The sequence below is a fragment of the Cornus florida genome, unplaced genomic scaffold (assembly GCF_030987335.1).
Source record: "Cornus florida cultivar Cherokee Brave unplaced genomic scaffold, ASM3098733v1 CherokeeBrave_3.0.0_Hap2_Chr10, whole genome shotgun sequence".
In the NCBI taxonomy this organism is placed as follows: Eukaryota; Viridiplantae; Streptophyta; class Magnoliopsida; order Cornales; family Cornaceae; genus Cornus; species Cornus florida.
The window spans coordinates 82,858,924-82,929,443 of NW_026775580.1; the positions used below are offsets into that span (position 1 = coordinate 82,858,924).

A 70,520-nucleotide genomic window follows, 5' to 3' on the forward strand; every position below is an offset into this window, starting at 1 on the left:
AATGAAACAAAATGAGTGGACAAAATTATGCACAGTTCATCAATTGCTGTACCATTAATGGGACAAATGTACTAATGTACGGCTAGAAGCTTTTTTTTTAAACTACCTTTTAATTGTAGTACGAATTTAGGTCACATCAATATTGATAACATATATAACTCTGACCACCAACCCAACCACAATTAAGAAATGTGTACAAATAATAGCAACAAATGCAAATTAATGCTATAGTACTCAATCATAGATAAATAAAATAACATGTCAAAGGGGGAAAAAAAATGAACCTAGCTAGTCACCCAAAAAAAAAAAATTTATTGATGACGGATTCACAATGCTTTTTCATCCTCTCTGTACATATATATGCGAGTACATAATATCACATATCTATATATATTATCTGTAAAGCATTAATTCAACCAAGATCAAATCTGACGACATTATCGTTTGATTGATGACAATGCACAGTAGCAGGTAACGAACCTGTATGAACATTTGGAATTGTTGCATCAAAAACTGACTGTAACTTGAGGCAGAGTAGCTTTTTCGTCGAAACGGTGTAGCAAAATAATTGATAATGAAGTCGTTTGTTCCAGCACTGACAATGTATATAGCTCTGCCGATCAGATTCTTCGTTCTTTCTTTTCCTATACTGAGCTCAAGTCTTGCTTTATATTCTTTGAAGTATTGGACTTGTTTTTCAATTGGGATGACTTGCTGTACACGGACACATTCAATTCAATTCCCAAGTTAGCAAATAAACGGCCAAAATTAAAAAATCTGTTAATCAATAGATGAAATAAAATTCAAATTTAATATGACAAATATATTTAGGCAAATGCTGTGTTTTTAATCTTATTTAATCCTCGTGACTTTGATTGCTTCGTTTAATTTGCTTGCTTTTTACCTTCAATTAATTATAAATTATAAGCGCAATTTATCATTGTACATCTATAAAACACTTACAAATTTGAATATAAACACAACTCAACAACACGAGCTATCAGCGGAACTATATCTATATACTTATGTAAAATCAATACGTTTAAAGAATTCTTCATTCAATTCCATAATTTTTTTTAGCCTAGATAACTAGTATAAAAATCTTGGCATGCATGCACTTAATTTATTATGAGTGCTAGAATATCCTATGTTCAAATTAATTTGTTTACGTTGAAAAAGTTACAAGTGAACTACTTCATTCGTTTCAATTTAAGTGTCGCTTATATAGAATAGTAATTTTTAAGGAGACATGTGAGACATACATTGTCTGAAAAATTATTAACTTGTTCTTCTAAGTTTGGGATATTCAAATTTAAAATTTTAAACTCAAAGGACATATATAGAAAAATATGAAATATATTGTTTGAAAAAAGAAACTGAACTATTCTTTTGAGACAAACAGAAAAGGAAAGCATAACACTTAATTTGAGACGGAGGAGTACTTACCAAAAAAAAAAAAAAAACAGTTGCAAGTAAACTACCTGCACGCCCCTATTATCTAATTAATTGTTAGGTTGTTTAATCCACTGACAGTATATATCACATTTTTATAGATAAATTATATGATAGTTATATATATATCTATGTATGTATGTATGTATGTAAATTTTGAGAGAGAGACACTTAGTTGTGCTGTAAGAGGGTCGAATCCGGAGCCAGCAGAGGCAAAACTAACTCCGGTCATCAGCTCCTGGAGGCTAAGCGTTGGGTCCAAATATGGTGGCACGTTATCTTTGATACCAACATATGAAACTGTTCCAAACATATATATATACCAAATGAATCATAATTTACAATTATGAAGTTACACCGAATAATTTAAACTACAACAAAAGCAATTCAAACATACCAATAAAATCTGCAACGAGCCTTCCATTAGTAAACCTTCCAGTTGGAATGTGGTTCGGAAAATCTCTGCCATATGGTGGAAAATTGCTCGTAAAGGGAGTCCCAATGTAGTTATTGTTTCCGGGATCAACTGTAGAGTCTCCGAATGTGAAAGCTGCCGGAATTGATTTGTTAATGGGCTTCTGCAGGTTGGTAAGGGTTTGAGCTTTTGAGATTAAAATGATAAGCATAGAAAATAGTACAAAAATTAGAAAGTGCGTGTGGCAAATCATATTGAATAGTTGAAACCAACTCCCAAGCTCGTCGAAAAAAAAAAAAAAAAAAAAAAAAAAAAAAAAAAAAAAAAAAAAAATCTGCTTCTATTTCTATATCACATGAAATGAGAAGAATAAGCTCTTTCAATTTATAGCGGCCTCTTAATTATTATGAATCAGTTTGTTAGCTAGGTATTGTCATGGGTCACATACTTCTAGCAAATGACAATACGAATAAGCTGGTAAAGCAACATGAGCTGGAATTTTCGTCCTCGGAGAAGGATAAGTAGGAAAATGACATGTGACACGTTATATATATATATATATATATATATATTCAGTGTGTTTTAGTTATCGAGCTAAGGTTGAAAAGGAACACAATATATCCTCTTCAATGCTGGTGTGAGTGTGATACACGTTGTATTCCCGGTGCATTACAGTTTTTTTATTTAGGGTAAAGATCACCTCAGTTTAAAGTTTTAAACAATTTGTGAGGTCCACATCTGTCCGAAGATATATCCTTCAAATAATATATATATATATATATATATTCAGTGTGTTTTAGTTATCGAGCTAAGGTTGAAAAGGAACACAATATATCCTCTTCAATGCTGGTGTGAGTGTGATACACGTTGTATTCCCGGTGCATTACAGTTTTTTTATTTAGGGTAAAGATCACCTCAGTTTAAAGTTTTAAACAATTTGTGAGGTCCACATCTGTCCGAAGATATATCCTTCAAATAATATTTGATATATAACTAACCTTATAATAATATAACATGAGATATTTAATAATATGTTAAAAATAATTAATTAAAATATTAATTCGATATTTAATTAAAATGCAAATTAAAGTAATAAAATAATAATAATAAATAAAGAACCTAAACCGAGGTTAGTATTGAATATTATATCCTTAAGACAATTTACGCCCCGCATGGTGCTGAAGGACTCTGTGACGCTTATTTCCCAAGATACAATAGTTTACATCCACCAATAGCAACATTATAAACTCGTGAATACGGCGAACCTCCTTCGTGTAATACTCTCTCTGACTTAAAAATGCGTCTATACTATAAAAATGCTGAATTGGGTGTAATATGTACAAAATGGTTCGAATCAATCTTAATATAGCTCGATGAAATTGGATTAGAGTCTAAGTAACTCAGACCACTTGGGTTGGGTTCAAGTTTAGAGAGGGAAAAAGAAAAAAATGAATTGAACCAATTGCAAATGGTAGTCCAAGGGGGTATTTATAGAAATAGAAGTGCCTTTTTCGGATTGAGTGTGTCTCTTTATTATTGAATACAACCATTTATATGTGTCTTTTCATTACTGGATACAACTATTTATATGTATCTCTTCATCACTGGACACAATTATTTCAATTGATTGCAATGGTTCACATGGTGTCTGTTCACCACTAGACTCATCTACTCCAATAGGTTGCAATGGTTCACATGATGTTTGTTTACCACTAGACACATCCACTCAAATAGGTTATGTTTGTTCGATTGTACCTTTTCAACCAACACACCCATTCACGCATGTATTGTAATCCAATGCATCCTTACAATTTATTAACCGTTTCTAACCAATCCTTAACCACATTAAACATTAAGAATACAGTAGAGAATCGGTAGAGGTTATGTTAAATAAATTAAATTTTGGACTTTGCATGCAATCTTTACACTAATATATTCACGTTGTAGTTTAACGTGATACACATAGGCACTCAACTATAAATTAGTTGACTGACAAGTTTCATTCACACTTAAAATACTAGTTTTCATAACTAATTCCAACAACATCTTCTATGGGTTGATCTACACTCTTGATCACTGAATTATAATGCATAGGAGAGACTCTAAATTTAGATTAAAATGACTTGTGGTAATTAACAATTTCTTAAAAGAACGGACATTTAAGATTTGGAATAATAATTGCTCAATGAGGATTTTTTATAAAAAGAATATTTGATAATAGATGTTAATGGCTCAGTGGTATCAGACACTTCTTTCCAAAAGGTGATAAAGGATTCCAAAAAAAAAACTATTTGAGGATAGATGATGGTTTTCTTAATTCAATTTAGTTTTATGCCAAGCAATAGTTTAGCTCTTTGTTTTATTTTAATTTAAACTCTATTCCAATATTCAAGTAAATGGAATTTTTTCTTTATGCAAGTATTTTATTGATCTTTAACCAATTTCTTCGAATTTTTTTAAAGTCCTTCATTCGAGGCATGAAAATCTAGAGAGAAGGGTGCACAATTCCTACTTTTCAAGATCTTCCTGGTCATTCATATGAAGAATAGAAATGTTGTTTGATGTTAGATCCACGAACTTTGGCAATATCAATATTGATAGAAGTTTTTGTAACCAAACGAGTCGTACAAATGCTAATGGAACAATTACATCACAACAATTAATCTTTTGACTAATGTGTTAGAAATTTGGTGTGAATGGAAATTGTTAATTAACGAGTCTGTAACTGGAATGGTGTCACATAACTTTTGTAACATTAATAACCCATGAATCTGGTTATTTAAGTAGAGTGTTTCTGTAATACGAAGTTTCAAAATTATTACGAATTCTTGACATGTGATTCAACGTGGTTGAGGATGGGTTGGAAAGGTAAGGGATGCATTGCACCTAAAAGGGTTGTGAGAGGAATAGATGCAACCCAAACTTATGTCTGAACCATTGCAACCCAAAATGAATAAGTGTGGGATGCTAATAAAGGGACACGTCTAATTATGAAGAGGCATCATTTTCGAACTAATAGTTGCAACCCATTGGAGTGATGTGTCTGTTCATGAAGAGGCATCGTTGTGGCTATAAATACCACATGCTGCTATCATTCAATAATTATTCCAAATAGAGAATTCACGTGAATTCTCTGATTTCTTCTCTCCCTCTCTTATGAACCCAAGTGGGTTCAACGCAATAGTCAAGTGGTCTGAACCACTAGACCCAATATCTATAACAATGAGCCATTTTAAAATTGGTCCAAACCATTTGGTTTGAGTTGCACCAATTTCATCATTTTTATAGTATAAATGCATTTTTTGAGTTAAAGAGAGTATAACACAGAGGAGGTTTGCCGTATTCACGAGTTTGTAGTGCTACTACTTATGAAAGTAGACCGTTGTATTTTGAGAGACAAGCGTCACAGAGTCCATCAGCACCATGCGGGGCGTAAATTGTCTTAAAGACATAGTATCAAATACTAGCATCGATCCAAGTTCTTTATTTAATAATTATTATTTTATTGATTTGATTTTAATGTTTAATTAAATATTGAGTCGCATATTTAATTAATTATTTTAGCGTATTATAAATTATTTCATAGCATATTAGTATAAGGGTAGTTATATCTTAAAAGTCACATGAAATATATATATTTACCAACATAATGTTACTCTGAGGTCTTTCTCATGAGAAAAGAAGTTTTCTCTATTTAACAATTGGACGAAACAATATATTTTTGGCAAAAGTGCAAAAAAAACCCCTGAACTATTCACATTGTTGCAAATACCCACTTGAACTACAAAAAGTTACAAATACCCCCCTGAGACTCACCGGATCAATTTTTCCGGCGTGTGTAAAGCCATACGCCTGTTGAAATTATAATAATGCCCAAATTGCCCTTTTTAATATATATATATATATATATATATATATATATATATATAAATTTATTTTTTGTGATAATTATATGTCTGATGGCCCCACTCCGTACACAGTGTATATATTTATATATATATAGTATATAGATTCAATAGTGCATAGACACTGAATCTTTGATGATACAAAATAGTGTCGGTCTTCTAATTATTTCTCACAATAACTTTACTGCCCATTTTCATCAAACCCGCTAGAATACTTGTTTGTGTTAGAAATTCAATGTTCTTAGTTATGTTTGGTAAAGGCAATTATTATATAGGAGCGCGTAGGTGGCAAGTTGAATCACCCAAACCAGATATACAACCGGAACTGAAGAAAGATCTAATGATCAAAATGGGCTTCTAATGCCATTTAACTAAATACCCAAAGAAGCAGCGATCGAAGTTAGTGGGAACGGATCTGTGGGAACTGTCAAGCTGTGATTAAGCGTCACCCTTCACTAAAGCCTTACACATGGCTTTTTTAAGATTCTCCTTCCCTGGGACCTAAAATAAAGGATATGTTGATAGAAAATATTGCTTGTTCTAATACAGAGAGACGATCAATTTGTGGAATTGTTACAGAAACTCCAGAGATGAAATTTCCCTAATTTTAAATGGAAACCCTAACCATAAACCCAATTAAACCCATTGGATCTTCTGAATGTGGCAGTTAAGGATGGCAATGGGGTGGTTTGGGGCGGGTTTTCCATTCCCCATCCCCGCCCCCATTTAATTTTGATACCCCCAAAATCGCCCCATAACCAGTTCATTTTTTCCCTCTAATCCCCATAACCGCCCTAGCCCCATCCTCACTTGCCCCGCCCCCACCCCATAACCGATTAGGGCAATACATTCAGATCTGAACTTGCCCTCTCTCTCGCTCTGTCTCTGCTACTGCAACTGCAACTGCAACTGCTACTACAAAATCTACAAGAATCAGAAGGTCAAAACCTATATATTTCAGCCTCCCCAATCGCTTCCATCTCTATTCTCGTTCTCAACTCTGAACTTGCCCCCTCTCTCTACAACTGCAAACTACAAAATCTACAAGAATCAGAAGGTCAAAACCCATATATTTCAGCCTCCCCAATCGCCTCCATCTCTATTCTTGTTCTCAACTTTGAACTTGCCCTCTCTCTCTCTCTGCAACTACAAACTACAAAATCTATAAGAATCAGAAGGTCAAAACCCATATATCTCAGCCTCCCCAATCGCCTCCATCTCTATTCTCGTTCTCAACTCTGAACTTGCCCTTTTTATCTCTCTCCTGCAAACTACAAAATCTACAAGAATCAGAAGGTCAAAACCCATATATTTCAGCCTCCCCAATCGCCTCCATCTCTATTCTCGTTCTCAACTCTGAACTTACCCTCTTTGAACTTGCCCTCTTTATCTCTCTCCTGCAAACTAGAAAATCTACAAGAATCAGAAGGTCAAAACCCATATATTCAATGATGGGTTTGAGAGAAAGCTTAGAGTTACACGACCGCCTCAATAGCAAAATGAAAGTGAAGTCTAGGGTTTCCATTATATATATATATATATATATATATATATATATATATTAATTTGGTAAATATATTAACATGGGTGGGTAAATTAGTAATTTAACATATTAAATGGGGCGGTTGCTGGGGCAGGTTGGGGCTGGGATCTTAGTCCCCAGCCCCCGCCCCGTAACTGACCGGTTTTTTTTTGTTAACCCCCATCCCCATCCCATTTAACTAAACGGTTCTCCAAACCTACTTTAAATGAGGCGGGGGCGGGGCGGTTGCCCACCAGGTTGGGGATTTTTGCCATCCCTAGTGGCAGTTTTCAGATCATCTGGACATATAGGCACAGATCAGTGAGGAGAGAGAAGTGACGAACGATTAGAGAACGTGTAACAGCCAGGAGCTGCCATGGAGGCAACACCGAATTGGTTAGAACCCGGAGATTGAAAACCCCAAATTGATGCTGCATCGGAGAGAAAACCCTAGCTCATAGAATGCATCGTATGAGAGAGACGAAACAGAACCCTAAAATTGTGTGATTCAACGAACGCGGAAGAGTCAGCTCTAACGAAGTTACCAGTAGTTAGAGAGAGAAAGAGAGAGGCAATCCATGTTCATGCCGTGCATTGAAGAAGCTAACCATCCATGTCACGATATTACACGACGACATATTTAGGAACACTGATGGAGAGTAACAGAGGTGGGTGGATATGTAATTCGGGTTCTCTGTAGGGTTAACCCGATTCAATTCATCAATCCAAGTTTATTTTATTTATTTTACCAGCATACATTTTAAGTGGGTCCCACCATAATGGGTGAAGTTTATGTTTAAGTAATAAGTAAGGTTATTTCGGTCATTTCAAATCAACAGATGTCGGAAAGCTGATCCGGTGAGTTTCCCCCGGGGGGGGGGGGGGGATATTTGCAACAAAGTGAATAGTTCAGGGGTTTTTTTGCACTTTTGCCTATATTTTTTTTGGAAGGGTTGAAAATAAAATGAAAAACAAACAGAAAGAATACATAATGGAGTAGCAGGATTGAAAGATGCACATAGTGTATGTGTGTTATGTGTGCGCGTGCGGAAGAGGGGGCAACTAGCAAGGGAATAACGCTTTAGTTTTAAAGATACACAAAATACAATGTTTTGATAATTTAAGTTAGGATAAATTACATTAACACCTCTGATATTTGCCTTAATATCACATGCACTGAAGCGTAGTTTCTTTTTTAACAATAATATACTCTCAAATTTGATAAAATTGACAAAGACACCCCTACTACTTCTAACATTAACTTAAATGACCTTATTGTCATTTGACTTGTGATATACCCATATTTTAAAATATTTTTTAATTAAAATAAAAAAGAGAAATCAGAAGATTATTTTAGAAGAAAAATACCCTCCACCGGACCACCCACCGTCGCTGCGATCTGGAAAACTTCAAAAATAATGTAAATCGGATTATATTTGCTGCACTATTTTCATATCACAATGACCCATTGTTGAAACAGCTAGCAAGACATGCATGATACATTTAAATTAATGCGATTCTAAATATTTGACAGGGCTATGCAACTAATTAAGCTAGCTACTTGCTTGGCTTAATTAAATTTGGCCGACTTCTAGACTAATTCATGTACCGTGCTCTCTGTCTTCTGTTTCATTGTCACCATTATTTTCTCATCAGCAAATGTAGTCTGCAGATCATGAGACAAGGGAGGAACTAGTAATGGGCTAATCTGGGCTATAGCCCAGGTCCAATTGAAAAAAAAAATTTAGTACTATTGTTCCTATAAGCCCGTGTACTACTCTTCCTCTTCCTATCAGCCCAGCCCAATCCATAGTATTTCTATAAATAAAAAGAGTTATAAAATTTACAAAGGTCAAATCTTAACTATGAGTAAGCCCACGAACCATAGACATGCCCAATCACAAAATAAACCATAATAAAATATAATAGGGTCCAACCCAGTAAATCAAAACACATTGTTAGTCTATCGAAGAAGACCTAAAATCTTCGTGTATAAGGCACTAAGGCATAAGTAGATGGATATCGTGAATTATTATTGTTAATCCAGTGAAATATTGAATTATATATATATATATAAAAGGGCTTTGTCTATGACTTGATAATTTCTTATTAAATTGGATAATTTACTATATAATGGATTAATAACTAGTCAAGGGCGGAGCACATAAGTCTTACTTTCTAATGTGAATTTATTGATAAGAAACATATATATCTTTTATTCTTGTAATTGTTTGTTTTAATACTTGTATGAAGCAAACTTTAATGGATTCTTGACTGTAAATATATTGGAAATGTAAATGTGTTAGAAAGTTGTAGATTATTGGGTTTAATTAAATACTGATGCATGATAATTATATATTTAGAGTATGGATGACACACTAAGCAATCATGGGTTTTATTATTTTTAGCCCTCCCTACTTTGCAATCCTGGCTCCGCCCCTGAGATGAGTGATTGAGTGAGCATGTGACCTTGTTTCATGAACCTCCATATTTTGCAGTACCAACACACAAGTCATATTTTTAAATATGTCAACTTTTTAAAACCAGTAGGTTTGACCAGTAACTTTATCAAACTAATTATAGAAGTGTACAAAAACACTATTTTAACTTTTTAATGGTCCAAAATACCCTTATCTCTTCCAAAAAAAAAAGTCTAATGTCTTCCAAATTCCTAAACTCCATTGTTTCAAGCCTTGAGCTTACAAGGCCCATCTCAAGACTTGTGGTACCAGAGGAAATTCTTATGATTGTAACCGTGTCTTTTCCAATAGTTTTTTTTTAAAAAAAAAAAAAAAAAATTAATTCCCTTTTTCTTATATAATTATTTTCATTAAGTTCTCTCTATATATAGCTAGCTCGATCTCTTGGCAGTCTTGTTGGTGAATTTGACCTCTATTCCATTTTTATTTAATTGATTAATTCTCATGATTTGTTTATCTTTTCAGGTCACTGAAACCCTAGAATTCCCAAAAATAATATTTAATTATGCAAGAAAGGAAAGTACGTGAATCATACTAATTTTTGGTACTTTTCTTGCTTCTGCTTAACTTATTTTTTGTTATTCTACAATTATTCATGATTCATAAATATGTTATGTATTGATCATCAATTTGAATCTCCATGATTAACAAGTTCCAGTAGCACTAATACGTGTGACCTAATCAAGTTTAGCATTATATATATGTGTGTGCGCGCGCGAGTGAGTCAGGTAGTATTCCCGACAATAGTTTTTGTTTGATCTAAGTTGCTTTGTTTTGTCTGTTAGAGCTCATGGCCGGAAACAATGAGGTTTGGGAACTTGGTGGACGTTGACTTTCTTGGAAGAGATAAAAGACATTTTGGACCATTAATGATCTAAAAAGTATTATTTTATACTTTTGTAATTAGTTTGATAAAATTAGCAATCAAACCTAATAGTTTAAAAAAGTTAGCATATTTTAAAATATGCATAATTAAGTAGAATTTTTTTAAATTTACCTTAGAATTAGTTTGGTAAGGCAACTCATGATCATGCGTAATTTCCTTAGAATTAGTGCCATTAAAAAAAAAAACTCTACTTAAATATGCATAATCATGAGTTGCCTTACCAAAAAAATTTGAAATAGCACTAATTCTAAGGAAATTAACAAAATTGTCAATGAGAGATTGAGAGATAAGCTAGGTTTAGTCAAATGAGTTACATATATTTGAAAAGTTAGAACTGGATTTGCACATATAAAATTGCATAAAAAAATATTTTCAGATTATATTATATTAGCTTTATATCTAATTTAAAGTAAGAGAAATAATACCAAGGGAAAATAATAATATATATGTACATTTCGGCAATTTTTCAAACAGATGAAAAGCACTTAAACATACTAAAAAGGAACAAGAATCACAAGACACAGGAGAAACCCAAAGAGGAATCATGCTAGGCTAAGAATCCATGATTTTCAAGTGAAATTCCACTCAGCAGAGCCTTTTTCCTTATTTTTCCTCTATTTTTGTGTGTGTGTAAACCTCGCAGAGACCAAAGTCACCTACTGTGGCCCCCAACGGGACATTGAGAGGTAAGAGGGAAGTATTAATTAGATACAGATTTGAAAAAGCAGTTACCATATATTCTCTTTGGCCCAAAATATATGACCATTTTGGTGACCATTTTGGTAACTGTGTCATACCGTTTTCAAAGCGGAAGTAACCGTTATGATATAATGATATCATATGGTAATTTACATTGTCTATCAAGAAAGAATCAGATTTTGACGAATAAGGCATTGTGGTTGGTATTCATTATAGGGCAAAAATGACTTTTCGTGAGTTTTGCTATTTTACAATGTAAATGAATTAAATATTGATGGTTCAATTTTATGTTTTTCAACCTTTTAAAGACTTATTTGGATCAAAATTCTGACACCTAACTTGTATATATAGTTGTCCAGTAAAAGTGTCATTATAATATACCCTATACATTAATTGAAAGTGCCATTTAATATCCCGAACTAGCTTGGAGATCACACAGGGAAGTCTTTATAGGAGGAGCCCGATCCTAAAACTTTTGCAGACAAAAATAAATACTTCAGGTAGCATCCATAATGAGAAATCAATTATGAATTTATGAGCCTTTTAGTTAGATGAGAATGGTCACATTGATCGTAGCATTTGAACGAGACACTACGCGGAACTTTATGGACCAATAATCGTGAATGCTAATTGCTATCCTCATCAGTCATCAGTACCGTCAATGAAAAGTTCTTAGGGATGATGAGATTACTTTTATTACGGAGTAAATGTCAATCAAAAATAGGATAATTAATGTCCAACGAATTACTAAAACACTTCTTGCACTTACTTATTAATGCTTGAAAACTACAATTGATTTGGAATGTATCGTTTTTCATTCTCAAGCTGAGTGAGATACCTACAAGGACACTTCTTGAGCTTTATTATATGGGTAATTATATATTGGCTATTTTTTTTTTTAATAATGACAATCCTATCAGAATTTTAATCTAAGAGTATCTCCAACTGTTCTGTATATTTTTTTGTGTAAATCTGATGTGTCATAATTGATTTACACAAAAATTTTGAATTATTTAATTTGAACTCCAACGTTTATACCATTTGTGTAAAAATATATCTCCTAATAATAACTAACCAGGTGTCATGGCAGGACCCCATATAACTTTTACAAACCTACCTAATATATGGTTGATTCTTTAAGGGTTCTTTTGGTTAGATAGAACTAGCAAGAAAGGAAAAGAATCTGAAAATATTTAAACTTTTTGCGCGTTTGTTTAGGATGAAAGGGAAAGTTTTCAGGAAACTGGAATTCCCGAAAGTAGCTAATTTTCTTTAAAATGATTCATGTATAAAACACGCGAAAATTTTTGTTTCTCGGGAAAGTTGTGAAGTTATATTTTAAATTCCTATTATACCCATAATTATCAGTTGGTTTCCTTTTATCTTTTTCTCCTTTTTTGATAGACATATTTTATTTTTCAAAAGTAAATGAACTCATGAAAGTGAGGAGATCTTATTTTTAGCATTTTTTTAATCTATTTTTATCGCTTTATTCTTTTTCCTCTTTTTTTTCAATTTTTTTTTTTCCTTCCAAATAGATATATACATATAATATATTATGGTGGGTATTTTTTAAGTGCATTATATTAATTTACAATATTTATATATACATATCAACTAGATTTTAGAATTTGGATACTAAAGTTATTATAAGTTTTAAGAAATATATACGTTTATTAAAAATAAAAATACAAATTATTCTACAGTTATATAATTTTAGTTGAAGTCAAAAAGAAAACCCTCATAAACATGGTTGGTATATGTAAAATTCTATTAGTTTTGGTTATTCTAATATAAACAAACATCTAGTGGAGCAATCATAATCTTATTTGATTTCATCAAAGTCCTTACAATAAGTATATAAATTATGTCTAAATCACACACACACACATATATATATTAAAATATTTTTGACTAAAGTAATTTAGGTGACTTGGTGTCTTATATAAGTTCAGAATATTATTATCAACAACAAAGCTTGATGCATGAATTAATTTTGCTCAAATTAATTTATATTTTTAGTATTTAAAATTATAAGGGCAATTTTGACAAGTACAATCATTTCCTTTTCTCTTTTATTCTATCCAAACTAACAACATAATATTTTCTCACAACTTTCTTGAAAAATTTTCATACTAACCAAATGCACCATGGAAACTTTTTTTTTTTTTTCCTTCACTTCACTTTCTTTCATTTTTACTTTCTACCATCTATTTCCGTCTAACCAAACGAACCCTAATGGAATGAGAAAGGAAATATATTGATCTGACAGTTTTAAACAACCCTTTTACACATTGGTGATGTTGCAATGTATCTTAAAAGACTGCTGGAGATGGAAAAAATTTACATGTGGCAGTTTATATTTTATACAAAAGGAAATTTTAACAGATGGCCTTAAATGATACAAAAAGGTGAAATTGTCCTTTAATATTAAAATCGATTTTATTATTAAATATCAGACATGTTTAAATGTAATTACCCTTGAATTAATATGAGTCACAAAATGGCGTCAATTTATTATGCTGAAATTCATTAATTTCTCCAAGGTATTGTAATATTCCGATTGCCGTTAAATTTTTACTAAAAGTTCATCGGTATGTCTAGTTACTCTTTGAAAATTTTCGTGCCAAACATATATTTTTATAAAAAATCGACAACAGCTGCTATCTAAAATTTTTCACTTTTTGAAATAAGGTTTTTAATTTATTTATTTGACAGCCTTCTGGATATTGGATTATTACCAAAATTTTCAATTTTATACTTCCGTGAGTCTACTTTTCAAAACATTTTTGTTTTCTTCTTTTCAATTCCAAATGAATTTTTTATTCATTGCTGTGCAAATTTATCTTCTAACTTAGCACTTTAACTTTTTTACATCAACGATTAATGAGAGGTAGATTGGTCGAATTCATTAAGTTGTAAAGTTAAAAGGTTCACTAAACTATCAAAAGGCAAGGTGGTCAATTTCTCATGTGTCATATGTGGTAGGTGGTTACAGGGTGTCTGTGTCAATCTTTTCAAATTTTAGGAAGTGTTATTGTCCAAAAAAAAAACAGCCACCTTGTGTGTGATTATTAATATGACCAACTTCAAAAAGTGTTATTGTACTTTACCTATCTATATATATAATAATAATAATAATAATAATAATAATAGAAAAAAAAGAGACGTGAAATTTATTGTCAATGAATTTAATTACTGCATGCTGATCTCCTGGGGTACCGAAAATAAGGTAAAAAATCTAGTAAGAATTGTTATTAACATTTTCTTTTTCCTTATTTTTTCAATTTGGCTATATCGTTAGACAATAATTTCTTGTAAATGACACAGAAGAGTATCTGATTCTTTCATGGCAACCTTTATAATTCCTTCATCCGCTGGTCAGCCTTTATGAAAGGGATATATATATATATATATATATATATATATATATATATATATATATATATATATTTGCAAATTTATGAAAGGAATTAATTAGTGCATGTGCAGAAAATTCAAGATACATAACCTACAGAAAGGTATATTAATTGGCATTAAATTAAGATAGACTTGTCAATTTTAGCTTTAATAAAATTTGTTGACTATGTGTCTAGTTTCGGAGATCAGCTTGTCGCCTTCAATCATAGATATGTTAATTTGCACATGCCCAATTCATTTTTTTTCTAGACCAAATTCTAAAGTCATCAATTATTTTTAAATGGACATCTTACACCATAGCTAGTCTAATTAAGGGATGAATGCTCCCAAGGATATAGTGGGGTTGATAAGAATTTGAAAGGTAAAATTTTGAAATCTTACTTTTGAATAGCATTTTTAATTTAAATGGTTTGTGTAGTATTGGACTAGAATAAGAAGAGAGGAAAAAAAAAAAAAATTAATAATAATAATAATAATAAAAAGGGATGAATATATGAAGATCAATCAGGCATCATATTTAACAAAAATAAATAATAAATAAATAAAAACAGCATTCAGAATCTGAATAGACTAATAATTAAATATTATATTGTCTATGTTTAGTCCCATGTGTGGAATGATTGGCCCTAAAACAGATTGAGATTTTTAAATTCATATATAGATGCAGCAAAAAAAGAAAAAAATTCATATATAGATGGGACATATTGCAACAAGCTTGGAACATCTAATTCGATGGAGTATGGTTAATAATTTTGGTAGGTAGATATATATATATGAGCCTGGAGACTGACAAATTAATGATTGTTGTAGGTCTGTACCAACAACAGAAAAACAACTGGCACCAATACTTGAGAGGGAGCAAACAAACCCATACACCATTGTCATCAATACATCAGTTTTCTTATTTATTCCCCCATCAATTTTGATGGAAAAATATAGTGTATTCCCGTTATTCAATATTTCGGTCCAATCAAAATATTTCATTTTTGTTGATAATAAAAATATAAAAATGTTTTGATTGGATGAGATATTCAATAATAATTATCTTTCGAGTATTCAGCAACTTCGTAACTTTTGCTCATGACTATAAATCAATTGGGATCCAATGTAAACTTCAAACTCAATTGAAACAATTGAGGCAGAAATCTTAACTTTTGGGATCACAAAATAGCTAGTCATTTTGTTGCTTTTAAGGATCACAAATAAAAGATGACATTGTTGCATGGCTTTAATTAGACTATGCTTCACTTAGACCAACTCCCAAGCTTTCTAGGTTGCTACATTTGACTGGACACACGTATTGATTAAGTTTCAATACGGTTCATAAAAAGTTCAAATTCAATGCGATAACCGATAAGAACTCGGTCAGTATTAATATTTTATTTGTGCTGAAAAAAAAGTATTAATTTATTTTGTAAAAGAGACAAGTTGTAACAGTACTTATTAAATTTGAGAACACTATTATAAACTAGTTAGTTGATTGTGGAATTTCTAACACTCATTTATTAAACAATAAATTGCATAATTTTAAGTGTAAAAAGTCAGTATTACCTTTATATTACAATTACAAATATTTATTAATTTAAAAAATCCACGTGACTTATGTGTAATTTTTTCAAACTTTAAGAAGGTAAATGTAATTTATTCTATTATTTTTTGATACAACGGAAGGGATTATTGTCATTTTATAAAATTTGGTCAAAGAAAGAAAATGACAGGGAATCGTTGAATATACACTTCAAAAGAGGTCAAAGTAATAAATGATAAATAGTCTACTCGTGTGGTATTTGTCATCTACCCGTTTGTGACATCAACCTGCCGAAATCCTCTGCTATAATATTTGGTGCTATAGTATTTTTCAACACCATTATATCTATTGGATTTAATGGGTTGAAAATCACTTTGTTGAAAACAAAAGTAATGTTGAAAAGCAGTAGGAGCTTACATTTGTGACAAGAACCATCTTCATGGTAGTGAGAAGGTCAAGTCTATCAAGCCTGGACCAAGTCCAATACCTTGAAAGGGCTAGGCATTTGGGATCCAATCAAGTTGAAACTCGAAGGCTCAAAAGCTCTGTAAATAGCTAAGGTGATGGTCCAATAAAAAGCCCAACAATTGCTTGGACAATCTCTCGGCCCAATAACAATTAATTAATAGAAAATCAATTAATTATTGAATTCGATCCGAATCAAGTTGATCTCCAGGAAGGAAAAAAACAAAAAAAGTTGAGATTTATTATTTTTTAATTTCCTGAAAAAAAAGTATCCATACAAATCCCAAGTGACGTGGCAAGGTATACGCAACCGTGACAACTAGCAAAATATACGGCCAGGATTACACGATCAGTTGTCTGGTGAACAAATCGTAAAACGACGCCGAAAGTGTGAGACTGCTGCAGAACACTCCAAAGTCAGCGTATTTTCGTACTTCGCAGAGAACCCACGCAAGCGCAAGCCCATATGACTCGCCACTGTCGCACACATTAGATATATATCCGTCTGTATATGTCTATTTATTTAATCTATCACTATATACTCGATTTTCCGAAATTCGCAACTAAACCACCAACTCGTTCCAGGTTTCTCTCACTTTCTTGCACTTGTAAAACTTCCTTGCTCTACAATCTTGTTTTTTAGTGATTATTTTTGTAAAATCTAATTTGAATTTGCAGATCTGTGAAGGTGAATGGTGTGTGATTCTTAGGGTTTTTGAATTTGGTCGGAAATTGGAGTGAATTTGTGGTGTTACAGGTCTCCGTATTCTAGGGTTTTGGAAGTGAAAGTAAATGCAGACTTGGGTTTGTGAAGATAATGAGCTCTATGGGTAGAGGGAAACGGACTTTGGAGGGTGAAGATGAACAGCCGGAGCGGAAACGGCCGGCTTTAGCCAGGTAAATTTGTGTTTCTTTTGTGAATTGTGTTGATTGGGTGTTTGTTTGTTTGTTCTTTGAATTTGTTGATTTTTGGCTGAAACGGGCAATATACTACTAATATTGATTAATTGTGTTTCTTCTGCTAAAATTAATTGTGTTTGTTATGCTAACACTATGTTTACTTTTGTGGTATTGAAGCCTTGGATATGGAGATTAGAAGTCCCATTTCTTGTATCAGGAGTTTGTACGTGTTAGATGGCTTTGACTTTATAACTAACTTAACGCTCATGAGTCAACCAAACCATTCCCCAAGTTTTATTCGTTTTTAGTTGTCTACAACCAAACATGTTATGATAGTACTGTCCCAAAACTCTTGTTCACCTTTCTATTTTGTGAAGTCCCAAAATACATGTCCCTTTCAAAAAATGGATGCACTATTTTTTATAACATTCTCAAACTATTCTTTTGACTTGAAGTATTAAAAACCTGCTATGATAAAAACTTGGATCCCCAAACAGCCCAAGAATTTTGGGACTGAGGGATTAGTATTTAGTAATGCACTCAAACCTTCCACTCTTGGTGCTGCTCACCGAAGGGGCCATTTGAGAACCAGTACCAAAATTTGACGAAGTGAAGATGGCGCCGTTCTTTAGAACTATTTATTAGCAACACATATGGCCTGAGTGTTGAGGTTTTCATTAATGCCCAAGATCAGATATTTTGCTGTGTCATTTTTGATAAAATCAGTTACTCTTAAGTGATGTATTTGATGATGTTTATACCTTTATGTACACATGTAAACTAGATACGAATTCTGAACACACTTGTGTAAACAAATGCCTAAGCTCTTTAAAGACGTTGTCAACCCCATTACCCCAAGCATATTGAAATTGATTCTCCGGTGCTCCTGTCCCCTGCTTTGCTCTACCCTTGCTATTCAGATCTGCCCTTAACAGTCCCTCTTGGATTGATTTTCTGTTGTCCTACTCTATGGATGTAAATGTTACCTCCAGTATGCTCAATCTTTTGATGGGCTTACTTTTACATCCGAATGTGTTTCCTTTTAAATGTTGTAATTCTGCGAAAAATTGTCTCGCTTGTGGGCGTGTGTGAAGGTCCAGTACACTCTATTCAACCTAATTTTCGCACATTTAGTAAAGGATTTATGTTTAATATTTCTCAACATCTAATGCCGCTAGCATTGTATTAGAATTATTACTATTTTTGTGGCTAAAACTTTACTCGAGTATTAAATTTTTACTCATGTACTCAGCTTTCACTCTTGTCAATCTCCATTTGCAAGATTATTATTGATGATTGCAGTGTTGTTAAAGGCGTGCCTAGGCGTAAGGCTCAGGTTTAGCGTCTATTGTCATCCCAGGCTCACTGATGTTTACTAGGCGCGCCCCTCAATTGCGCCTCGTCCTGTTTATGAGGCGCGCCTAGGCGCGCCTCACTCATATTTGTTTAAAAAAATATGATTATTCTATTTCTTAAGCCAAAAAGGGTACTTTTGGCAACTTCATAAACAAAAAAGAAAGCTCAATCATACGATATAAAGAATTTTTGTTCAAAAGAATAAAAAAATAAGAAAGCCCAAGAGTCAAAGTGTTAACCGAACAACGATAGAATGAGTTTGTGAGACGAAGACGAAGCCCTAGTTGCAAAGATGAACGACGAAGCCACGTCAGTTCTTTCTTTTCTTTTCTTTTCTTTTTTCTCTCTTCTCCTTGAGATCTCTTCTCTCTTCTTATCTTTGTTTACATCTTTCTCTTCGTCTAGTTCTCTCATCTCTCTCTTTTTTTTTTTTTTGTTTGTTAACATATTTATTTCTTTTTGTGCTTTGTTTTGCCATTCAGAAAACACATTTTGCTTTGCCTTTTAAGAAAACAAATTTGTACTCTGTTTTATGGTTGTTGGATGTTTGTATAGTTGATGGATTTACTTTTTTATATTTGATATTAATTTTTAGAATATTGGTATGACTTATGAGATATGAATGTTATTATGGTAGTTTAAATTTTCAATTGTGCGCCTCACTGTGCGCCTCGCACCTAGGCTCCAAAGGACCTCTAGCGCCTTGGTGCGCCTTGGGCCTTTAATAACTATGAATGATTGGAAACTGCAATTTTGGACTTTTTCAGGACTAAAATATGTCAAAACCATATATATATATACACACACACAGACACACACATATATATTTGTTTACTACATCATGCTATTTTTGTTGCTTTGGAAATTCTTTCAAACTGTTTTTGTTTATATTTGTTTCACTTTTGTGGGTTCATTTAATTATAACTGTATTATAGCTGAATTTACTTCTGCTAGGGTAATTTACTGATGCAAAGATACTAATTTAATATGCTTGTTTGGTTTTATATCTTAAGCAGTATTAATGATTTTAAAATAACTTGCTGGTGACCAAAGAACGTTCTTGCGTTTGTTAACAGAAAATGAGTATGGTTGTTTGGACCTACATTACATTAGGTCATGCTGTGAAGTGTTCTCTATTTATGCAAATCTTTTTCTTGTTTGAAGTACCATTTATAATTTAGCTTTAGGTATAGTTTATTAATTATTTCTATACATTATTTTGTATGTTTGTTTGATTATAGTTGACTCTCAGAGAACCAACTCTTTTCCCCCTAAGAAAATAGATGTTCCATGCAGTGTAATTGTTGAAGCCCTGAAGGTGGACAGTTTGCAGAAGCTTTGCTCTTCCTTGGAACCTATTCTTCGCAGAGTTGTAAGATAAATGAATATACATTTAGGCACTTCATACACTGTCCTTTTGACTGTGGATAATTTATGGTGATCACCTTTTTGTGCTTCATTTGTTTCATCATCACTCTGGGAAGCATGACCTTTTTTTACTTGTGTGTGTTTTATGATACTTCCTTATTTTTAATATCAGCCACTTTCTTTTCTTTTTTTTCTTTTCCAGATATATTTCAGTATATGTCCCCATGTTTGTGAAAAACCAGTGGGTTCAGGATAAGGAAATTTCTTCTTTTATTGTTACAATCACAAACACACAATGGAGATAGAGTAGTGAATCTTCAATGACAGATGTCATATTTTCTAGAGGTTGTAATAGTAGGATAAAATTTCGAGGTAAGTAGAAAATCCTGAGGTTCTAAAGAGATAATCTGGTAATTTAATGCCAAATTTAACAGTACTAAGAATTTTTTTTTTTAAATAATATTTTGCAGATAATGTTTTTGAGAATAATGGACATTTACAAATAACAAGGATCTTTACCTGCTTACTGAAAAACTAATGAAGAAAACAAGAATCTTTACCTCTAAAACTTGATGTAATGTTGGAGTGTCTAAACCCACTTAGTGAATCCCAATCAATGGTAATCATGCACTGTTTAGCCAGATCAGGATTTAATTTATATTCGGAACTAGGTGAAGAAATGTCCTGCAAGCATGTTTGGATTTTTGAGTATGCTTATTTATAAGTACTGTTTAATGGAGGAGTGTGCCAGAACTAGTATTTATTCTTGAAGGCAAATTTTTTATCGGAAGAAAGTAAGGGCAGCCAATTAAGTAGATCTGATGCTAACGAAACAATGCCAGATCTATCACAAAAAAATGGAATAGTGTCTCTGGCACTACGTTTATTTGATTCATGGGTTGTGGTGAAATAAAATCATCACCTGATATCAGCTTTCTGTACATCAAATGATGGAGGACTGAAGAACTGCCTCCTTTAAGCACTAAATTTCTGTGGTTAATGTCTTTAGTCAACCTAGAATGACACCTACTTCCACTATTCAAATCTGAAGTCCAGAATTCATATTAAACCTATCAACTAGATCAATGTGCATGCTGTAACAGTGCTGTGCAAGTTATTTCTTTGTCAGCTAATTGCATATAATTGTCTCACAAATTTATATTTTTGATTCACTGTTGTGTTTGTCTAATCCGTGCAGCTTCAAGATAAGGAAAGATGATTATTCTGATACATGTTTATTGATTTTTCAATGCTAATAATTAGATTGAAATCTTAAAAACTGAAATCAAGTTAAATATCTTTCAACTATAAGGGATTTTTTTTAAATACATGAATTCGAAGTTTACTTGCAAGTCAAATGACTCATACCGTGATTACTTGGTAGAGTTGCATATTTTGGTGAAGCAACCAATAGCACATTCAATACGATTAAACTATGAATTTGGGTTACAAATTCTTTATTGTCATTTGTCACTCTACATACAGTTTGATTCCACTCTCTTTTGAGTAATTTCAGTGAAATTGTGTGAAATAATAAGAAAAGCGAATCTACAATAATTTTGTTCATGTAAGATCTTTTAAGATTTTTCCTATTTTTATTTATCATAATGCTGCCCTTCTTGTTTTTCTTGTCGTCTCATATTGTAACAGGTAAGTGAAGAAGTGGAACGTGCTTTGGCAAAGTTAGGTCCTGCTAGAGTTAATGGAAGGTTAGAAATATCCCCGAATGTATATAAAATTGTTATGTATTGTGAAAAATATTAATAATTTGTTTCTCAATTATATTGTTATGTTTTATTGCTATGTATAATGCCATGCTCCTTTTGACATTTTTGAAAACAATTTCTGTTTGGGATGTTTGATTGTCTAACTGAGTCATTTGAGATAGACTTATGTGATTGGAAATATTTTGGATCTTGTTGAAGATAGAAATATTTCTCTCTTGGATTCCTGGGTTGGCCAATTTGGAGTTTGAAGCTAGTATCTCTTTGTACTGGAGTATATCGTTTCCCAGCATATGTGGAACTTAAGACACATGAATATCAAAACAGACTTTCACCTAAATGTTTTATTTATCTCATTTTTGCTCTTCTTCAATTGGTATTTCATAGACATGTAAAACCATTGGTTTTGCCTCAGTTTCGTGATTTGTTAGAAATGTTTTATTTATCTCATTTTTGCTTTTCTTCAATTGGTATTTCTTACACACATGTAAAACCATTGGTTTTGCCTCAGTTTTGTGATTTGTTCTTTCTTAAATTTGAGATTTCAGATTGTCCCCTAAACGAATTGAAGGGCAGGATGGAAGAAACTTGCAGTTGCAGTTCAGGTGCAGGTTGTCTATGCCTCTCTTCACAGGTGGGAAAGTAGAAGGGGAGCAGGGTGCTGCAATCCATATCGTTTTGGTCGATGCAAACAAGGGCCATGTTGTAACAACTGGACCCGAATCCTCTGTAAAGCTCGATGTTGTTGTACTGGAAGGTGACTTTAATAATGAAAATGATGAAGACTGGATGCAGGAAGAATTTGAAAGCCATGTTGTGAAAGAGCGTGATGGAAAGAGACCACTTTTGAATGGGGACTTGCAGGTGACTCTTAAAGAAGGCGTAGGGACGCTAGGAGAGCTGACATTTACAGATAACTCAAGTTGGATAAGGAGCAGGAAGTTCAGGCTTGGTGTGAAGGTTGCCTTGGGATTTTGTGCTGGCATACGCATACGAGAGGCAAAGACAGAAGCCTTCACTGTTAAAGACCACAGAGGAGAATGTAGGCTACTCAATTTCTATTTTTACTCTCATTTCTTAATTTTCTTGAAATATATTTGCTGAATTACTTTGTCCCCTGACAGTATACAAGAAACACTATCCACCTGCTTTAACTGATGAAGTGTGGAGGTTGGAAAAGATTGGTAAGGATGGCTCATTCCACAAGAGGCTAAATTCTGAACAGATAAGCACGGTTGAAGATTTCCTTAAACTTCTAGTCAAAGACTCTCAGAAGTTACGGACAGTAAGTGTGTATATGATTTGGTTGTCAGATTAGGAAGCCATTCCCTGTAATTGTCTTCTAATATACACACATGATTGTTGTAGATCCTTGGAAGTGGCATGTCGAATAGGATGTGGGAGGCTCTCATAGACCATGCGAAGACTTGTTCCTTGAGTGGGAAGCTTTATGTATATTACACTAATGAAACAAGAAATGTAGGTGTTGTTTTTAACAATATCTATCAGCTGAGTGGCCTTATATCTGGTGAACAATATTACTCGGCTGATTCTCTTTCTGACAGCCAGAAGGTTGGTATGACAATGTTGTTCTTGTGTTATTTAAATAGGTTTTAATATTTGTAATCTATCCGAAGACTTTGTAACAACCCTCACCCTCTCCAAACCCAATATTGTTCGCTTTTGGCTCCCCCGGACCAGAGACTTCCCAGAGGGTCACCGGTATTGACTTCGGAGTTTTGGTAGGTTCACGGCCATCACGGCTTTAAAGTGTGTTGCGCCATAGAATGGTGTTGAATCTACATATAGCACCTGCCCTTTCCACACCCAGGCGACGTGGGAGGTGCACTTATAGCTCGCCTAGTGTGGTAGCCTACTGGTGCCACCTGCACACCCTCACACACACCCGCCCACAAGGTCGCCACAATCACCCCCCCTTTGGGGCCCAACGTCCTCATTGGCTACAGACTTCCACCTATAAGTGTATTTGGCACGATATTTACTCTGCAAGCTTCATAAACCATATTCTTGAAATTTATAATGTTATCAAATTGCTGTAGTTACTGGTTGCTGTCATTTTGTTTACTCTGATGTTGACTCTTTATTGCAACTTTGAACATGATTTGTGAAGGGGTTGCATGTTTGACCAAGTTATCAGTTAAATTATGTAGATTTGACCAATATTTGATGGTAAAAATATTGTTTGGAAATGTGTAACATGAGGATTTTTATCGCTGTTGTTCGTCTCTGCTGTTATTTTATTTACCGGCGCAGTCTAATGTTAATTGTAAGTTGACATCTAATGAGATTTATAAACATGTGGATTATATAGTTGGCTGTGTTATTGGTAAATTAATGACCTATTTAATTCAATATTTGATGGTGATTGTTTATTCGAAGTGTATTGTAAGAACATATAAACATATATATATATATATATATGTTTTTGTAGATTTCACATTAAAATAAACTGACCAAAGTTGGAAACATAATCAACTGAAGCTGAAGACTTGGTAATTGCTCATGTTTGTACTGTAACTAGAGAAGCTGATGCTTATGTCTATAACTGCAGGTATTCGTGGATTCCTTGTTGAAGAAAGCATATGATAATTGGGACCAAGTTGTAGTGTATGATAGCAAGTCACTATTAAGCTTCAAGCAAAGTAAGATGTCGAGTGCATCTGGAAATGAAATTTCAATGGGCCAGATGTCGAGTGCATCTGGAAATGGACTTCCAATGGACGTGATTAACTATCCTTCTTCTTTAGATAATCAACTTCTCCCACCACATTTGCCAGTTGCAGTTCTTTCTGAGCGGCCTTCGATGGATGCAAATCTACTAATTGGAGGTAAGCATTTCTGGCTACTAAAGCAGATATTGTTAGATTATTGATGGGTATGCATTAGCGAGCTTGTGGAAAAGATGTTTAATGGATGTGATTTTGCCATATGTATGTTGCTTGGAAGTCTTGAACATTACTGGTTTTGCTGGCAAAATCTGAAATCAGTTTCCCATCAGTGTCATCTACCTATAAACATTGTTATCAATTTTTAAATAGTGCCATTAATGTTAAAAATTGTCTTTTTTTTTTTTTTTTTTTGAATATTTGTGTTTTACTTGATATGCAAAACGAATTCTTAAATGTCTCTCTTGTACTTGATGCTGTCCCCCTTTAAATGGGTGCATCCCAAAGCAGTGTTTAAATTCTCTCCTATAGCCCATGCGGTCCTCCTTTAGGTGGGTGCATCCCCAAAATATTCTTTTGAAAGTCATCATCTCATAATAATTAGAGGATTAAATTGAGACCAGGGAGTGGAAATTGTTTCTTTTTTCTTTATAAAAAAAGAAAAGAAAAGAAGAAGATGAAATATTTGCTTTCTAAATTTATTGGTTTCTAAGAATACCCTCAATTTGCTTCTGGTAAGCAATCAAAACCATATTGTAGTGTAAAACCTATGTGTGTGTGTGTGTGGGTGTTTTATTTATTTATTTATTTATTTATTTTTGTGTGTGTGTGTGTGATAGAAAGAGAGGGAGATAAGAGGAACTAATGGGGTATATCCGATCGGAGATACTAACAGGACCAACTGCCTCTTTACTTTAGTGTGGTCTAGTCTTTCCAGTGCCTTTTCCTTACCGTACTAGGAGTAAGCAAGCTAGCTTTCTTTCATTTTAGAAACCGTAGCTTCTTCGCCCTTCCTGCCTGTTGAAATTGATATGAATGATATAGTTACAGTTTCCGTTTGAGAAAATCATTTTTTTTTTTCCCTCTTTTTTCATTTTATCATTTTCCAATGGCATGGGCTACACAACAGACTCGGTCCTCTATATACCCTATAATTCCACTAAATATATATATATATATATATATATATATATATATATATATATATTTTTCCTAGTTCTATAATTCCACCATTGATGTACCTATACCAGGATTTGAACTCTGACGATAGATACCATTACCACCTGAGCTAGTGAAGAAAGCCTTTTTCAACTATTTAGGGTTAGTAACGTCTTTTAGTTATTTTGGTAGGTTGTTGGGGACCCTGCTGACCTATTGTAAGCTTTGGTGATTGCCGTTATTTTTTTTTATTTATTTTTGGTTGACTCTATCTCTCTCTCAACACACACACACAATTGCCTACAGGCTACCTTCCAGGAAAAAATTGCCTACAGGCTACCATCCACCAGCATTAAGTGTTAAAATGACTGATGTATAATACAGTTATTAATTATAGTTGGTTATTTCCCCCTGATTCAGCTTCAGGTTATAATGACAATATGGCGATTGAATACTCAAAACATTCTCAGCTAGTGAATTCCAGTTCTGGCACACAGTTTGACAACACTCCATTTGGTTTGCAAGACCTGCATATCAGCAATTCTCGCCAAAATGAAAGTACAAGATATGGTGACAAGGTTGGACTGGCTCTTGGTCCTCCACAATCATCGTCATTCCAGGGAACTAGCTCATCTGTTCATCAATCCAGTGTTGATCCCTTTGATGACTGGTCTAACAACCAGGACAAGGGTGTGGATGACTTCTTGTCAGAGGAGATTCGCAATAGAAGTCATGAGATGCTTGAGAACGAAGATATGCAGCATTTGCTTCGACTCTTCAGCATGGGAGGCCATGCCTCTGTTAATGTTCCAGAAGATGGGTACAATTTCTCATCATACGTGGAATCACCATCACCATTACCAAGCTTCGGCTATGACGAAGATCGCACCCGTTCTGGCAAAGCTGTCGTGGGTTGGCTCAAAATCAAAGCAGCTATGAGGTGGGGCTTCTTTATTAGGAAGAAGGCAGCAGAGAGGCGAGCACAGATTGTAGAATTAGAGGATGAATAGAATTAGCTGTGAAAATGGTGTTTGACCTTGGACGTGAGTATTTATTTGGGCTGCAATTACGATTCTGATAATTGGTGAAACTCATCGGTGCAAGCAACAACTTTAGGTTTCAGGAATTCATAGAAATTATTAGCCCAGACTTTGAAGGTCTCTGTTTGTGTTACAGATATCAGAGATTTCCTTCTTGTACAGTTTCCTGTATAGTAATTTGTCCAACACTCTCCTGTTATTTACTTATTTGGTGTGCTTCTGTCATCTTTCTACATCTGGTTTGTCAATGACATGTATTTCAGGACCCAACGCTAATTCTCTTTAATGATGTTGATGATTGAAATTTAGGGTAACTTTTATGATATTTTAGACATGCCTACTATAACCTGTCTTTGACAATGGATTATTATTTGGCAAGTATATAATTTTCTTACTTTGCTAGTCTGCTCCTCTCATTTATGTATGCAATAATGGTAAGTTCTACTTTCAAAGTGAATGCTAGACCTTATGATAATGAAAACTCCGTAGAAGTGATTAAAGACATGAAGGTAATTACATTAGTGTAGTAAATGTGGGATGATGGCATGGATTTGTGATTACTCGGTCATAATTTCTTTGTTATTTTCGAAGGAATTATTATTATTATTATTATTTTTGAAAGTAGAGTTAGAATTTGTCATATTGTAAACATTTTCTAACAATGGCCACCTTGGTCAGCAGATCCAGAGAGTTGGATACAAATCTATATAACATTTTACATTGTGATAATTATGCTTATTTTATTTTATTGAGCAACAAGATTGAATTACAAAGAATAAAGAATAGAATAATTGTATATATCCTGAACAAGAATAGAAAGAATATATATATGGCTGTGGAAAAACAACTATAAATAATTCATGTAATATGCAGTGTCTTCAAGTGCTTGCACATTCTGGAGGAAGGCCTTGAGGAAACCGCTTTGCGTCGGTGCAGTAATTGTAAATCATGTAATTATTTTGCACCCATTTCAGCCTACCTTGGCTGGTGGAGTCCAACTCTTCTGATAGCCATGCATTGCTGGTCGAGGGAGCATTTGAAGCGCAAGAAGATGCACCAGAAGACCAAGTGCAAGCATTGGCATTGAAGTTCCTGTACGAAGCTGTAAAGGGTGCTTGAGTCCAGTCAGTCTTCACCAACCCACCCCTCGTGGCCCAATCGTCCGCGTTCCACAGGCTAGAGTATATCCTCATTGCCTGATTCTTTGGGTATGGAACACCAATTGACTCCGAGTTCTTGAACTCTCTAATGGGGGTGCCGTCCACAGAAAATCTGAAATGGAGGGAAAATTTGAGTCAAAACAAAGTTGAAAAAAAATGTCAATATAAAAATCCAGGTGTGTATAACAAGCTGGGCACTTACATAATCCGTTGAGGGTTCCAGAGGATGGAATAGGTGTGGAAATCAGCAGTTGGGTCGAACCAAAGGTAAAACTGCTGCTCTCTGTTGCCTTTGCCTTGGCTGAAAACATTGGTGTGAAGAATGTAAGGGTCACCACTCAAGTTCCCCAAGAACTCAAAGTCTATCTCATCATGGGTTGGACCTTGTGATGACAACTGCAATGAGACCACACACAAACATGAGGATTAGACATTACTCATTAGAGTTTAACAAACAAAAAGAGATTAAGCCATTTGTGAAGGGAACTTACATAGTAGGCGGTGACAGTGCCAGCAGAGTTTCCGGGGACAAGCTTGAGCTGCATATCAATCTTTCCGAATAGATATTCATTCTTGGACTGGAATCCTGAGCCAGAGGCCTTGTCAAGGGAGAGGGTAAGAAGGTCGCCGTTGTTGAGTATCTTAGCGCGGCCATCGCCCCAAGTGAGATCAATGTTTTGGTATAAGTTAGCAGCAGACGCAAAAATTAAAGAGCCAAGCATAGCAGATAGCACCAACAATAATAACACTGAAGTTGAAGAAGAAAAGGCCATTGGTGTTTGATAATTGGTTCTAGTATATGATGTGAATGAGAAATGAAGAGAGTGTGGGTAGGTATTTATAGGGAGGTATGAAATGGAAAAGATGAGGGAGAGAGGGAAAGGCAGAGGAAAGTTCTGAACCCATACAAAGTTGTGAGTGGAGGGAGAGTTGGAGGGTCTGAGCTGGACACAGATATTGGGTAATGTTGGTTCAGAAAGGTGGTTTGTTTAGCTGTAAAAAGCGCACGCCAGCCCAAGCCTTTTTCGTTGAATCATATGACGCGGTTTTGTGGAGCTGTTGGCAGGTGATGTGAAAGCTTTTGACCAAACAAAAAAGGCGTTATCTATAAGCCGCGTCTCCAACTCCACTAGACGAGCCTGGAGTGACACTGTTAAACTGCGAATTAAATACGTTTATACCACTTTATTTATAATAGCTGAAAATTCGAAATTAAACCATATAAAAATAAATAAAAGTTGCACGCTTTGACAGAATTAAAGCATGAACTATCAGTTTGGCATTATAGGGTAACTTTGTTTCTAATTAGCTTTACTTAATTGTGGATGAAGTAGATCTTGGGAAATGTAACTCTTGCTTTAAAAGAAAATTACAAGAAGAAGATACATCTTGTAGATGTATCACGAGATATACCTACACCGGATGATCGTGGTCAATGAATACATAACAATGCACTTGATGAGCATCAAAATATATTTCTCCATGTGAATAGTTATTTACGTATTGTCACTTATCACAATAAAACTCCATTTTAATTAAACCGTCCAATTTGATCAGTAATAATTTTTTCAAATTTAAGCGTATATTGACAAGTAAAATCTTTACCGTTTAAAATTTTATTCCATTTTAATGTATTATTTATTCTTGTAAGTGGCTTCCAAATTGCGTTATAAAATGCACATAATTAATTTAGAATAGAGTATGGAAAAGAAAAAAAATAATAATTTAGAATAGAGTATTGGGGTGAGTTGCCAAATTCTTGTTTCATCATTTGTTGTATGTCCTTTTCATGCAAATTAACCAACACTGTATCCTACAATGCTTTTGATGTCAATGACCATGTATGAATAAATGAATAAAATATTTTGAGAATTTGAAATGTGTACGTTAGAATTTAATACTCCATATTAGCAAGGGTAGGAGCGAAGTGGGGACTGAATTTGACCTAGTAAGAAGCATCTGCGAGGCTAGCTTCTTTAATTATTCATCCCACTTTTGAGTCGGTGTTCAATTTTCATAGTAGCCAAACAAAAACAGAATTGGGGTTCTCAAAACCATTAGCTCAAGTCATCAAGTAATGCCCATAGCCAGCTGTTTCACACACACACCCCAACACCATAAACCAATGCATGTACAACCTTCCTATACACTTTCCAATTTTATAGTTCTACTCACTTCACCACCTATATATTACCTACCAAAAGAGCTAGCTAGCACAATCACATTCCATTAAACTCACCACATTTCTCTCCCTAAGTCCCACCCTAAATCACATTCTCTCCTTTCAAATTCACCACCAAAACATCGATCAATGGCTACTTCAAGAGACTCGTCAGTTTTACTAATGATCTCTCTTGTGGGAAGTTTACTCATGCTTCTCTCAGCTGCTAACCTTCACCAAGACATTGACATCACATGGGGCGATGGTCGCGCTAAGATACTTAACAACGGCGAGCTTCTTACCCTCTCGCTTGACAAAGCCTCCGGCTCAGGCTTTCAATCCAAGAATGAGTATCTTTTTGGAAAGATCGATATGCAGCTCAAGCTTGTCCCCGGAAACTCCGCTGGCACTGTCACCGCCTACTATGTAAGTTCTCATTCATTTGTGTTACTAATAAGACTGATATTTGGAATGTTTGATGCGAGTGGACGCTGACATTAGCGGTGAAACATGCGCTATTCTCCAATCTCCATTCACATAAAAACAATTAAAATTGTCCGACTGACTGTAGTCATCTTTTTAATTCTAATGTTGTGTCTATTAATATTGCAGCTGTCCTCACAAGGGTCAACCCATGATGAGATAGACTTCGAATTCTTGGGAAACCTAAGTGGTGACCCTTACATTCTTCACACAAACGTGTTCAGCCAAGGCAAGGGAAACAGAGAGCAACAATTCTACCTATGGTTCGACCCAACTGCCAATTTCCACACATACTCAATTCTCTGGAACCCCAAATGCATTATGTAAGTACCCCAAAAGTACTAAACTAAAATAATCACAATTTTTTAAACTTTAGTATCTGATTAAAAAATTTCACTCCATTTCAGATTTTGTGTGGACGGCACACCCATTAGGGAGTTCAAGAACTCAGAGTCAATTGGTGTTCCATACCCAAAGAAGCAGGCAATGAGGATATACTCTAGCCTGTGGAACGCGGACGATTGGGCCACGAGGGGTGGGTTGGTGAAGACTGATTGGAATGGAGCACCCTTCACTGCTTCATACAGGAACTTCAATGCCAATGCTTGCATTTGGTCTTCTGGAGCATCTTCTTGCAGTTCTGCTGGTTCTAGTTCTAACTCGTGGCTCTCACAAGAGTTGGACTCTACAAGCCAAGAGAGGTTACATTGGGTACAAAAGAACTACATGATTTACAATTATTGCACAGACACCAAAAGGTTTCCCCTAGGCCTTCCTCAGGAATGCAACATGTCCTAGAACATTTAAATCGTACTCATATGTCAATTCTTTTGTTATTTGCCCAGGCTCATTCTTGATCGCATTGTATTCATTTAATTCTCTGTAATCCCACAATCCAATTCGTATACATTCTTTCTTCTTCTTGTTGTTAATCAATTCGATAAAACAAATCCATTATAATTTTGAAATTTCATCAATTACCGGTGCCATTCTATCATAAAAGAACGGATAAGAGCATCTCTAGCAGTCTAAATTTTTTTTAATGTCTAGCAGCGTGTTAAAATATACTGTCATGTTACCAATATGTAAAATTGTGGGTTTGTAAAAAATATGTGAGGTTTAGGCATAATACTGAGTGGTTGTTGTTGGGGGAGATATTTTTACACAAAACATATAAAATAATCCAATTCTTTTTGTCTAAATTTATTATGACACATCAGATTTTATACCAAAAAAAAAAAAAAAATACACAATGGTTCAAAATGCTCTAAGAATTCAATTATTATAAAGAAATATGCTAAAAGGAATCATTATGCGCTTAATGTGGTTTTTTATGTGATATACAAAAATAAAAAACATTAATAAATAATTTACACTTTTAGTGATATGGAAAAATAGATATTTAAAAGGATAAAAAAAGCAATTAATAATCAATAAAATAATAAATGTGTTAGAATTCCAAATTAAACAGGAGTTAATAATTAGATGTAGATATAGATATAGATAAAAATTTGTTAACAATTATAATAATTTGGTGGTTTTTAATATGACTAATTTGATACTTTTTACAATTTTAAACTTAAAAATTATAATTATTACATTTAATTTAAAGTATTTAAACAAAAATTATTTTGTATTTTTAAAATTTTTAAAAAATGTTAAAGAATTCCTTATACATTATATGAATATATGGATATAGACGAGCCGAAACTCTCTACGGGTTGAAATTGAATTCGGGTTACCTCAGGTCCGGACCAACCCGAAGTCGGATTGATGCCGGGTTCGGATTGAACCGGCTTGAGCAGCCCCGTTGCGAGAAAGTATTTGGTGTAGCCGGTGTCCGGTGCACCTGGCACACCGAATACTTTCTCCCAAGTGCCGGTGTATAGTCCCTCAGCTTTCTGTTCTTCCCCTGCTCAAACCGGTGCCAAGGTTAGGGTTTACTTTCTCTACTGTGTATTTTCTCCTCATTCCAGATTATTTTTCAATTTGTTGTCAAAATACTGGCCGTTGATTTGAATCCCATATGCATCCCTTATATATATATTAATATATATACACCATCTTTTCTACTACACCACTGAATTCTGGAATTTTTTGGGTGAATTTTAACCCTCTAGGTTAGGGCTCTACATTGCATTATGGAATGTTGTGGGGGAAACTAAATTCAAACAAGAGGTTCTGGAATTGTGGGTGGTGGTTCAACAAATTCCGACCTCCATAGGCGGAAGTCTTACCTCTCTCTGTTGTATATCACCTGTAAAATGTAAATGTAAAGATTGCTTTTCAAGTTCTTGATGTATAAAATCTGCATCTCTCTGAATTTTGTCATATCTCTGGTATTGTAACATGGATCATTTATAAACCATGTAAGAACAAAAATTCTTCATTAATAATATTGTCAAATAAGATGAAAAATAGCAGTAAGATAATACAAAATAAGGTACAGTGCTGAAATGGAAATGCTTGTTTGCTGGTATGTTGAAATTAGTAGTCATATCCATGGAATTTTTTTCTTTATTTTATATATGATATCTTAGTATCGTACACTTTATCTTTGCCATGCATATCCTACTCTTATGTCTTACCCATATTTAGTGTACCTTTGCTTCTTATTATATGGACAACTGGTGCCAGCAAAAGAGAAGAAATATAGGCTATATCTGTGACCAGAATCAGACCTCAACAGAGTGATTTGGCTTCATCGGTTAGCAATAATTGTTTTATGTTTTCCCTTTTCCCATTCTTATCCTCGTCTTCTTATTTTTTCTACATGTTCGGACATGTGAAGTATCATAGTTGCCTTCCACCTGTGTCCTCCGTTTGTTTTCATGAGAGAAAGGGCAATGTTCCTAGTTCATGTGGTTCTACGCGGGCTTAGTTTATTTGCTTAACAAGCTTGAAAATTGGGCTTTGAACTCAACTCATTGACTTAATGAACAAGCAGATGCCTGAGTTATTCCTTTTTTTTATTGTTTCATTTGTATTTTTAACAAATCCATAAGTATAGGTGGTGGGCATGTGCCTTGACTCTTTGAAGCCATGTTACCAGAGATTCAATATTGTAATATAACAATTGGGGATGAAAATGCCACCACAGTTTTATCCTGCTATTAGGAGGATAATATGCCATGTAAATCCTTTGATTCTTTTGTTAACTTTGTTCACCAAATCTGGATTTCTTTCTTTCTTTTTTATTTTTTATGTAATGTAAGTGCAACATTTAGTGTAGTTCTTTTGCTAACTTTACCAGATGAATATGGAAAAAAATTTCTTCTTTTAGGGCATTCAATGTATGAAGCACTGCCCAAATAGATGGATTTATCGTTGATCTCCTGTTAGGACTCGAGCGCATAAAAAAATTAAAAATAAATGAAAGTTTCATATATAAGTTTGTGTGCATATGCATCATGCATTTATGGGTGTGTGCATGTGGATACACGGACATGTACCTAATAAGCATATCCAACGATTCAAGTTTGTTATATGGTTGTGCATAAAACTATATTATTATGTTCCTTTTGCTTACATTATTGTTTCAAAATGAGTAAATGTGTCTATGGTGAACATTTTTTGTTGCATAAAAGCTTTATTTTACTCTTGAAAATGGAAGATTATGAAGATGTGCCATGGCCCTATATCGTTGTGCCTGATTTGATAACTCTGATGCTTGGACACATACTAAAGTTTATGTAAAATAGGTTAGAACACAATCCTCTATTTATACATACCGAATGTGAACTTTTTTTGTGTATGCACTGCAGTCTTTCTTGTTTAAGTAGTTTTATTTATTTATTTTTATTTTTATCTTTTTAAGTCATAATTATCTATTAGGTGTGCATTCAATCTTAAATGTTATATCCTCTCCTTATCATGTAATTAAGCTATGCATTTGGTTCACATGCCTCTGATGCAGCTTCAATACATAACTTCCGCAACTTGTAGCCTTTTCTGCTCCCTTGAAATTATTCTCGTGCTTCCAGTTTACTTTATTTTCTCTTTAAGCTGTATTTGTACTTGCAAATTCCATTTAAAAGTTTGCTACCTCTATGCCACTTTTTGTTTGTTTGTTTGTTTTTGTTCATGTGTACTGATTCTACCTCTCAACATTGACAGATGTATTTTTCAGATTTATGTTTATGTAAAGATAAAGAGTTTGAGTCTGAAGATGAAATCATAGATTACGTTGATGTGGATGACAGGGCTGGATTTGTTGCCATTGTGAAACGCCTATATGGATATTGATTACGAAAAATAAATAAATCTATTGAAGCTAGATATTGTCCACACGGTGTTTTTAGATTGATTTGTACCTATGACGCAGTAGATTGCACAAAAGCTTTACTTGAAGGAGACCTTTTCGTTGTAGATCTTAATGTTCCCATTGAATTTGGATTATGTCCATTGCATATTGCTGCTGAAGCTTTCTCATATGACATGATTGACTTATTACTCCGCCATGGGGCTCAGACTGATGTCAGAACCATAGAAGGTGAATTCAGGGGTGACTTGCTGCCTCTGAATATAGCACTCGAAATGTTAAGGTACAAGATGTCATGTTGTAATTTATTCCAGAATTGTTTGATAGAGCCCGTTAAATAAGCCATTTGATCTTTGCACCATACCTTCTTTTTTCCATGTTGGTTGATTGAACTTATTGTTTGGCTGGAGCTGTTATCATCGATACCTGTCTGACTGGACTCCAAAGCAGTCTATTTTCAAGTTGATTGTTATTCTTTCCCTGCCACAAATGGTTTGTTTTTGCTACATATTTAATTTGGCTTGAAAGAATATTTTAGTTTATAAATGCTTGTGATTAGGAAGAGTATATGAACTGTTTTCGTTGGTTGCTTATTATATTTAAATAATTCTTATGCAGAAAGTACCATTAGAAACCAATAGGTTGCTTGCATGGAATACAAAGGATGTCAGCAATATATTTTACCATTACGCTATGGAGGGAAAACTTATTCCAGTGGCTACTCTGCTGATGGTGGCTCGAGAAAAGATTATGGCTCCAAGCACGATGCAGAGCAAAGATTTTTGTGGTTTAGGAGGCGGCATGATGATCCGCCAATGCATCCTTGAAGAGATGGCATCACTAACCAATGAGGAGGTCAAATTAACGTGCATTGGTAGCTATTCTAATCAGAGGCTTAAGAATAAGAAGGCATTGATGACAATTGCCCTGCTGTTGCTTGAAGTTTTTGATAAGGCTGGTGATGCTATTGAAACATATAGGCGGTCCGTTCGATATTATGTAAGCTGTTCGTGTACTTGTTTTTGGATCTTTGTGATTTTTCTTACGTTGCACTTCAATCCTCATTTACCACTGATTTTGAGAGTTGGTTATTTGTTGAAAGTGCCCACGCCCTGCAAAACAAAAAATAAAAAATAAATAATCATCGTCAGAAATTATTTTTCTTCGAGTCCTTTTGATTTTGACGTCACACTTCCGTGAAGTTAGGTCTATTTGTCCCCTTACAGATTTCAAAAGAAAAGGTGGTGAAAGACCTCAAGGCTCTGCTTAAGGAATCGGGTTTTGTTTTGAAGGACAAAGACATAGACTTGAGTGACAAAAACTGGTTCGATGCATTGTTAATTTGTTAAATTAATGAATTTGAAAATTTTATGCTATTTTTTCCCGTCTTTAGTTTAGCTGCTTTGGAATAAGCTGGAGTACTCTAATTCACATTTATTTGCTTGTGACATTCTGATAGTGAATAGTGAAAGTGAAGATATCAAGCTGGCAACAGAAGTGTTAGGTGATTTGTTGATTTTTCTTCACTAAAAGTCTTCCTTGCTTCAGAGATACAAAGGAAAGCATATTTACAACAGAATTCCATTTCACTTGTCTGATTACATCATCTTTTCTTTTACACAGAAAAGAGAACATCATTTAGGTCTCAATTACAGGATCTCTGCATGCCACTCCACTCTGTGCCGCGCAGTTTTTGCCAATAAAAGGTGAGAAATGTAGCCAGTAAATGTCATTGTTAATTTTTCTCTCCTTGTGATATGGTATTGCCACACCCATGATAATGCAGGGAAAAACTTTTTAACAACATAAATTCTTTCTTAAATATTTCATGACAAGGAAATCTCATGTTTGATTACTTGTAGAATAAACATGCCCTTGCAACGATAAAAAAAAGTTAGTTTGTTTGGAAGAAACAAATTTTCTATATAATTTTAAGCATTATAAATTTTGATTACAGGGATTACATTATAATTTGCTTAGCTCTCGCTCATCCTCACTTACTCAACTCAACAAGCAAATGCTCGTCTGTTGGTTGAAATTGATGATATTTGAATAAGCCTAAATAAAGTTTGATATGAACAATCTAATGCCATACTAGATCCACAAGTGATGCTATTATATTGGGTATTTCTCATATAGCTTTTTCTTTTTTGGAGTGTTGAAAGGCTTACTTATGGGAAATACTGTTATATAGTGCCTCAATGTTATGTAAGAGAATATTGACTTGTAAGCTATGGCCTACGGGGAACCATTTGCAACGTATAACGGTTTATTTATTTATTTTTATTTTTTTTGTGGAAAAATCATAAGGTAATTGCCATAAGCCTATACCTCTTTCTACTCTCCCATGATCTCGTCTCTTTCTTCTATGAACTTGCTGGTATTGGTGATTCAAGGCATTCTTTTTCTGGTTTTGTCATTGATTGGTTTTGTCAATGATTTTATAGTCTTTGAGAATATAAAGGCTAACCATTTGTTTTTCATGGTTTATGATTTTTATAATTTCAAATACGGTCAGAGACTCAGATCTGTAATTGACCCCTAATTCAGAGTTATTGGTTGGTGTGGTCCAAGGATTCTTAACTTTAAAGTCTGATAATCTGTATTTCCATCGCCTATAGATGTTATTAATCTCATTTTTCTAGTGTCATAGAAAGAGAGGGATATATGTGTCATTTTAATATTTTTTTTTAGTAATTAACCACTGATGAGTTGAGAGCATATTAGTAAAAGCACACAAAATGTAAGTTTATGTAACAAATTGTTAGTCTAACAGGTGTTAGAGTAACTCTACCAAAAAGTTTAATGTGAAAATGATTAAGCCAAACCTTAGGGGAGGTTAGAATAATTTGTTGTGAAAGTCAACAGAAAATAAATCAAGAACACACAAATTTTACTTGTTTCACCCAAAATTAGGGTATGTTTGCGGGTTGCAGGGATTTCACCATATGGAGACGACAAAATATTGAGAGTTCAAAATAAATAAATACCATCACCCTCTCACTAGGGCAATAGGGCAACATAACAAGAGCAAAAATACTAAAATACCCCCCCACCCCCTGTAATTCACTATGTTGGATCGATCTGCGAACCTGGGCTAAGGTGTCCAAGGTGTCCACTATTTATCAAGCTCCACAATTCTCATCATAATATACCCAACCTTTAAACATATGACAAAAAAATTTAAACAAACACTAATGCAATAAATGTAAGTATTAAACCATAAATTTATGAATTTTTCAAATATTTAATTAGGTTGAACAATATAATCCCTTAAATATATAGTATAGAATATTTGAATTTAATAGTCATTTAATAAAAAGAAAATGATATGAACTAAATAATTTTAAAATAAAGGCACTTCTTTTGATCTTGGAGGCTACTAAAAAGCGCAAGCTTGAGTGTTCTAGGCTCATCTTTAACAACTATGGCCTTGAGAATAATGTAGTTTTGTCAAATTACTTGAAGGCAATCATTAACATAGAACATATGCAGGGGTAGTTCGTGTATATATGAGTACATGGATTCCGTTTATTTTTTTTTTGTGTCTCGATTTCTGAGGTGGGATGTCTCGTGCCTGTACTCGTGTCCACATCGTAAGTGTAAATGTATATGCCAGCATCTTATGTAATAGAGCTGTTTAATTCTTATAGTTAGTTTTTTAGCATAAAAAATTTAGACGACTAATTTACCACTGCAAGGGAATCTCTCATGCAGCATGAGTGCTCTTCTATAAGCAAAATGTAGAAGCTTGATTTTAGGTTTCTTCAAGTATGTTAGACACTAAAGCAAAGTAGTGATGTAGATGTTTTTTGTTCTTCTAATTTCTCGTTATTTGGCTGCATATAAATGTGACTAAGCCATGACTTGTTTTGTGCAGCGTCCGATTACTTACAAAGAAAATGAGAAAAGGTGGGCAATGTCTAGATTTATTGAATGGGGATGGCCTGCTTTATTGCATGAACGACGTTACCATATATTCCACTTCTTGACGCCTGGTAATAACGAGTTTCATTTCTATCTGTTACCAAGCAACAGGAAGATGGGTAGTGCGATGAAAACACCAGCTACATTTTTTCTATGTACGAAAATGTTCAAGGCCTTTGCATTAGCAATCAAGCGTGGGTTAACATGCATATGATTTAAGGTAAGAATGATTTCTTTTTAAGGTTTATCTGATCCTCCTCTTTTTTCTTTTTGACAACAAAAGTGAATTCTGACTACAATTTTTTTGCAAAACTTCTACTTCTTGTTACATAGTGGATGAGTCATTTAGGTATTCAATTTTGTTCTCTTCATAGGTAATTGTGCTATTTTATTATTATTAGGGTAAAAGTGCGAAAAACCCCTACTATATAAAAAATTTTGCCTTTTTATAAAGTGCATATAAATCCTTGTATTTTGAAAATTTGTAGCAAATTGCTCCCTTGTTGTCAATTTTGACCCTTGTTTTTTTATATAAAACAAAAAAAAAAAAACAAAAATACCCTTAAGTGAATTTTAGGTATTTTTTAATAAATTAAGATTAAAAAAATAAAAAACAAAATTATTGGTGAGGGGTAATTTGGAACTACTAGTATAAAGTTGTTATATTTTGTAATACATTTTGTCAAAGTGGCATTTTTCATACATTCTTTTTGAACATGGTGGTATTTGTAATACCACGTAAATAATTTGTCATTTATTAAACTATCGCAATTTGAATTGATGTTAATTACAGCAATTTTTTTATTGGTAAATAAGAACTTTATTAGAAGAAACAAGAAGTTGCTTGGGTTTTCCTATTTTCATACCCAAAGATAGGGGAAAAAAACTTATATAAAAAAACTTGTGCAGTGGCAATCTTTAGGGCACTATGTTTTTTTCACATCTCCGCGCTCCACCAACCACATTGCAATATTAACATTCTTCTAGTCCATTACCTTTCAAAGCCACGCTCCCACACACACACACACACACACACACACACACACACACACATATAAACACACGTAACTATTTCTACTCCTTCAAATGTAACAGTACTACTTTTGATGATGTCTGTTATTTGATATATATTGAGTATCTAAATATTTGATGATAATACGTTTTAATGTGATTGGTAACAATATATTTTAAAACACTTCTATTATTAATTACAATAATATTCTTTGATAGAATGTTACCGTATTTGTTAATAAAAACTTTATAAAAGAAGAGGTGAAATTTTTATAAAAAATACAATTATGTCTAAGAAAAACAGTTATCTAAAATATAAAACATCTACTCAAATTTTATTTTAAAAGTTAAAAATTTTAACTTCAAGTTTTACTTAATAATTACTAAAAGTGTTTTAGTGGTTACCTATCACATTTAAATATAATTTTTTTAAATAAAAATATTTTAAAGCATTAATAGGTAATCCCAAACAAATATGCTCTTAATATGAAAAAAAAAAAAAAAAAGAAAAAGAAAAAAAAGGAAGGGGAAGAAGCCCCGTCCACACAGGCTGATGCGGTTATAGACGTGAACCATTACATAATGTGAGATTTCTTTTCTTTCTTAAATGGCATTATTTATTTTTCTCACCAAATTAAAATTTTATATCAATTTTATGTCTTTCATTTAATTCAACATTTTTTTTTTCTACCTAACTTATTAATTGAAATATATAAAGGTGCAGTGATGAATAACACATTTGTCGCTTCCTTTAATATAGAAAAACGATATCCACAATCGCTGTCTTTCATAAATAAAATATTTATTTTTCTCAACTACTTAAAATTTTATGTATCAATTTTATCTGTCTTTCATTTAATTCAACTTCTTAATTTTTTTTATACAGTTATAAATACGGAGTAACACGTTTGTTGGGCCCTTTAATATATAAAAACAATATCCATAGATCATAATCGCTACTGACACGAACGTGGACTACTAAAGCCTTTAAATCATGTCGGGCGCATCTTCTTTTATAAGCTACTATTACTGACCAAATTAATTTTTGGCAACAAATAAAATTTTAAACTATTAATTTTATATTTAATTAAACATTTAAAATTTTATCTTTCTTTTATTTAATTAAACTTCATAGTTGAAATATATTAAATAATAAATAACTCCCCATTTATCCATTTAATTAATATACATAGACGTGTTTTCACACCTGAGCTTGTAATGGGTTTAACCCGAGATCTGATTTCATCAAAAATTCTTTTTAACAATTTTGAATTTTAGTTTTGTATTAGAGTTTTAAGAAAGTAATTGAGTTGGGCATAAATCTCAACTAAAAGATTTTGAATGTATTAAATTTTACGGAGATCCAAGCTAATGCTAGCTTGTTTGGATGTTATTTTTTTATTTTTTATTTTTTATGTTTGGTTATAATAAAATATTTACGAAGAAAAAAAATTTAAAACCTAACAAAAATTATTTTACATTGAAACAAACAGCGTCCAAATGAAATATGTTGTACTGTATTTGGATCATGTTTAAATATATAGGTCAGGTGTGAATTAAGTCACACATTTCTTCTCAACGGGTGTTACTTTCACGTTTTGCGCATGCTCTCGCTCAAATTCTCCCTATTTATGACAAAATTCTGTCGTTCTTGCTCTCGAATTTACTTTCATTCTCGCTCTCGCTTTATGTAACTTAGGGTGTAAATATTGTTCATAATATTCTATTTGAATTTAAGAAAGGAAAAAAAAAAAAAAAAAAAAAATTGATAAAATGCGAGTCTAACATGCTCTGAAAACAGAGGGTAGGCTCAAGCAAGGAAGGTGGTGTTTGGAGAACACTCTAGTTTCACACACACACACACACACACACACACACAACGCCAATAGCTTAGCTTAGATCATTCTAGGACTTGTTATACTTGTCTCTGCTAGCTGTTCCCAACTCAACTTCAACCTCACTCTTTCTCTTGCCATTTGGCAGTGAAGTGAACACCATCAAACACTCCTTTGCCTCTTCTCATCCACTACTCTCCTGCCTTCTTCACTCCTATATAAACACACACACACACACACATAAAACCTGGACTGGCACTTTCTCCAATTGCCCCATCACCACCGTGATCAAGAAACAATATCAATCAATGGCTTCAACTCTTGCACGAAGTTCGCTGTTGGCTCTGTTTCTAATTGCCACTTCAATGGTTTGTTTTGCTGCTAACAACTTCAACAAAGACTTTGACATCACTTGGGGCGATGGTCGTGGTAAGCTGCTCAACAACGGCGACCTTCTCACTCTCTCTCTTGACAAAATCTCCGGCTCCGGCTTTCAGTCCAAAAATGAATACCTCTTCGCAAAGATTGATATGCAGCTCAAACTCGTCCCCGGAAACTCCGCTGGCACTGTCGCATCCTACTATGTAAGATTTAAATAAATCTAACGGTAGGTAAGATTGTTTCATTGTGATCTACGACGAGTCGGATTTGATTAATTTTTAGTTGTCTGCATTGCAGTTGTCATCACAAGGACCAACCCATGATGAGATAGACTATGAATTCTTGGGAAATTTGAGTGGCGATCCTTATATTATACACACCAATGTGTACACCCAAGGCAAGGGAGAGAGAGAGCAGCAATTCTATCCTTGGTTCGACCCCACTGCTGATTTTCACACCTATTCCATCCTTTGGAACCCTAAATGCATTATGTAAGCAATACAACTCTTTTCGTTTTTTATTCTTCTGAAATTAATTTTCAATATTCTAAAACATTTCATTTTTTTAAACTCTATTTCCAATGAATAATTTTAATTGAAAAATAGTTTTAAAATTGTGGAGTTTGAGAGATTTTTTTGAAGCCAGATCCCACTAACTCATCTCTTGTGTTTTGATCAGTTTCTCTGTGGATGGAATTCCAATAAGAGAGTTCAAGAACATGGAATCAATGGGTGTTCCATTCCCAAAGAAGCAGAGGATGAGACTATACAATAGTCTTTGGGATGCAGAGGATTGGGCTACGAGAGGTGGGCTTGTGAAGACGGACTGGACCAAAGCTCCATTCACGGCCTGCTACAGGAATTTTAATGTGAATGGTTGCATATGGACAGACTCGGGAGCATCTACTACTTGTGGCCCAAGTTATTTACACAGTAGCAACAGTAAATGGTTCACACAAGAAATGGATTTGAGCAGTAAAGAGAGAATGAAATGGGTGAAGAGGAAGTACATGATCTACAATTATTGTACTGACACCAAACGATTTCCTTTGGGCTTTCCTCCAGAATGCAAAGCCATACAAATATCCTAAGAGAAACAAATGAAATATACAATAGTTTATCCATAGTGTAATGTACAAAATCTGTTTTGTCTCTTTTCCTTTTTTAGGTTTTTGTTTCTTTTGTTTTCCTAGGAGTCACCAATATTGTACAAATATAGTTATATATATATTGTATAATATACAATGTTCTTTGTATGTATTCAGTCCTTTATTTTTTCTTTTTCTTTTTCTCTCCAACGCCAATGTCAATTTATTTATTTATTTATTTCTTACAAAAGAGGATTTATTTATTTCTTACAAAAGAGGAGAGAATGAACTCAAACACGGTCACATAGTTGGACACTCTACTAACTACTAAGTATTATCTCTGTCCTAAAAAAGATGTCTTATTTGGGGAATTGTAACTCATAAACCGGACATCTTTTTTGAAACAGAGGGAATATTAATTAGGTATAACGGGTGGGTGCTTGCTCATTTATTCAAAAGCTTAAATTATTAAATAGTGCTAGATACTCACTAATTTATACCTATTTATTTTTCCGCTCTTTAGTAGACTAACCAATCCCTTAGGCGGGAAAGCAAGTGCGCTCAAGGGAGCGAGCAAGTTTTCGGACTTAAGGCTAAGTGGGGAGCGCAAATGGAAGGGGGTAAACTGACTGACTGTCTCCTTTAACTTCTCCTTCAACTTCAGAAAGGAGCAAGCGAAGAAAAGGGTATATACAATACCACCAGCGCCTTGTAACATTCTCCATCACCTGAATTCGCAACGCACTATTGTTGCGAGTCGAGCCATCCTACCTACTTGAGGTGAAGACCCGAACGTCTTCCTGGCCGATTGCTTTGAATGACACCGGATCGAGGATTGAATTTGGCTTTGATACCAACTGTAACGGGTGGACGATTGTCCATTTACTTAAAAAACCTAAGCTATTGGATAGTGATACATACTCACCTATTTATAACCATTCATTTTCTCATCTAGATTCGATGTGAGACAAGTTACCCTCGTAACACTTGCCACTGTAACATTCATAATCATTGTAAACTCTATCATATGGAATAGTTTCAAAAATACTAAAACATATTTTAACAAAAATTATTTTAATCCTAAATGACTAAAAAACACTAGGATGCTTCCCTTTATTCACACACACTTGTTAAAATTTCACAGTTCAGTTTTTTCAAGTTTAATCACAATTTTTCCTATTTTTCCTATTTTTCCCTTAAATTTTCATATGGTTGGCTCTTTATATAAAAACTTTATTTGAATTTCTTATTTAAATAATCATACAAATCCAGCAACGAAAAATTATTTGTATCTTACAAGTTATAAACTGAACTACTATTATGATCGTATTACAAGTTACAAAGACTTTGGAACAAGCATTACCAGCCTTTCTTTTTTTCGCTTACAATTATATATAATTCCACATTTAAAAATTTCAGTTTAAGTTTTGTTTGTTTGTTTATTTCAATTGGCAAGAAAATTACATGCCCATCCGTAGGGAACACACCCATTTGCCAGAAATTAAAGTTACCAAATTGTTTTATCTAAATCAATTTTTTTTCTTACCAATTTTTACTGTAACATTACAAAGTAAATATTTATACAGAATCATTGTTACTGTAGCACTTATTACATAAGATAAATTTTATCACTTCGTTGTAAAATTAACCAATGAATAATATAAAATTATCTCTTTTATTAAGCACTTTGATTCCTTCAAGTGAAAAAAATTTAATTAAGGGTATGTTCGGTTGTATAGAATTGAAATTTGTGAAATTTTTAAAAAAAATTGGTTCAATTTTCTTAATCATTTTTCTTAAATTTCACAAATTTCAATTTCAATATTTCAATTTCATGTAGTCGAATACACTCTAAAAAGAAATGATTCGACACATACAGTCGAATGAACCCTAAATAAAAATGTTTCGAAACATGTGTACAAATTTGCCTTGCTACACAAGCATAGCTGATGATGCAATTTTTACAATCAGAGTGACTTACACATTGCCAATCAGCCATAACAGTTTGGTGTGGGTCTTTTCAATCCGATTGTGACGGGCCGGGCTGCAAAGTTGGGTCGGTTAATATTGTAATTGTTGATCAAGGGTGGTTCAGTAGTGTCTCCTTTTATCTTTAAAAATGAATTGCGAGAATTTGAGTATCTGAAAGAGTAAAGTGGATGTATGTATTGAGTGTGAGTTTTTGCATATGACAAATAATAATAATAATAATAAATAAATAAAAATATTGCAATTGCTGGGATCATTGCGTTGCTTCACTTATAGTTTTCTTGTTTTAACTCCTAAACCAAAAGCTGATAATGTTCATCACAAATAACTAAAATCAGTAGCTCAACATTGAGACATAAATGCAAGTTTTGGTGGCATATAAATGTATTTTTTTAAAAAACACCAAACTTATACATGTATAAACTAAATGCTTTGATAAATATATTGAAGATTAGATTGCATAAGATAAAAGATGAGACACAAAGGGGAAAAAAAAAACCTACCAAAGAGAAAAATAGATTGATGATTGAATTGGAAGTTTAGTACTCTGGATAGTTATGGAATTAACAAATAATCAGTAGTAAGCTTGAAATGGAGCAAATTCATGTGAATTCATATTTTAATGTAATACTTAGTCCATATTCAGATTTGAGAACGAATCGGATCCTAAGAATATATATATATATATATATATATATATATATATTTGAAAATTCAAACAATGTATATAAGTATAAAATAATTACAAAATTGGGCTACAATAGCCAACAAGCAGGCCCAAGGCACAAAAACACAACAGGCCCAGACCTAAGGATTGACCCGACCCAGAAACAACAAACCCGATGGATACAAGTAGTCAAACCACCTAACCTAGGGCAATGAACCTTAAAATAACAATGATGCATATAGCCATCGGAAACAAAATTGTTCTCCTCCGTTCATAGTAGATATGATATCATGACGTCCAGTGGTCGAGGCTGAGGTTACGAACATGATTCCTATTCAAATTATATAATTTAAACACAATTAAAGTAGAGTAAATATATACTTGATTTGAATTGCATCTCGAGGAAAAACAGAATCCATTTGTTACCCAAATTCATTTTGTATGGGCATGTGATGATTTTTTCAGTTTTTCCATGAGGATTCATATTTCACCCATTTAGAATTCGAATTGAAAATTAAAATATTAAACCTTTAAAATAGTATAGGATCGGATTGATTTTCAGTTAAACCTACTCTATTTTCTATCCCTAATCAAATAGCAGTAGAAACAAATTAAAAAAATGGTCTAGGAAGGCCAATTTTGGTGAAGTTTTCTTGGTTGTGTACAGGTACTTTAGTTCTTTCTTTTTACCCCAAATAGTGGAACATTAAGCTAATTAATTTATAAATACAGGTACTTTAGTTCTCTCTTTTTACCCCCAAATAGTGGAAAATTAACCTAATTAATTTATAAGGTAATGCATAATTTGATATTGGCAAAATCTTTTGGGGGCAATATTTGCACTTTACTTCTTTACACTTATAATACACTTCTAAAAAAAACATAACACTTTTATCCCTAATTTTATAAATAAATAATAATTTTTTTTCAAATACCACCATCACCCTTTTTCTCTCCCTCTCTCTCCCACCACAATTCGCGTGTGTGATATCTTCAAGATTTCCGATTGGTATTCTTAGTATATATAAGCAAATGAGATTACAAAGTTTAATAGAATATGTTATTTGTTAGTATATTTAAAAAATATAAGAAATGTAAAAAAAATACTAGAAGCAATATTCTATTATATATAAAAGTTACATGGTGAAAGATTTTTCCATCTTCGTCATTCAATTTAGGCATTCTAAAATTATGTTAGCTACATAGCTAAGGACTAAATATCAATTTTAGAAAAAAAAAAAAAAAAAAAAAAAAAAAAAAAAAAAAAAAAAAAACTTATAATAAGAATCTAAATGACATAGAAAAAATAAATTTCAATTAATAAAGTGCATATGAAGTGTGAAAGAAATAGATGTTTCCATTGAATTGGAATGTTGTGTAAACATTTTTTTTTTTTTTACTCTCTTATTAGTCTCTACACGCGCACACGATCTTATAGTCTTTTTTTGTTCAATAATTATTCACTATTTTGTCATTGAGTTTACAAAAAAAAATTTACCTATAATTCATCTCTTCCTCTTCTTTATTTATTTATTTATTTTCATATTAGTTTTCATAATTACTTATTTAGGTTCATTTTTCTCATATTTAGAACTGTATTTTTTTCTCAATATATAATAATAAGAATAATACAATATAAACAATTGTATTAAAATTGATTTATAAAATTTTCAATTTTAAATTATATAGTATTAGTTCAATAAGAACTCTGTAATGAGAAGAGTCTCAAGCACCGGATTAAACTTCAACTTTTTTTTTTTTTTGTTCAGCCCCTAAATTGTGATTCTTGGCTCTACTATTAATTATACAAAAATAAAATAAAGAAGAATACAGAGAGAGCACATGTGCATCCCAGTGAAATAAGGGGTTGCTTAGTTGTGTTTGGATGCCAACCCATCATCAAGATCAGCAACCACGCATTAAAAACTAGCACTGGAGATGCCGAAGGTTTTTGACCTGGATTGAACCCTATTGAAGGAACAGTGGAAGTTGAAACCCTATTTACAATCAAACTCCTAATATTAAAGAGAGATTTTGTTGTTGTAAATGGTAGAGAGTGGCAAGAGAGAGGCTTGTAATGGAGGATTACAATTGGTTTTAGGCTCCTTAAAAAAAAAAAAAACAAAACTAGTCAATTAAGTATAATTTTTCTTAAAAAATTAAAATAAAAACATTAGAGTAAGTAAAGAAGGTAAAAAAAGAAAATTTGTAGTACAAAGGGTAGTTAGGGTATAACGAAATAAGAGATAATGCCTAATAAGAGATGATGTCTTAATTAGTTTAAGAACTTTTTTGTCATTTACTTTAAAGAAAAAAGAAAAGGGTATAGAGAAGTAGAGTGCGAATAGCTTCTCCCAAATTTTTTTTCCTAGATATTATTGTAGTAAATTATGGAGTAAATTATGGAATTATAAAGATTCATTCAAAAGAAAGAATAATGTACAGGAGAGAGTCATGGGGCATTCGCCATGGAAAAATGAATTTATAAAATAAAAAATAAAATAAAAAATACCACAAGGGTGTTGTGTTTGGAATAGAATTGAGGTTTCAAAATTGAAATTCTTTCATTTGATTTTTAAGAATAAGTATATTGGAATTAAAATCTGTTTGTTTGTTTAGATGTAAAATGTTTTACAATGAATTTTTTTCTTTTACATGTAAAATCTGTTACATATAACATATTTTTCCCTCTTTGTTTGCTAGTAGGTATTTTTGGCTTATATTTTCAGTGTTTGAGCATGTAAAATAAATTTTATGTAAATAAAGGCTTATAATTATTTGACAAGGAAACACCATACATAATTCAATAGGTTGTTTTTTTTTTTTTTTCCTTATCAATTAAATTTTTTTCTTTAGAGAGAGAAATAATGGACAAGAGTTGACAAAACTAACAAAATTTTAAATTCTTTAGTTTTCTTATGATGCAGAAAAGATGAAAGATTGTTATATAAATTTTAAAGTATAATATCATCATTCCTAATTATTAATAAATAAATAAATAAAAAGAAGAACATTATCGATCCCTTCATCTCTTCCGTACGAAAACAGTACCAGAATTGTACCATAAAACACCAACATGGATACTTTTGAATTACCTCTTTTAAGTAGACCAATTTTACTAAAAATAATATATTTTTAATTTAATTATGGGAATAGTTAGAGTTACTCTTATTATTTCTTCTCTTCTTTAAACTTTCATGTTGCAATTATGATCCAATTCCCTTTTGCTCGATTCCGCTTGATTTTCCCGAGAAAATTCTTTTGATTCTCAAGAAAAGATCTTGATAAGATCTTTCTAGCATGTCAAGAAGTGATGAGGGTGTGAACCCGGAACACTTCGTAAAACCCCACTTTCCGGAGGGCCTTAGAGTACTCGCCGTTGATGACAGCATTGTCTGTCTCAAACTGATTGCTACTCTACTTCACAAATGTCGCTACCAAGGTTTCTTATATTACTTATATATATATATATAGATATACACACACCCATATGAAGAGAGAATAAAATGTTATAGATTATGATTATGATTTATCATTTTATTGCTGTTAATATTTGCAGAATCTAAAATAAAATTAATAGTATAGGAGTAAGAACTTTGCAATAAGATTGAATCACAGAATCAAGATACTCTATTTCTCCTTATGGAACTTCTAGGATAAAAATTAATCTTTCCCAAATTTAGTTTCTGAATTTTATGTTTTATATATTCTGCTTATATTGATTATTTATTTAACAATTAAGGGCAAAAATTAATGTCGAATCTTATTAATGTGATTTTTGTGAGTTTCTGATGTTATGTTCAATGAATAATACAATATATACAATTTATTGCATATTTTGAAGAAAAATGGCATGTATCTCATAGCAATGTTGTTGAATGTTATATAAATACTCTGTCATAATATAAGCATGCATTTATACATATTTATATATTTTAGAAGTGAAAAATCTTAAAGCTAAAAGATAATAGTGAAGAACAGGAAGATCCAAATTACGCTTTCAGTGAATCCCAAACATAAAAAATAAAAAAATAAAAATAAAAAATAAAAAATTTACTGGATTTCACATTAAGCTTATTTTCGAGTTCATATTATTTACTAGTTAAGATAAGTTACTGGATTTCACCTTATTTTTCACTTCCAAGAAGTTGTACCTCAGAGAAATTTCCACAATAGTTGGATTTCGGAGCTATTAATGATGCTTAAGCTTATGTTTTTCTGTTCCTTAAAAAATTCTGATTGTGATCTACATGGTACTTGAACTCGGAAACTAATGGAATTGTATGCATAATGTGGCAGTGTATAAATGTATTTAAAAACTTACTTATTGTTGGATTAGATTGTTGAAATTCAAAGGTTTCCCTTTTTCTAACACAATCAGCATTAAATTTGTTGTCTTTTATATCTGTATAAATCGGTTTTAGTTCTTCAACTGGTATGAATTTGATTTGCAGTTACAACGACGACAAAAGCAACTGAAGCTCTTAAGATGCTGAGGATGAACAAAGAAAACTATGACATTGTGATTACTGATGTTAAAATGCTTGACATGGATGGTTTCGAGCTTGTGGAGATTATAGGCCTTGAAATGGATATACCAGTTATAAGTATGAACATGAAACTTATCCTAGTGTCATTTTGATTATTTTTACTATGTTATTAGATTTACTTAAATTTATTTTGATTATTGTCCTTGTATACATGGAACTGCAGTGATGTCTGCAAATGATGATACGGAGTCTGTGATGAAGGGTGTAATGCATGGAGCGCGAGACTACCTGGTAAAACCAGTTCGAATGGAGGAACTCAAGAACATTTGGCAGCATGTGATTAGGAAAACTCTACTTGATCCCAGCAAATCCAATATCATGAAGGAGGCAGATCAAGACTCAATGCAAGTGAAAAGACAAAGGGAAAAAAGCGTGGAAAAAGAAGACGAAACTAACACTCAATCCGATGGTGAATCGTGTGCTCAGAAGAAACAGAGGATTGCTTGGACAGCAGAGTTGCATCAAAAGTTTGTAGCTGTGGTTCATCGTCTGGGAGTAGATAGTAAGTCTTGATCTTCAACTTAGAGAAGCCACAGGTGCCAGTGAACTCGATAAAATAATAAAGTTATTGTGCCCTATTCTTTTTTTTCTTTTTTTTCCTGATATAGTCTAATCCAACATTTTCTAACCTAGTATTTGTACCTTACAGAAGCAGTTCCAAAGAGGATACTTGAACTCATGAATGAGCCAAGGCTTACTCGAGAAAATGTAGCTAGTCATCTCCAGGTGAGTTAGGTCCTATTCTACATTTGATTTTGCAGGCAATGGATAACTCTAATATAGGCTTTAGACTTGTTATCACATAGTTGTAGAACAAAAATGTAATACTCAATTTGTTATTTTTTTGTTTTCTCCATTGCAGAAGTACAGAAATATGTTGAGGAGGGAAAAGAACAAAGCTAGCACAATCCAAGAAAGCAATAGTAATGTTAATTTGATCAGGAGACATGAACATGTTTCTGATACTACCACTGTGCCTTCTAACAACCAAGGTCTGCATGCCATAAATCGAGTTGTTGGAGATCATCTTGGAAGCAATGCTGAAATGATGTCGTTTCGTGATCACCATTTTCCTAAAACTGAGATGTTTGGTGCTCCTTTTGCGAACCAGAGACCTCCGTTCCTTACCCCGAACCCCCAAGAAATGTCACTCCAACAAAATCTGCTACCTCCTAATATTGATGATCAATTGCGGCCAGCCATGCCTATTCAAGCGATTCCAGCCATGCCTATTCAAGCGATTAGAAATGTCCAGCCAGCTCCAATATCAGTGGCAAATCCTCAACCCCAGCACGAATACAATGGGACGAAACTTCCTTCTGTTTGTCCTTGGAGAAAGGTGGTTGATGGCTATGCGGAGATACCTTCACACGCTCCTAGCTTTGGTGCCGGCCAACCTGGTCCAAGCACTATGCCATTGGTTGGCTATGCACCATATTCCAGTTCTCCTGGTGCCTTCAACTATGCTGGTACTTCTTTACAAATGCGCGGAGAAGCTCCTAGTCAGATGACTCCAAATTCTCAAACTAATTCTCTTGTTGGGCCAGTTCGAAGTTCCTTTCCTGGTACTTAATTCTCATATCCTGTCTACTTTATGAAAATCGAGTCAGCTGCTCATATATCAAATGATTCTTGTAGTTTCTTGCTGCTGATCTTTGATTGTTCCATTTTTTTATTATATAAATTTAGGCCAAAATGACCAGGGAAGAAATTTGGTAAATTTCAATGGAAGAGGATCTTTGGATCTTAGAGGGCGAACAGGTAGTTTTCAATTTAGCAACTGTAGTCCATCTACAGATGACTTAACAGGAAATGGCCAAATTAGGTCTGTGCTGGCTCCTCCAGAGACTTCAGAAAGAGAAAGCAATGGTCCCCATAATAGTTTCAGTCCCACGGATGATGACCTCAGTGTTATGGTAAAAGAGGTGAGGGATCTTTGAACTTTGATTCCTGTATTTTGAAACTAAAATGAACTGACTAAACAAGGGCAAAACTACTATACAAATTCATTGTTGTGCCCAATTCTAAAATGATTACTGATTTTCAATTGCAGTTGATTATTCTCGTTATATTTTGATGATCAAGTCTGTGTTTTGGTTTAATTGGTTGTCGATGAATTAGTCCTTATTCATATCAAACTACCCTACTAGCATTTCTTTTTCACATCATCTACTGTGCTATTTTTTCATCATTGTCAGTGATTATTTCATGCCGTTGCTATAACGATTTTACAGCACCCGTTCAGGCCTCACAATTACCCTGCCAAACTTAGCTGTGATTTTAAGCAGAACTTGAGTATCTTAGGGTGATTTTGTGCCACTACACCGATTTCCTTCAGAACATTCAATTCCTGTTTTAGTGTGGACATTTTAATAACAAATTTCTACTTCTCATGGTGGCTATAGTGATCCTAGCAGACTAATTCAGGTCTCTTACCCTTCTACAAACTAGCAGACCTCATGCCTTTTAAATTTCCACCTGCTCAAATGTCTTAAAACCGGGCATTACCTAGTGGCCTAGTTGGTAGATTGTCCTTGTAGTTGGCTGATCTTTAAATTTATATGTTTAAAGAAGGAATTATACATAATTTTTTTTTTTTTTTTTATTATTATTTTTTTTTTCTGGCTTAATGTCCTTGTAGTTGTTTTTTATGTCCTTATTATGCTCCCAGTTGATTTAGAGGCTTCTGCATTGCAGTTTGGCAACCACTCAGCTCCTGAACTATAATCAAGCAGTTGCCCATTACAAACTTTGGATTAATATTCATATTGCACAAGACAAATTCATTAGTAACTCGATCGCAAGAATGCAAATGATCTCTTCGTAAGTCGTCAGATCTGCTCACACATCGTGAGCCCTTATGATTGGTTGATTTATTTATTTATGTTGAAAGCCGATTGATAGTTCTGAAGAAAGATTGGTGATGTACCAATTTTTATTCTACTTTTCCTTCTCCAGACTTTTTTTGATGTTCATTGTTCATAAATCCTCTATATATTCTGTGTCACAACCTAGTAGAATATGGAAGTAAAGAACCATCCCTTTACAATCCATTTTGTGCTTTTTATTTGGCTTTTCAATGGGAAATTTTTTGTGCCATACAAGATTATGTTGCTTGGATGGTGTGATGGAAATGAAATAAAGGCCAAATGGACCAGTCATATATAGTGTCAGTTGTCACTGTTCAATATTCCTGGGAGATATTTATTCAATCACCTAATCAAGTTGTCTTGTTGATAGGTATCCCTTATCCTGTTGGACTATATAAATAGTACTAAATCTACATAACAATCTCTAAAAACAGTATCAAAGTAGACAAGGTACTCAATTAATACACATCTGAATAACATGCCCAACAAATGACCACGGGTGGCTATTGTATATAATTGCTACAAGTAGTTGTAAAAAGTTGCTATATTTTGGTTTTCAATGATCTTTCATTGTAGAATAGTAAAGACTTTACATGGTAGGTATTAAGTGGGCAATCAACCCTATCAATAAACCACAAATCTGTGTGCGTTTTAAACCCTTAGTATGTGTGCGTTCGGAGAGATCTATGTGCCGTTTCGTTTGGAAAAGATATTAGGTGAGCCAGAAATACTAATGAAAATGAATTTTCATTATTTGTTTTGTTGATTGAGTATACAAGTACAATTGACTCACCGAATATCTACTCCTGTATTTGACAATGCAATTTGAATAGAATGAGTTTCAGTACTTAAAAGAGTACTAAGATAAAGACTGCATATGTTTTAGGAGCCTAAATAACACATAATACACTATGCTAGGGTTTGATTAAGGGACTCTTTCCACATTCTGAGTACATTTGAGTATAAGAAAAAAAATATTGTGTAGTCCTTGATATAGGCCACTTTATGGTTTAGTACAATCAAAATCCATATTCAAGTTTTTATGTAATATCTCATAAAATACTTATCAATTTATTTTATAGCTTAAATTGGAGAGTTTTGATTATATTGAACCTTATTGTCGAGAACTATCTAATAGTAATTTCTCAAATATCAAGACCCTTAGATATATTTTTCTCAGCGTTTTATAAGTTATGAAACGACACTAATATTATATTTGAGAGCATCGAATCGGTGCCTTAAATTTAAAATTGGAGGAAGTTTAGTTCAAAATTTATATTAAAATTTTTTCAATCCAAATTCATAGAGTGAATTCAATGCTGCCAAACATATCCTTCATTGTCATATTTATTGATATTCGTGTAACTTTATCTTGCATGAAATTACAACTTTTCCTGAGCAAGAAGAATCTTAGTCATCCAATCGCACCTGGCAATGCTAAACTGTCTCACCATCTTTCAACAACATGGTAATTAATCACAAAAAATTACTCCATCTCATACGAAAGTTGTCTAATTCAAACTCGAGGGACAGCTTTAATTAAGATTCTTAGTTCACATGGAAAACTCATAATGATAGGTTTAGAACACAACGTAGCATCATAGACTAGCATCAAAGTACTGTCATTATATTGATTTAGACAGGCTTAAACACAGCTTGTGATAGGATGATTTGAAGCATTATTGGCTTAAACACAGCTTGTGATAGGATGATTTGAAGCATTATTGGCTTAAACCCAAACACATTGACATGACTTTTTGGGACCACCAGCCCTTAATTGCGTGTAGAATTGCCTAATTGATATGTCATTAAGCTAAATTGAGTTCCCTTAGTTTTGGTTCAAAGCATCAAATCAATAGAAGAAAATTATGGTTAAGGTGGGGATGATGTTGAAGTGAGACATTATCGGAACTGAGGTCTCACACTGATTTGCCTGAAATGGATAGTGATGGTGAATTCCCATCTTCATACATGCATTGAATGTTTCGTCTTGGAATAGTTTGATTGTTTGCATTCTAGAAGTATTTTCTTTCATTTCCATTTTTATTATCTTGTAAACAAAGTTGAGCAAAGTAAATACTTGCAAATCTTGATGAAAGAATAAAAAGGGTATCCAATGTATGTCTTGTCAATGCAAAGTTTTGTAATATTATAGGATTAGCTTAGTGCAACGAGACTCTCTTTGTTATGAGATTTAAGAAGATCAGACACGGTCTTATTTCTATATGAAGAGATTGTTTCTGTTTTCAACCTCGTGACTTTTAGGTCATATTTCTTATTAATTACTTAAAAAGCTTTGGGAAAAAAAAAAATTCCTACCACTATATGCTTTATGTGTAATAAAGGGATCTAATATTGAATAAATTAAGCTAGTAATTGCATGTAAAACTAGTACAACTTAAAAATAATTACTCACATAAAGTTGCTTTAAGAATATTGAAATTTGTTGCCAAGACAATAGCTAGCATGAATGGTTGCAAAGGTACAAATATTGATCTATGATGCAACTACTCGTGCATACAAAATGATCAATGGAAAAGATTGAATTGGAAAAAAAAATAGCTTATGTTTGAGCTAATATTAGGTAGCTAAGAAATTAATTTGAGTACATAACCTCTAAATTAGGTAGTATTCACTTCCTCGAGTAAGCTAGTTTGCAGACATTGTATCTGGAATTGATGAGACATTTAAATTAAGTCCTATAAGACCTAAAACTAATTGTAGGTTACATATTTTAAATTGTAGGCTATATGAGGCTCAAAATCCCAATCTCACTATAGATTTTCTGTAAAAATTATAAAAGTTGAGAGCAACCATTGTCAGTCTTAATTAGCATACCTTAATCTAGTAGTAAGTTGGGACTGTGACGGAACAAAAATTAAGTTCAAATTCATTGTCAATTATAAACAAGTTTTGTTTTCATAATCATATTGTAGAAGATGAAGAATTCATACTCTAGCTCATTTCAACCCAAAACTAGAAACGTGCCAACCACAACATCTTAATGCATTAAATGTCACCAACTTTTTCTTTTTCTTTTTCTTTTTCTTTTCCTTTTTTTTTTTTTTTTTGGATGAATCACATTTGTTACGATACTAGCACATATATATGACTTGGGCTTTTCACTCATCCTAACCAAATTTGTATTGAATGTGGCGCATAGATCAATAAATATCTGCCATATTATATTAATATATATATATATATATATATATATATATATATGTTCAATACATGATGTGCTATGCTTCCAATAGATCGATGAAATCAGGTCCCTTAGAAATTTAAAATGTGGTGTACTTCCAAATTATAAAGGGTGTGACGCTTTGATCTGATAGATCATATTTGCAACTCATTGTTTGTACGAAAAAGCTACAGTGAAGTACAAATTATTAAAATTTGGTATCAAAATTTTTTTGGCAAATTTTATGATTTCTTTCTTTAAACAATTTATTTTGAGGTTGAATTTGATTATTTCTTTCTTTTTTAAAATGGAACTGAATTTCATTTGAGTGTATTTAAGGGAGAGTTGTGTTTGGCTTTCAGTTTGGTAGTGTCTCCGAATTATTGCTCTTTTGAAATATGTATATATATATATATATATATATATATATATATATATATATATATATTTGTACTTTGCCAATAACCATCTAGAATGATTAAACTGAGGAAAATTTGTCACGTTGAAATGAGGGGCGATGTGGATAAGTGGTTCTACAAAGCAAAATTCCATCGGAAGGACCATAGATAATCCATGTTCATGATGAGTGGATGTTGGGGACCATAGATCTATTAGTAATTAATTATAAGTTGAACCATAGTACAAATATAACAGAGGATGTAACACTACATAGATATGTACATATATATATATATATATTGTCTTCACATCCAATGGGCGCGAAGACATGCATATATGTTATGTTATTATAAAGTTGAAAATAAAAAGTTGATAACATTCTGATTTTATTATTATGAAAAGACTCATAAAGATCCATCTGAAGGACCATAGATGATCAATGTTCATGATGAATGGATGTTGGGGACCATAGATCTATTAGTAATTAATTATAAGTTGAACCATAGTACAAATATACCAGAGAATGTAACACTACATAGATATGTACATAGATATGTATATATATATATTGTCTTCACATCCAATGGGCGCGAAGACATGCATATATGTTATGTTATTATAAAGTTGAAAATAAAAAGTTAATAACATTCTGATTTTATTATTATGAAAAGACTCATACAGTCATACAAGAAATTAGTTCATTCATGTGGACCATAGTTTGAAAGACAAAAAAAATTGGGTGACAACCGGTTCTGAAATTATATAACAGTTTATTATGTAAAAAGAGAAGGACTTACTTGATTTGTAACTATGAAAATAATTTTCTATTATCAGAAAACAGTAAAAAAATCTCTATTTAGTTCAGTTTTCAGAAAACTGTTTTTTGAAAACTCAGTTATAAAAATGTCTATTTTTAGATAATTATAAAAGATTATTTTCAGTTTTCTATTATCTGAATTCTTGAGAACTGTTTTCAGAATTACAAACCAAGTAAACTCAAAGTTTCCTAACAATTTTCAGAAATCATGAGGGTCATAGTCCCTGACTCCCTGCTACAGATCACACAGCCGAAGTTGTACACTGAAAACCAATGCGAATTCACTTAATTCCTAACCAGAAACAATTTTCAAAAAATTGAACATCATTAAAAAAAAGCTGATGAATAATGAGAACTAAACTGAAGTGCGAATTATAATCAATATATGGTCTCTTAGTACTGCAATCCAAATGCAGTTTTACTGATCTAGTCTTAACTACAATGGATGGTATGCACCATACTAATCAACTTTAACTACTACAATGGATGGTATGCACCATACTCATCAACTTTAACTACAGTGAATTGGTGAAAAAAAAAAAAAACTACAGTGAATTAAAATCAACTGGACTGAAATAGGAACATTAAATCCTGACAACATGCATTAACCCCAAAATTGATATATATAATTAATGTTGGTCTGCACCATGAATTATGATATAATTATGTATAGAACAATGTGCCCACATAAAATTCAACAGACCATATAATATAATCAACCACGACAATCGGCACCAAATGATCGATCACCACTACGTTTCTCCTTTCCCAAGCACCAATCTGAGGGCTTGCGATCATTATTATTATACTCTCTCCACTTCTTTTACTAGACTTGAGAAAGTTAACTAAGCATAGAAATACAAAATTACATAGATCTCAAACTATATGTATATATATTATGATTCAATTCAATAAATCAAAGCCTCAAAGACAAGTCAAGCTGACTAAACTCCTCTTGAACACTATCAGGCTTGTATCCACCGTCTCTAGAATTACCATAATTCATCTCTCTCCTACCATACCTCAACTCACCACCAGTAGTACTAAACCTTCCACCATATCCTTGGTGCTCTAACCCGCTGACCGGAGACTGCACACGTCGAACGTGGCTTGAGCCACTACCGGAGCTAGAACCGGGATGATGTTTGTATCCTGCATGTGCTTCTCTGCTTTTCTTGGCTAGGGTTCGCTCGAGCTTGTGAGCGTTTTGGTGACCTCCGAGGGCTTGCGAGCTGTAGAACCTCCTGTTGCAGTAGTTGCAGGAGAAGACGCGAGGTTCGGCTGGGCTTAAGGGTGATGAAGAAGAAGAAGATGATGTTGGGTCGAGAACAAGTTCTAGGTTGAGCTCATTGTTTGTTGGGAGGCTGAGATTAAGAGATGTGTTGGGTCCAAAATTCATGACTATGGGGGTAGGTAACAAAATCAAGAAAGATGAACAAACTAGTCAAGAGGGTTATGATGATGTTAATGTTTGATCAATCAAGAAATTGTGGAGGAAGAGATAGGATTGAGTCAAGTGAAATGAGTTAGTTGGGGTGGTGGAGGTTAAATAGGAGAGAGAGGGAGAGATTGTGGTAACAAATCAAGGAAGTGCTTGAAAGGAAGAGAGAAGAGATGAGAGGATATATAAAGTAGTAGGAAAAGAGAGGCTTGGTTTGCATTATCTGAGGTGCATAGGTTTACTATTGCTGCAACCACAAATAGTAATGAAGTTAGTAAGAAAAAGAGATGGGGCTTTTGTTTGTGTGTGTGTGTGTGAGAGAGAGAGAGAGAGAGAGAGACAGATACCTGCAAGGATCAGTGAGGTATCAAAGGCTTGTCGCCTCCATCAATGGCAGCATTCGAGCCTCTTGTCGGTCCATGAAAAAAAAAAAATCCATCGCATTAGTTTCCATCTGATGTCAAAAAACAAAAAAAAACAAAAATGTTTATGCTACTTACGCCGAATTCTACTCAAGAGACAGGTGGTGTGGGCCCACCACTACAATTGTGGATCCCACGCAACTCTACGTTTTTGGTTAGAAATAAATAAGACTAAAATTATAGAGTTAATTAAGTACATCCGTTGTTTTTGGGAGCCCAGCCTTTAAATCCTTAATCACTAATTTGATTTTAATATTTTTATCCAAAAAAATAATAATAATAATAATAATTCTGTTTCATTTGAAATTAAATGTGTAGAATTTTTTTAGCTTTTCATAATTACACTGAATTAAAATTTAAAATTGTTTTCTCAAAACAATTAGAGGACATGTATTTAATGTTTATTCCCTTAAATAATTTGAGGAGACATTTATTATAGGACAAAATTAGTATTTTTTATTTTCTTTTTTTTTTTAAGTCTCATTAGACTATTTAATTTGTCCTCTACCCTCATAGGTCTAATCACCACTTTGTTTTGGCGTTACATACTACTTTATCACCGGTCGGAAATAGGGGGTTGAGAGATCTTGCACTGATTTCCCAATACAAGTACAAGATGTGGGTGATGAAGTAGATAAACAAGCCTTCTTGACTAGACTTAAACCGCACTATAATAATACCCACCTTTTTTTTTTTTTTTTTTTTATGTTTTTTACATGCTTCCTCGATATCCCAGAGTGCACCTAACCAATAACAACATTATTTTATATAAAACTACTTGTATCACAATCATTAATTTTCTTTGGTACATCGTACGTACTACTACTACGATGTTCGTAGAACACTTGATGTTCAAAATTTTGGATTTGACTAGAGACATCATATCTACCTATTTGATTTTTCTAACCCTGATTAATTGAATACTAATCGGATGGCCCATGATCATGCTTATAATGTCCAAGTTCAGAGTTCACATAATTCAACTTGTATTTTTGGAGGTTGTTACCAGGAAGCATCTTAAGACATAATCAAACATGTTTGTAAATGAAGCATAATTAATTTAGTCTGACTCTATGGAAGATCATAACTTCTCATGTACATGCATATATTTCATTATCAAAGTCACTACAATAATGAGAAAAAAATATTAAGAAAAAAATTATTATATGATCTCTACCAATACAACTCTAGATGTGTCGAATTATAATTAGTTGAGAATATGCGATCAATGTAATAATTTTTCATATTGAGCAAGATAAATTAAGGCACAATTTTACAAAAGAACTGTCCTAAAAGTGTAAGCTAGGTTGTACAACACCCTTGGGACCTGTATAGCAACATATATGTACTAGAGAATGTGTTGGAAAATGGAGAGACCATATGGACATATCATCATGGTAACATGAAGTATGTGGTGGGACCTAATAAGTTATGTCCATGTATGCCATCAAGACATGTCCTTACATTATATCACAACAAATGTTCTCAATCTCTCTCTCTCTCTCCCAAATTTTTTTACGTTACCAAACCCATTCCACTAGCTATGCAGAGAACTGAGGCAAGCACATGGGGATGTGTTTCAAAACTTGAGAAAAGCAGACAAAATTAAATACACTATAGTTAATAATTAAGCCTCCTAATGGTTACTATAATAATTTATACAAGAGAGAATGGGCTTCCTTGATCATTAACATGGACAATAATATATATATATATATATGTGTGTATATTTTTTATGATAATTGAGAGATCAAAATCTTACAGGTCGGCTATAATTAGGGTGATTGAGTTTTGTCTCTCATAAACAAGCACAACACAATCCAGGAAGCTACGTACTGTTGAAGTATAATCACTCATAAGATTCCATGGAACATTAATTCCTTTTTGTAAACACCAAATCATAATTTATGTCTCTCTTTACTATTTAAACAAATCCACAGCACATGAACTCAAACCCTATTTATTTTTTTTATTATTTTTTTTTAGTTTTTAAGAAAATAAAAGCTAACCATTTGATATATTGCATTTTGGTTGAGTCGGAGTTCTAAAGTTGGATAACTCCGACTATTTTTATGTAAAGAGAAATTGACGTCCTCGTAATATTAACCTCACCATGACATTAGCGTTCTCACTTAAAAACAGTCCGATTAATTCGACTCTCAGACTACAAAGTTTGATACAAATTAAACAAATAAATTAAAGAAGAGAGAGACAGAGAGTACCAGGGTTTAGGTAAGAGCAGTGAAGATGGGGATGAGCCACTGGTTTTGCCATATAGATATGAAAATTAATTTCCTAAGAAGCAGAAAGTGAGGTTGGGAATGGTATTGTGGACATGTTTGTGTTTTGTCGGATTTTATAAACATTTATGGGGTCATGGAGGGAGCTTAGAATGATGACTTTTGGATCTCTTTTGTGCCTACACGTGGATAATGACTTTTACTGTGTTTAACTCATCAACATATACACATATGGTTCATGATCACCAATTCTGTGTGTGTGTGTGTGTGGAGTGTGGCTGCAGTAAGACTTATTAGGTATTCAATGGATATAATACCTCATCTCATGAAGTGGTGGCTCTTAATTTTGTGCCAATCCACACTCCTGATGTTGAAACTCAGCTTTTTATTTTCTTTCATGTTCCTTTGTGTTGTTTTGCTGCCATGAGTTGATGGAATCGGGGTCCCCCATTAGAAGCACAAACATGTGCACTTTTTTCTGTTTCAATTTTGCTTTCATGAGCAAAATAAAATTTTGTTCGTCCTGTCTTTGTCCACTTGGTCCCAAGTCCAAAAGGGATTAATGATTTAGGTGATTCGCACTTCTTCTGTGTTTAAACTGAAGATACAAGAAATCCCTCCTCCTTTTCTCTCTCTAGAATTCTTGCATTTCAACCCAAAAAATATCTCCTCCCTTTTTCCATTACTTCTCCTATTTATAGATATTTACAAATGTTGATGGACTACTGGATCTAGGCCCGTTCCTCCATGAGTTCTGGTCATCTTTGATGGGCTTATTCGCGTTCGGCCCATATGGCAGTGTCTCTCTATGGGCCTGACCCATCTGTACGGACCGAATGTCGCGTTTGCAAGTCATATCTGGCCCATGTCATCTCGGGCCTCCTCAACTGCCCCCATAATTACCCCTTGTTTAATAAAGGGGTAATTATTGAAGGCGTCTCATCATGACGTTGACGGCTCGAGAAAACCACATGGGGGAACGGACAGTCAGATCCAGAATCAATGTTCCGGGGCTCGATGAATTTCTCGCCTTCCTGACGCTTCGGCCCTCGGGTCCCCCTCGCCTTTATAAGGCTCTAGAATACCACTTCATGCCTTTTTACCGTCTCCATCATCAGTCAAATCTCTCTCTCTTTAGAACAGTGCTAAGCTTCTTCCGGTGAAATCCTTCAAGAGTCATTCTTCCAGCGGTCTCGCAGTGCTCTTTGTTGCTTTCTACCTCAGAGGTTAGTTTTATTCCTTTTTACTTTCGGCAGGCTTCTTTTTACCCTTTTAGATCCTTCAATCACTTCCACCATGGTTGTAGATCTAGATGTTCTTCGTATGAGACTTAGACTTCCTGACAACATCCAAGTTAGGGTTTGCCCTAAGGATGTTAATATTATGACCGGTGCCGGCCTCCTTCCCGGCGAAGTTTTATTTTCAAACCTTCAACTGAATGTCGTTATGTTCCCTCTGCATCCCTTTTTTAATTATGTCTTCAATAGACTGGGGATATCCCCCCTGCAGGTAAACCCCAATTTCTTTAGAATCATATCCGTTATGCTACTGTTGATTCGTGACAGAAGCCTGGACCTTGACCTCATAGATCTTCTTCTGTGTTATAAGGTCAGTAAGATCCGAACTAACGAGCCCTTCTACCACCTCTACCCGATCGACAAGATGTCCATATGTACGGACACAATCAAATCTGAAAAGGGTTGGAGGGATAACATTGTGGGCATTAGTGGGGCCTGGTCTTCACCGGCTGCAGAGGATTACCCAATCCCGAGCGCCTTTGGCGTCTGTTCTGTTTCCTCATATAAGAAATTCAAATCTCATAAAAACGATTGTCCCTGCGAAACATGCGTTCCTCGCTTTTGTACTTTCTTATGTCGCTCCTTAGGCATACCTTGTGATGACTTGAGCTACAGTGTTTGCAGGGATAGGAGTAATTACTTGAAGAAATACGTTCTGAACGATATTCCTTCTTGCTCAGACCTCCTCACTTCAGACAACCTTCTAGCGCTCTCATCCCTCGGCTATACCATGAGCAGGCTTCAGATTCCATCCTTTGGTAGGAGGAAAAATACTCCCCTACCCACTTCTGCTGCTGGAGCAACCTCCTCTCCTGCATCAGCCTCTTCCTCAGCCACCATCTCTGACACCATCCCGAGCACGGTGGCTATTGATTCTGTTGTCAGCACCCCTGCTACCAACCCGAGCGCGTCTCCACAAATCACTACTGCCCCTGCTGCCGCTGGGGGCGCTCGGGACAAAGAACGAGGCAAAAGGCCTCATTCTGACGGCGGAGTCGACCCCAAGGAGGAACCTCTTATAAGAAGGACTCGGGTCTCTGGGCCGAGTGCTCTCTTGCATCGCCCAGTCAGAACTCCTGCCCCCTCCGGGCCTGTCGCAGCTGGTGCCTCTGCTTCTGCTTCAGCTTCTCCTTCTCTTCCCACTTTACCACCGTGGGCTCCTCGGTACACCCGAACGGATGGGACGTTCGTGAAGCCGAACGAGACCATGCTAAAGGATGGCCAGACCGCCATGGCGTATTACAGGAGCATGTGGACTCCGAAAGACCTTGAGGCGGCGAAAGGTCTATCCCAAAAGGATGTGTTCAGCCGCTTCCCCCAATCTACCATGGAGGTGACTTTTATTTCCCAACTCATGAATCCTCTCATACTATTTGGTTTTACCTTCGTCCGACCAGACTATCAGTTTAACCATTATTAATGTATATCTATGCAGACTTTGTTCGGTATGATGGCTATGCAGAAACAGGTCGAAATAGGGAACGCCAGGGCCCGTAAGTTCTCTGATAACCTGGAGGTGGCCAATAAGGAAAACGACCTTCTCGCCAGCAAGAATACCGAGGTATTGGCTCGGCTTGAAAAAACCGAACAAGAAAGAGATGTCTTGAATAAAGAAAACGACTCTCTTCAGGATGAGAAGGATGCCCTCCAGCTTGAAAAGAGTGTCTGGCAGACTGAGCGTGATTCAATCAGAGATGAAAAGGCAGAGCTCCAGCGCCTTCTGGCTGATGAACAGTCTGCTCGGATGGCTTTTGAGAAGAGAGCTCTGGACGAGCGTACTGCTCTGATTGATACCATCAGCAGAGTGAACGGTGGGATGCTGGCTCTTCATGCTCGGTTCTCAAGGGTCGGCGCTCTTAGATATGCTCAAGGATTCCGAGAAGGTTTCTCTGACCGAGTTCCGGATGAGGGACAGACCAACTCAACTCCAGATGAGGTCGATAAGGATTTAGGGATTGACCCTCTGGGGATCTATGTTGACCCAGAACCTACCGAAGCGGAGCACATATTTGATGAGTGCCAGGACATTGCTTCCTCTAAGATCACTACAGCTCCTCCTACCGCTCTGCCTCTAACCGCTCCTCAATCGTCAACTGTGGTACCTCCCATAGCCACTGCTGACGTTGGCCCCCAGCAGAATGACTCTGTTATTCATCTTGATTCCCTTCCTCGTGAGGGTGAGATGGCTGATGGGACCGAGGAGGCGGGTCGGCACAACCAGGAGGCTGTCGGTACTGAGGCAGCTAGCTAGGACTCCTCCGGACTCTTCGATTCCATACTTTTTTGTAACAATGTGACTTGAATATTTCATTTTTTGTAAATCCAATGCTTATTATGAATGAGATGACAGAACTCTTTTTCTCTTTTTCCTTTGTGTTGCGCTCCGTTCAAACCCATTTTCAATATATATATACCTTTTCTCTCTTTTTTTTTTGTATTAACTTAAACGTGTGCTTGTTTATGGCAAGTGCTTGGCGTTCGGCTTGCTGTGCCAGCTGCCACTTATCTTGCTCAAGTGCCTGGCGCTCGGCTAGAATGCCACTTGCCACTTGGCTTTTCATTTTTTAGCAAGTGTCTGGCGTTCGACTTATGGTGCCAGCTGCCACTTATCTTGCTTAAGTGCCTGGCGCTCGGCTAGAATGCCACTTGCCACTTGGCTTTTCATTTTTTAGCAAGTGTCTGGCGTTCGGCTTATGGTGCCAGCTGCCACTTATCTTGCTTAAGTGCCTGGCGCTCGGCTAGAATGCCACTTGCCACTTGGCTTTTCATTTTTTAGCAAGTGTCTGGCGTTCGGCTTATGGTGCCAGCTGCCACTTATCTTGCTTAAGTGCCTGGCGCTCGGCTAGAATGCCACTTGCCACTTGGCTTTTCATTTTTTAGCAAGTGTCTGGCGTTCGACTTATGGTGCCAGCTGCCACTTATTTTGCTTAAGTGCCTGGCGCTCGGCTAGAATGCCACTTGCCACTTGGCTTTTCATTTTTTAGCAAGTGTCTGGCGTTCGGCTTATGGTGCCAGCTGCCACTTATCTTGCTTAAGTGCCTGGCACTCGGCTAGAATGCCACATGCCACTTGGCTTTTCATTTTTTAGCAAGTGTCTGGCGTTCAGCTTATGGTGCCAGCTGCCACTTATCTTGCTTAAGTGCCTGGCGCTTGGCTAGAATGCCACTTGCCACTTGGCTTTTCATTTTTTTTTATATTTTTAGCAACCCATTGAAGAGGAAAGTTATTTTTATAAATTTCAGGAATTTGCACATTCATACGTACTTGATTGACAACAAACAACACCCAATAAAGCCGAAACTTAGCTTTTATTGGTAGTACCTCTTCAGAGACGTGGCATCCAGGGCTTGCTGACCAACCTTTCCGCCATGGTTTCTAACGTATATGCTCCCTTGCCTATGACTTCTGCAATTCTGTATGGGCCTTCCCAGGGTGGCATCATTTTTTTGACTATCCCCACCTTTCTTTTCAGAACCAGATCGCTAGGGGCAAAATCTCTGTGTTTCACTCTTTTGTTGTGACTATTCGCCAATACTTGCTGGTATGATGCTAACCTTATTGCTGCAGCGTCCCTCCTTTCGTCTATCATATCGAGGTTCAATCTTAACATCTTGTCGTTCTGATCTCGACTCCATGCTAAGCTTCTGATAGTTGTGACCAAGTGCTCAACCGGTATAACCGCCTCGGTACCATATGCCATTGCAAACGGGCTCTCCCCAGTCGGCCGCCTTGGGGTGGTTCTGTAAGCCCATAGGACGTTCGGGAGCTCATCCAACTACTTCCCTTTATGGTCCTCCAACTTCTTCTTAATGCAGGCGAAAATTATTCTGTTTGTAATTTCTGCTTGCCCATTGGCCTGAGGATGACTTACTGCAGCCAACTTCTGATTAATTCCATACTCCTCCAGCAGCTCTCTTACTTGCTTGCTGTCGAGGTTTGTGCCATTATCCATAACTATTGACCTTGGAATGCCGAAACGGCAGATAATATTGTTCCAAATAAATCGTCTCACATGAGTCTGAGTCACGCTAGGATATGGTTCTGCTTCCACCCACTTAGTGAAGTAATCCGTGGCCAGTAACACATACTTGTTCTGAGCTCTTGCCGTTGGCAGAGGACCGACCACATCCATCCCCTATTGCACGAAAGGCCACGGCGAGGCCATTACGTGCAATTCCTCAGGTGGTTGGTGGATCAATGGTACATATCGTTGGCATTTATCGCACCTTCGAGAGAACTCCTCCGCATCTCTTGACATGTTCGGCCAGAAATACCCTTGTGTCATTGCTTTATGCGCTAACGACCTTCCCCCAGAATGATTGCCACACACACCTTCATGAATAGCTCGCAATACCTGCTGCGACTCTACGGTGGTGACACACTTCAAGTATGGGCCAGAGTAGGATCTTCTGTACAGCTGGTTATGCACGATGGCGTATTTTGCAACATTCTTTTTGAGTTTCCTAGCTTCATCCCTTTGCATAAGCAAAACGCCATCTCGAATATAAGTAATGATGGGGTCAATCCAACTCGGTTCATACGGTATGACGTTGACTTGCCAAGGGTCAGAGTCCAAAGGTTCTTCGAAAATAGATGGCTGAGTCAATATTCCTATTGGAATCACCCTCGCCAATGTTTCACTAGAACTCGAAGCACTATATGCTAACCGGTCCGCATCTGCATTCTGTTCCCTCGGTAACTGTATGAATTCAATCTTTGCAAAGTCCTTGGCTTTATGCAGAACGGCAGAACGATATGCCCCCATCGTGTCATCCTTGGTCGCGTACTCACCATTTACCTGCCGAACAATCAACTGTGAGTCACTATAAACAGTCAAACTTCTGACCTGTAGCTCTTTGGCCAACTTTAACCCATTCAGCAACGCCTCGTATTCCGCTTCGTTATTGGTGGCTCGGAACTCAAGTCTGAGTGCTTGACTCAAAGAAGTACCCTCTGGGGTTTGCAGTTTAACCCCAATTCCGGCCCCCATCTGGTTAGATGAGCCATCCACATAAAGTTTCCAAGAGCCGCACCTAAGGTCTTCTTCCGTATCTTCAGAGTCACATTCTAGCAGGAAATCGGCTACCGCTTGTCCTTTGACAACTGTTCTCGGCTCATATGTTATGTCAAATGAACTTAACTCTATGGCCCACTTTGTCATTCTGCCCGAGAGTTCTGGCTTGTGCATAAGCACTCTGATTGGAAAAGTTGTTAGAACAGCTATAGGGTGGGATTCGAAATAATGCCTTAACTTTCTTTTTGCGTTTACAAGTGCAAGTATCACCCGTTCGGCCTTCGAGTATTTTCGTTCTGCCTCGGTCATTGTTTTACTGACATAAAATACCGGGTGTTGCACGCCTTCCTTGCAACGAATTAGAACGGCACTTGTCGCAATACTAGATACTCCAAGATACAAAAATAACTTTTCTTCTGGATCCGGGGCTGACAGGACTGGTGGATTCTGCATATATTCCTTCAAATGGGTCAATGCTTGTCGTTGCTCATCTCCCCAGACCTGTCTTCCATAACTCCGAATCGTGTCAAAGAACGGCTTGCAGCGGTCTGACAATTTTGAAATGAATCGACTTAATGCAGCTATTCGTCCTGTGAGGGCTTGCACCTCTCTGATCGTCTTTGGCTCGGCATTCTTAATCAAAGCCTCTGTTTGAGCGGGGCTAACTTCGATGCCTCTGCGGTTGACCACGTGTCCCAAGAACTGACCGGAACTCACACCAAACGAGCACTTGGTTGGATTGAGCCTCATCCCATATCGCCTCAGCACATCAAATATATCTTGCAGATGTTTTAGATGATCATTCTTCTTCCTACTCTTTACCACCATATCATCAATATAGGCTTCCACAATCTTTCCTATTTGATCCTTGAAAATTTTGCTAACAAGTCTTTGATAAGTTGCTCCCGCGTTCTTTAGTCCGAAAAACATAACTTTGTAGCAGTATGTCCCTCGCTCGGTTACAAAAGAAGTTTTTTCTTCATCTGCCGGGTCCATAGGGATCTGATTATAACCTGAATAAGCATCCAGAAAGGTTAAGCGTTCATACCCGGAGGTAGCATCCACCATTTGATCAATCTTTGGCAGCGGGAAACTATCCTTCGGACAGGCTTTGTTCAAATTGGTGAAATCAATGCATACTCGCCATTTCTGTAATACCCCGATAATTTTAAAAGATTTATTAATTAGGATTAATTATTTTATTTTATTTTTCAATGATTTATTTTATTTTATTGAGTGCGAGATTAATTATCTTATTTTAATTAAGTTATATTTCGTGATTATGTATGATGATTGATTATTTGTGTGGTTGATTATTGATTGAATTATTGGTGTGTTAATTTTATTGGTATTATATGACTTAATTGTAAATTCTTATTTGTTTATGTGCTTCATGTAATTAGTTATTTTAATTTCTGTATTTAATTAATTATCTTATTTATTTAAATTAATTAGATTGGGCTTAAGGAAAGTTGGACCAAAAGATGTGGTCTTGGGTTTGTATGAAACCTTATTGGGTTAATTAATGAAGGTCCGTGGTTCTTTCATTATTTAAATGATCACTTTTGTATCAATTATATATATATATATATATATATATATATATATATATATATAATTAATTAATAATTGTTATGGAAAGATATATATATAGATATATATTTATTGATATTTATAAGTATATATGATTTAATTAACTAATGAGTTAATTATGGAAGGAATATATATTTATATATATATATGTTTATAGATATAAATTATTTAAAGATTATTATTTTAATTCATAATACTAGTTGGAATAGGATTTGGAATTTAAGGTGTATAAAAATACACATAAGGCTTTAGGGTTAAAGGTTTTACACGTTAGAAAAATAAAACAGACAGAGAGAGAGGAAGAAGAAGGGCTGACAAGGAGGAGGTCGGATCTGAAAAGGAGGACGTCGGAATTGGAAGAGATAATTAAAGCTTAAAGCGTCGGTTTCGTTTCGAAACCTTCAGGTTATTAGAGGTTCCAGTCTCGAGGTTGAGGATCCGCAGCTGGGAGACTGTCATTCGTCTATTCATCTTGTGTACTTTTAAATAGTATTGGATTATTGGATAATGTTTTAAGGGGTCCTTGAGTTATGGGATTTCCGAATTGTAATTGTTGGAGAATCATTAAGTAATATTTATTTATTAGTTTTCTTCAGCGGTTTATTTATTCTTTACTATTCATCTTTGTATTCTGTGCTTGTTAAATACTTTAATTGTTTTGATATCCTCTGGTTTTGTGCGCGGACTTGATCAACCCGTGTTCCGAAATTAGGGGGTATCACAGT

At 34.5% G+C, this 70,520-nt stretch overlaps 8 protein-coding genes across 13 annotated transcripts in view; 5 read left to right on the plus strand and 3 right to left on the minus strand.

Annotated features, from left to right (window-relative positions):
• Positions 1–2,208, minus strand: part of LOC132278861 (GDSL esterase/lipase At5g45960-like) — a 3,647-nt gene extending 1,439 nt beyond the window's left edge. The window contains exons 1-3 of the mRNA XM_059780761.1: positions 1,850–2,208; positions 1,622–1,752; positions 481–714 (exon numbers count right to left, since the gene is read on the minus strand). Of these exons, the coding sequence (XP_059636744.1) occupies positions 481–714; positions 1,622–1,752; positions 1,850–2,120 (636 nt within the window). The 5' untranslated portion in view covers positions 2,121–2,208. The remainder of the gene's footprint in view (positions 1–480; positions 715–1,621; positions 1,753–1,849) is intronic.
• Positions 2,209–17,189: 14,981 nt separating this feature from the next.
• Positions 17,190–27,351, plus strand: LOC132279332 (calmodulin-binding protein 60 B). Its single transcript, XM_059781282.1, has 9 exons — positions 17,190–17,357; positions 17,451–17,669; positions 20,325–20,400; positions 22,047–22,105; positions 22,669–23,162; positions 23,245–23,405; positions 23,489–23,692; positions 24,693–24,969; positions 26,386–27,351. Exons 2-9 carry the CDS (start codon positions 17,590–17,592, stop codon positions 26,973–26,975), a joined length of 1,941 nt encoding a protein of 646 aa, XP_059637265.1. The 5' UTR covers positions 17,190–17,357; positions 17,451–17,589; the 3' UTR covers positions 26,976–27,351.
• A 367-nt stretch (positions 27,352–27,718) lies between these two features.
• On the minus strand, positions 27,719–28,988 carry LOC132279334 (xyloglucan endotransglucosylase protein 7-like). Its single transcript, XM_059781288.1, has 3 exons — positions 28,657–28,988; positions 28,368–28,561; positions 27,719–28,277 (listed from the first exon to the last, which is right to left on the minus strand). The coding sequence occupies exons 1-3, from the start codon at positions 28,936–28,938 to the stop codon at positions 27,884–27,886; spliced, it is 870 nt and encodes a 289-aa protein (XP_059637271.1). The 5' UTR covers positions 28,939–28,988; the 3' UTR covers positions 27,719–27,883.
• Positions 28,989–30,402: 1,414 nt separating this feature from the next.
• LOC132279335 (probable xyloglucan endotransglucosylase/hydrolase protein 23) lies at positions 30,403–31,741 on the plus strand. Its single transcript, XM_059781289.1, has 3 exons — positions 30,403–30,752; positions 30,939–31,132; positions 31,217–31,741. Exons 1-3 carry the CDS (start codon positions 30,477–30,479, stop codon positions 31,605–31,607), a joined length of 861 nt encoding a protein of 286 aa, XP_059637272.1. The 5' UTR covers positions 30,403–30,476; the 3' UTR covers positions 31,608–31,741.
• An 838-nt stretch (positions 31,742–32,579) lies between these two features.
• On the plus strand, positions 32,580–43,479 carry LOC132279333 (probable xyloglucan endotransglucosylase/hydrolase protein 23). 5 transcript variants are annotated; one of them, XM_059781286.1, is made up of 9 exons: positions 32,580–32,741; positions 32,930–35,562; positions 35,689–36,069; positions 36,297–36,574; positions 36,694–36,776; positions 38,951–38,982; positions 39,109–42,427; positions 42,522–42,715; positions 42,903–43,479. In XM_059781286.1, exons 7-9 carry the CDS (start codon positions 42,152–42,154, stop codon positions 43,312–43,314), a joined length of 882 nt encoding a protein of 293 aa, XP_059637269.1. In that variant the 5' UTR covers positions 32,580–32,741; positions 32,930–35,562; positions 35,689–36,069; positions 36,297–36,574; positions 36,694–36,776; positions 38,951–38,982; positions 39,109–42,151; the 3' UTR covers positions 43,315–43,479. The 5 variants fall into 5 exon arrangements, with proteins under 5 accessions (XP_059637269.1, XP_059637267.1, XP_059637270.1 ...); XM_059781284.1 differs by having other exon boundaries at positions 36,297–36,394; positions 36,530–36,574; positions 38,951–42,427; XM_059781287.1 differs by having other exon boundaries at positions 36,297–36,394; positions 36,537–36,574; positions 38,951–42,427.
• Positions 34,416–36,773, plus strand: LOC132277993 (uncharacterized). Its single transcript, XM_059779827.1, has 6 exons — positions 34,416–34,501; positions 35,111–35,353; positions 35,481–35,562; positions 35,689–36,069; positions 36,469–36,574; positions 36,694–36,773. Exons 1-6 carry the CDS (start codon positions 34,416–34,418, stop codon positions 36,771–36,773), a joined length of 978 nt encoding a protein of 325 aa, XP_059635810.1.
• Positions 43,480–49,267: 5,788 nt separating the features above from the next.
• On the plus strand, positions 49,268–52,457 carry LOC132277994 (uncharacterized). The gene is made up of 6 exons (XM_059779828.1): positions 49,268–49,409; positions 50,422–50,574; positions 50,681–51,019; positions 51,167–51,243; positions 51,380–52,082; positions 52,207–52,457. Exons 1-6 carry the CDS (start codon positions 49,268–49,270, stop codon positions 52,455–52,457), a joined length of 1,665 nt encoding a protein of 554 aa, XP_059635811.1.
• A 5,946-nt stretch (positions 52,458–58,403) lies between these two features.
• Positions 58,404–61,995, minus strand: LOC132279339 (zinc finger protein 2). Of its 2 annotated transcripts, XM_059781296.1 has the most exons (3): positions 61,873–61,995; positions 59,576–59,636; positions 58,404–59,475 (listed from the first exon to the last, which is right to left on the minus strand). In XM_059781296.1, the coding sequence occupies exon 3, from the start codon at positions 59,184–59,186 to the stop codon at positions 58,704–58,706; it is 483 nt and encodes a 160-aa protein (XP_059637279.1). In that variant the 5' UTR covers positions 59,187–59,475; positions 59,576–59,636; positions 61,873–61,995; the 3' UTR covers positions 58,404–58,703. The 2 variants fall into 2 exon arrangements, with proteins under 2 accessions (XP_059637279.1, XP_059637280.1); XM_059781297.1 differs by lacking the exon at positions 61,873–61,995 and having other exon boundaries at positions 59,576–61,864.
• Positions 61,996–70,520: the final 8,525 nt, after the last annotated feature.

Excerpts from the sequence above, each read along its gene's own strand:
- LOC132277993 (XM_059779827.1), top strand. The coding sequence starts at position 34,416 with ATGGAAGATTATGAAGATGTGCCATGGCCCTATATCGTTGTGCCTGAT. Across the intron at positions 36,070-36,468 it reads GGCGGTCCGTTCGATATTAT|CTGCTTTGGAATAAGCTGGA; the intron begins GTAAGCTGTTCG and ends TCTTTAGTTTAG. Across the intron at positions 36,575-36,693 it reads GCTGGCAACAGAAGTGTTAG|AAAAGAGAACATCATTTAGG; the intron begins GTGATTTGTTGA and ends TCTTTTACACAG.
- LOC132279339 (XM_059781296.1), bottom strand. The coding sequence starts at position 59,186 with ATGAATTTTGGACCCAACACATCTCTTAATCTCAGCCTCCCAACAAAC.
- LOC132279332 (XM_059781282.1), top strand. The coding sequence starts at position 17,590 with ATGAGCTCTATGGGTAGAGGGAAACGGACTTTGGAGGGTGAAGATGAA. Across the intron at positions 17,670-20,324 it reads AAACGGCCGGCTTTAGCCAG|TGTAATTGTTGAAGCCCTGA; the intron begins GTAAATTTGTGT and ends TGTTCCATGCAG. Across the intron at positions 23,693-24,692 it reads CTCTTTCTGACAGCCAGAAG|GTATTCGTGGATTCCTTGTT; the intron begins GTTGGTATGACA and ends CTATAACTGCAG.
- LOC132279334 (XM_059781288.1), bottom strand. The coding sequence starts at position 28,938 with ATGGCCTTTTCTTCTTCAACTTCAGTGTTATTATTGTTGGTGCTATCT. Across the intron at positions 28,562-28,656 it reads GCACTGTCACCGCCTACTAT|TTGTCATCACAAGGTCCAAC; the intron begins GTAAGTTCCCTT and ends GTCTCATTGCAG. Across the intron at positions 28,278-28,367 it reads TGGAACCCTCAACGGATTAT|ATTTTCTGTGGACGGCACCC; the intron begins GTAAGTGCCCAG and ends CCTCCATTTCAG.
- LOC132277994 (XM_059779828.1), top strand. The coding sequence starts at position 49,268 with ATGTCAAGAAGTGATGAGGGTGTGAACCCGGAACACTTCGTAAAACCC. Across the intron at positions 50,575-50,680 it reads AATGGATATACCAGTTATAA|TGATGTCTGCAAATGATGAT; the intron begins GTATGAACATGA and ends ATGGAACTGCAG. Across the intron at positions 51,244-51,379 it reads ATGTAGCTAGTCATCTCCAG|AAGTACAGAAATATGTTGAG; the intron begins GTGAGTTAGGTC and ends TCTCCATTGCAG.
- LOC132279335 (XM_059781289.1), top strand. The coding sequence starts at position 30,477 with ATGGCTACTTCAAGAGACTCGTCAGTTTTACTAATGATCTCTCTTGTG. Across the intron at positions 30,753-30,938 it reads GCACTGTCACCGCCTACTAT|CTGTCCTCACAAGGGTCAAC; the intron begins GTAAGTTCTCAT and ends TTAATATTGCAG. Across the intron at positions 31,133-31,216 it reads TGGAACCCCAAATGCATTAT|ATTTTGTGTGGACGGCACAC; the intron begins GTAAGTACCCCA and ends ACTCCATTTCAG.
- LOC132279333 (XM_059781283.1), top strand. The coding sequence starts at position 42,152 with ATGGCTTCAACTCTTGCACGAAGTTCGCTGTTGGCTCTGTTTCTAATT. Across the intron at positions 42,428-42,521 it reads GCACTGTCGCATCCTACTAT|TTGTCATCACAAGGACCAAC; the intron begins GTAAGATTTAAA and ends TCTGCATTGCAG. Across the intron at positions 42,716-42,902 it reads TGGAACCCTAAATGCATTAT|TTTCTCTGTGGATGGAATTC; the intron begins GTAAGCAATACA and ends TGTTTTGATCAG.